This window comes from Hemibagrus wyckioides, linkage group LG19 (genome assembly GCF_019097595.1).
Source record: "Hemibagrus wyckioides isolate EC202008001 linkage group LG19, SWU_Hwy_1.0, whole genome shotgun sequence".
Taxonomy (NCBI): Eukaryota; Metazoa; Chordata; class Actinopteri; order Siluriformes; family Bagridae; genus Hemibagrus; species Hemibagrus wyckioides.
This window is the reverse complement of record NC_080728.1, coordinates 13600823-13672199: the sequence shown is the minus strand read 5'-3', so window position 1 is coordinate 13672199 and position 71377 is coordinate 13600823. Positions and strand designations below refer to the sequence as shown.

The 71377-nt window shown below is 41.0% G+C and overlaps 5 protein-coding genes across 6 annotated transcripts in view; 2 read left to right on the top strand and 3 right to left on the bottom strand.

The window, feature by feature from the left end:
- Nucleotides 1–23428, bottom strand: part of cnot4b (CCR4-NOT transcription complex, subunit 4b) — a 26357-nt gene extending 2929 nt beyond the window's left edge. The window contains exons 1-12 of the mRNA XM_058417445.1: nt 23213–23428; nt 12650–12886; nt 11760–11957; nt 9902–9988; nt 9634–9735; nt 9412–9537; nt 9209–9333; nt 8757–8960; nt 8245–8299; nt 7809–8070; nt 6508–7047; nt 778–1008 (exon numbers count right to left, since the gene is read on the bottom strand). Coding sequence (XP_058273428.1) covers nt 778–1008; nt 6508–7047; nt 7809–8070; nt 8245–8299; nt 8757–8960; nt 9209–9333; nt 9412–9537; nt 9634–9735; nt 9902–9988; nt 11760–11957; nt 12650–12823 — 2104 coding nt within the window. The 5' untranslated portion in view covers nt 12824–12886; nt 23213–23428. The remainder of the gene's footprint in view (nt 1–777; nt 1009–6507; nt 7048–7808; nt 8071–8244; nt 8300–8756; nt 8961–9208; nt 9334–9411; nt 9538–9633; nt 9736–9901; nt 9989–11759; nt 11958–12649; nt 12887–23212) is intronic.
- Nucleotides 23429–27278: 3850 nt separating this feature from the next.
- LOC131369788 (toll-like receptor 1) lies at nt 27279–32379 on the bottom strand. The gene is made up of 2 exons (XM_058416639.1): nt 31924–32379; nt 27279–31266 (listed from the first exon to the last, which is right to left on the bottom strand). The coding sequence occupies exon 2, from the start codon at nt 31263–31265 to the stop codon at nt 28800–28802; it is 2466 nt and encodes an 821-aa protein (XP_058272622.1). The 5' UTR covers nt 31266; nt 31924–32379; the 3' UTR covers nt 27279–28799.
- Nucleotides 32380–41050: 8671 nt separating this feature from the next.
- mkrn1 (makorin, ring finger protein, 1) lies at nt 41051–56213 on the top strand. Of its 2 annotated transcripts, none has more exons than XM_058416903.1 (8): nt 41051–41198; nt 43418–43546; nt 48899–49113; nt 52175–52392; nt 53118–53332; nt 53445–53555; nt 53675–53831; nt 54892–56213. In XM_058416903.1, the coding sequence occupies exons 1-8, from the start codon at nt 41116–41118 to the stop codon at nt 55102–55104; spliced, it is 1341 nt and encodes a 446-aa protein (XP_058272886.1). In that variant the 5' UTR covers nt 41051–41115; the 3' UTR covers nt 55105–56213. The 2 variants fall into 2 exon arrangements, with proteins under 2 accessions (XP_058272886.1, XP_058272885.1); XM_058416902.1 differs by having other exon boundaries at nt 52172–52392.
- A 1924-nt stretch (nt 56214–58137) lies between these two features.
- On the top strand, nt 58138–64861 carry tmem121b (transmembrane protein 121B). The gene has a single exon (XM_058416904.1). It carries the CDS (start codon nt 58543–58545, stop codon nt 59734–59736), a length of 1194 nt encoding a protein of 397 aa, XP_058272887.1. The 5' UTR covers nt 58138–58542; the 3' UTR covers nt 59737–64861.
- Nucleotides 64862–64880: 19 nt separating this feature from the next.
- On the bottom strand, nt 64881–70480 carry il17ra1a (interleukin 17 receptor A1a). The gene is made up of 11 exons (XM_058416901.1): nt 70181–70480; nt 69720–69741; nt 69348–69494; nt 68902–69026; nt 68655–68781; nt 68065–68112; nt 67778–67926; nt 67558–67632; nt 67368–67434; nt 67133–67255; nt 64881–66993 (listed from the first exon to the last, which is right to left on the bottom strand). The coding sequence occupies exons 1-11, from the start codon at nt 70280–70282 to the stop codon at nt 65558–65560; spliced, it is 2421 nt and encodes an 806-aa protein (XP_058272884.1). The 5' UTR covers nt 70283–70480; the 3' UTR covers nt 64881–65557.
- Between the last annotated feature and the right edge of the window lie 897 nt (nt 70481–71377).

The following is a 71377-nucleotide window of genomic DNA, read 5'->3' as shown; positions in this document are numbered from 1 at the left end:
AATTTACATGACTATGTTGGAGTAATTTGAAAATGTATGCCAAAAGAAAAGTATTTTTCCCCCCACGTGTTCATACTGCTATAAGGAAGGATATATGTTATGCTGTTTAAAGTGCAAAAAGGACACTTTTGTTAGATCCAGCTTGTGTTAGAGCACATATTGTGAAACGTAATGCTTAAGCAATGTGCAGTAGACTTCAACCTCCACAGAGCATAAAATGAAATCGAACATATTAGGCACATGTATATAAATGCATTTGTTTCAGCTAAAGAAGAAAAAACAAAGATGTAGCCATAATGGCTAACCAACCTAGACCTGGTATAGGGACAAAACTTTAAAGACAGGGCAGCATCAAATATATATGCAGTGGCACTGCTCTCTGTTTCGCTGAACCCTCCACCATACAGAGCGACACAGACAAAATGAGGTTACTGGCTTTTTTTTTTTTTTTACAATCAAAAACACTTTGATGAAAAAAGTTAACTGTAATTTCCTCAAAGCCCTGCCATGACTCAGCACTGTTAACAAAAAAAATAACCAAATATGTCCATATCTCCTTTTTCCCACATTTCAATTATCCTAATGCAGAAGATAATGTAAAAGAGAGTTCAATTAATCATTCGAAAGCCCTCAAGGACATGTCAGTTTAAACTGCGAATTAAATGTCACTTCTAAATTGCTGGAACTGGAGCTACAGTGGTCCACGTTACACTGAAGCACTTTTGTGCATGTGAGACTCGAGAGAAAAATAAACGGACTCGGGACCGACTAGCGTACCTGTGATGATTGCTGGGTCCATCCAGCTGGCCGTGCCGTCCCAGCTCAGGCTGTGCGATATGCCCCCTGTGTGGTTCACGCCGGACGAGGATGATGAGGAGGACGAGGATGAAGATGAGGAAGACGAGGAGTTGGGCAAGCCACCGAAATTGATGTTGATGTTGGGTAAAAGAGCTCGAAGGCCATCTTGCCACTCTTTGACATTTATACTTTCTACTGAATTGCTGTTTTCTGCATGAACATAGAGAGAGGGGGGAAAGCAAAGGACAGTAATAAGGAAATGAGTGGAACATTATTAAAAACAATAACATGCGTTTCTGAACATATAAAGAAAAATAACATGGTCAAAAGAAACCCAGAGTATGTGTATATATAAATATGAGGAAGCAAGTGGCACTAGTGAGGCAAAATAAACAGCCATGATTGATTTAGAATCCCACTCTGCATTTACAATACAGGATGGGTTTCCCTTTCCGCAAGTTTTCATCCTGCGGCTAATCTAATCTAAATCCTGATTTCTGTAAAGCTGCTTCGGGACAATATTTTTGTTAAAAGCACTACTGAAATCAAATTAGAATTCAAATTGAATTAATCAGACTACTAGAACCATCTCTCCTAAGCAAAACTTCAAATTGTGACACTAACCGGATTGAGACGAGAGAAATGTAAATTGCTCATTAACACTTAGCAGCTGATTCAAATTCTAAAGCAAGGTGCTAAGGGAAGCAAGAACACAGCCACCTGTTACCATTAGGTATGTGGTGATCCATGGATAGACAGTGTTGATAATACAATCTACAGGGGTTGGACAATGAAACTGAAACACTGGCCAATTTATTGTTGGAGGTTTCATGGCTAAATTTGACCAGCCTGGTGGCCAATCTTCATTGATTGCACATTCCACCAGTAAGAGCAGAGTGTGAAGGTTTAATTAGCAGAGTAACAGCACAGTTTTGATTAAAATATTGCAATGCACACAACATTATGGGAGACATATCAGAGTTCAAAAGAGGACAAATTGTTGGTGCACGTCTCGCTCGCGCATCTGTGACTAAGACAGCAAGTCTTTGTGATGTATCAAGAGCCACGGTATCCAGGGTAATGTCAGCATACCACCAAGAAGGACGAACCACATCCAACAGGAGTAACTGTGGACGCAAGAGGAAGCTGTCTGAAAGGGATGTCCGGGTGCTAACCCGGATTGTATCCAAAAAACATAAAACCACAGCTGCCCAACTCACTGCAGAATTAAATGTGCACCTCAACTCTCCTGTTTCCACCAAAACTGTCCGTCGGGAGCTCCAAATGGTCAATGTACATGGCCAGGCTGCTATAGGCAAACCTTTGGTCACTCGTGCCAATGCCAAACGTCAGTTTCAATGGTGCCAGCAGCGAAAATCTTGGGCTGTGGACAATGTGAAACATGTATTGTTCTCTGATGAGTCCACCTTCACTGTCTTTCCCACATCCGGGAGAGTTACAGTGTGGAGAAGCCCCAAAGAAGCGTACCACCCAGACTGTTGCATGCCCAGAGTGAAGCATGGGGGTGGATCAGTGATGGTTTGGGCTGCAATATCATGGCATTCCCTAGGCCCAATACTTGTGCTAGATGGGCGCGTCACTGCCAAGGACTACCGAACCATTCTGGAGGACCATGTGCACCCAATGGTTCAAACGTTGTATCCTGAAGGCGGTGCTGTGTATCAGGATGATGATGCACCAATACACACAGCAAGACTGGTGACAGAGTGGTTTGATGAACATGAAAGTGAAGTTGAACATCTCCCATGGCCTGCACAGTCACCAGATCTAAATATTATTGAGCCACTTTGGGGTGTTTTGGAGGAGCGAGTCAGGAAACGTTTTCCTCCACCAGCATCACGTAGTGACCTGGCCACTATTCTGCAAGAAGAATGGCTCAAAATCCCTCTGGCCACTGTGCAGGACTTGTATCTGTCATTCCCAAGACGAACTGATGCTGTATTGGCCGCAAAAGGAGGCCCTACACCATACTAATAAATTATTGTGGTCTAAAACCAGGCGTTTCAGTTTCATTGTCCAACCCCTGTAATATCAAACTCGGCAAAGTGCATCTGCAAAAATTGAGCAGTGTGTCCTGCAGGTTTCTTCCCATAACACCATTTTCCTGAATGAGCCACTTGCCAACATAAGCATCGACTTCGCTTATGTTGCACATCCTTGATTCCTACAATTTAGCTTGTGCTGACATCAATGAACTGAATCGCTACTAGCTTCACTGGATGTGTAATTTAATTTTCCGTGCCTCGAGCAGCATTGCCGATATATACACATTTGTTTCTTTGTCAGGACCTTCGACTAAAACTATTACTGCAACCAACTAGGTGACCTTTTCATGCGCCTAAGCAAAGTGAAATGCTTTTAGAATCGTACCAAGATTTGTTTTTCCAAATAGTACAAGAAACCAGCTTTATTTCAATCAGAATAAAAAGGCTGCTGTGCTTAGGCTATACTACAAGTCTTCTCAAGCAGGGAAAGTGTGACGTTTGTCTTTATTGCTGGCTCGGGAAAGGCAAGACACTATTAATAAAACAAAGCCACGTCCTCTCTGATAACTATAGCACACCATTCATCAATGCTATAAGGATGATAAACAGGCAGCCTTGCTTATTTTCTTGTTTAGTCATTATTATTAAACATGAACGATTTTCATTTCTTATACCTGTTCAAATCCTTAAACAGCTAAACTCGGGGTTTCACCATTTTAAAAAAAATAAATTTCATTCAATTTTTTGTCATTTTAAAGGGTTTTCTGAATGAGCAAAAAGAAAATACATGGTTTAATGTGCTTCTCTGAACATCAGAAGCCTATTTCATCTTCAATCTACTGTGAGCAGTCTTGGCATGTTTAATGCAAGTTACCTTGGAGCTACGGTGAAAGGAAAGGCAAGCACTGCTTAAGAGAACAAAGTCAATAAAGTGCATATGGAACTGCTTTCCCAAGTGTTCAGGGGATAGAGAGGATCTGGGGAGAGGAATATTCTCACAAAAAGGTACGACACATGGAGGGTCTGGTTTCAGTAAAATACTGTGGATCTATGAGCTTTAAAAAAAAATGGGGCGCATTATTAAATGAATAGTGAATGAATAAATAAAGTAATATTATAAAGAAGTCAAATTTAATTATTTAAGCTGCAGTTTCAATTCTTTATCATTTATTAATTAGCACATTATATGATCAATTATTTAGAATGATTTAACTATTTAGATTTTTAACATGCAATTAATATACTCTTCTAAAATATTCTTCCTGGGGTTCTTGAGATCTCTTTCGTGTTGTCGAGTGCTGCATATTTAGCTCAAGATATGAAGAAAATGCAACACGGTGGTCTATTCCATTGGGTCTGCAGGAGTCAGCAAGGTCTATGAAATGCGTAAGATTTCTTACTTATTTTCATGACCCTTTAAATGCAATGTAACAACAGGTTTGCAAATTACATACCAAATCTAAAAACCTCACATTTCCAGGTATTTAGAAAAGAACGACAAACAACGTTCATTTAGAAAGCTTTTAGAATTGAAGCCTAGAGAGCTGTTAGCTATTGTTGCAGCAGCTACCTTGCACCGTATTCTAGCAGTAAGCTCATGTGGGCAAGCAACAATGACAGACATATTAAAGTGTGGTTTTTTTTTCTTTTTTGTGATGGATGGCCTGTTTCTATTTCAGGCTCAACAGCTGAACCTCAAAAACGCATAAAAAAACAAAAACAAACCCTCATCCACAAAGAAGAAATGAGTAATATATGACCCTCTCTCTAAACGGCAAAAAATAAATAAACAGAAGATCATCAACACTCATTAATCATTGACATCAATCAGGCATAAAATTATGACCACCTGCCTAATATTGTTATTGCTGCCAAAACAGCCCTGACCCATCATGCACTGTGTATTCTGACACATTTCTATCAGAAACAGGATTAACTTCTTTAGCAATCTGAGCAACAGTAGCTCGTCTGTTGATTTGGATCACACGGGCCAGCCTTCGCTCCCCACGTACATCAATGATACCTGGTGCCCATGTCCCTGTCACTGGGTTCACCACTGTTCCTTCCTTGGACCACTTTTGATAGATACTGACCACTGCAGACCGGGAACACCCCACAAGAGCTGCAGTTTTGGAGATGCTCTGATCCAGTCATCTAGCCATCACAATTTGGCCCTTGTCAAACTCGCTCAAATCTTTACGCTTGCCCATTTTTCCTGCTTCTAACACATCAACTTTGAGGATAAAATGTTCACTTGCTGCCTAATATATCCCACCCACTAACAGGTGCCATGATGAGGAGAGCATCAGTGTTATTCACTTCACCTCTCAGTGGTCATAATGTTATGCCTGATCAGTGTATGTTCATTGCCTATTATATTTTATTCTCTATATCAGAGTATATGTATGACCAAATGGTCATTTCCATTTGTTTAACATTCTCAGGAAACATCGAAATAGGGAAATAAATGATCTCAGTGATTTTGACTGTGCCAATGGTTGTTGGTGCCAGATAGGTTAAGTTGACTATTTAAAAAAACTAACTGCTGGGATTTTCACACATAATCTCTAGAATTGGAATGGAACAAAAAAAAACAAAACATCCTGTGAATGTCAGTTCTGCAGGCTTTGTTGATTAGAGAGGGTCAGCTGAGAATGGCCAGACTGGCTCCAGCTGACAGGAAGGCTGCAGTAACTTAAACAACCACTCTGTACAGCTGTGGTCAATAGAAAATTATCTCAGAATGCAGAACACATGAAACTTTTTTTTTCCCTATTAACATGTCTAATGTGTGTAACATATTACTGCATATGAAAATATCTGAATGTATATGAAAACTGAATCAACATTCATGAGCTGGAATTATCTCAGGCTGGAAGAGTCAGATTAAGGGAATCTGGGGTGCAGTACAGTTATGGTTCCCCCACCCAACACACACACTCAGGCACTTGCTGGTGACCTTGTCTGAAATGAAAAAGGTCTGCAGAGTGCCACAGAAATGTATAAATATACAAGCTTCCTATGAGACTGCAACAAAAACATTACTTCTGTGGCGAAAGTGCACAAGCTCATTAATTATATCTACTATAAATATTAAAATATGTATTGCAGATTAACACTGGGGGACACTAAGATCAGTAAAACCTTTCTGCAGTAATTTCATACCAGTGCACATCTAATAGCAAATGCTAGGTATTAGTAAAAGCACCACAATACACATGATTATTTGTCTAGAAGAATTAGCTATCTAGCAGATAATGACATGAAATTTGTTTTAGCGCATGAACATCATGCAGAAATTATCATCATAATGTGTTTAACTGTTTTAAAAGTGGGAAAGTTGCTCAATCCTTTAACAGATTTAAGTCTGGCTATTTAATAATACGAAAGGCTACACTTCTTCCACTGGATAAAATCTTTAAAATTCTGAGGAGTGGTTGCAAGCACGCCACCTTAAATGTACCTGAATATTCTTGATAGGTGTATGTAGTTTGCATCCTAAGCTTTTTCTAAACTGCTTTCATCACAGCATTACAGTGCCTCCTTGTGGATTAGTGCTTGCTTTGAAAACTATTGTCTATTTTTGTGTAGTCTACCTGACGTTAAGCAGAGACCTTTATTTATCTTTATTAGCACATTATGCTGTTCAATATGTGAATGCTGGAAACATTCCAAAATTCCTGTGATGGTCTTTTACACTCACCTGTAATGGGGATTCCTCCTAGACCTGTACTATGCTGCTGCTGTTGGGGTGGCAAACTCAAGTCCAAGAAGCTGTTGCTGTGTTGTGTGGTGTGGTTCAGGTGTGGCAGGTTGGCGCGTGCCGTCATCGTCAGCCAGCTGTGGCGAGATGCCAGGGTCTGTGTGTGTCCAGGCAAGCTGAATGAGCCATAGCCAGGGCACTGGGAGAGCTGGGGCTGTTGGAGATGGTGGGGGAAGGCTCGCGGGGCCAGCCCACAGTTTGGGGGGAGGTGTGTGGATGAGGCAAGAGGAGGCAGCATTGGGCCCTTGGCACTGTGAAGCGAACTGGGGAAATGAGGAGGGAAACCCGGCGCTGGGGTCACATGGCTCATGGGCAGCGAAGATTTGTCCTGTACTGAAAGTTCCTTCTCAATGAGGTCAGCAAGTGCCTTGCTAGTGATGTCGAACGGGTCGAAGCCAAGTTCGTCGTCCTGCTGCTTGGTGGACGAGCCGAAGCCAAAGGCCGCTTGCCAGTCTGTGGAGGATGAGACTGGTATGGTATCTGCCAAAGGAAAACAACATTTAGTTATTAAAGCACAATTCTTCACAGGTTGAATTGGTCACATTTAGGCCGTCTTTCTGACCATTCAAACTGATATTTTTTCATGTAGAGTCCTTGTTATTGTAGACACTAGCTAGCACACAAATATACACAGACGGTCATACTGTCTTTAGCATATTTTCACATCCTGCCCACTGAGTGCTGTGTGCAAAATAAATGCATCTGTGTGATTTATTCACACATTTATATTATACATACATAATATATATATATATATATATATATATATATATATATATATAGAGAGAGAGAGAGAGAGAGAAAGCCCAACACATCAAATCTAAAGAAAGGTGCACTACAGCAGCAGACATTCCCCTCCTGTCTGCCAAAAACTGAGGATATCATGGGCAAAGGCTCAATGAAACTAGGCAGGTGAGGATTAGGGGAAAAAAAAAAAAAAATCAGTCTTCAACAGTCCAATTTCTGTGATATCCTGTGCCCATGAGATCCTAAGGCAGTTGACTGAATGTAAATATTTGTTTACAGGCACTAGCATAATTCCAATATTCTGTCAGCTATAAAAAATTGATTAAACTGGTATGTGCTTATTATCTATTAACAAATTACCAAGAACAAGTGTTTTATATTGGAAAAATCCATGTCTATCTATTTGTGCTGCAGGAGGCCATAGGCATAAGGAAATACACGTTCTGGATTTGTAAGGAGAAAACAACAGATTTGATAGGGAGTGTCAAGCTAACCTGATGTAAACAGGCTCTGTGGTTCGGGAGCTGTGGGCCAGTCAGCATTGTTCTGTGTGGAGCTTGGGAAACCAGGAACACTGCTGCTACTGGGGATGGGGTTCGGATGTCTGAAGTTGCTGTTGTCAGAGAACAGTGACTGCGACTCTGTGCCTGCCCCCTCGAAGGGTGACCGCACTGTTAAACCAGCTACGTTTGCAGGCACCACCAGACACGGCTTGGCCAGACCTGGAGGTGGCGACGGCGAGTCACTGCAGGGAATCTGGGTGGAGAGAAAATGTGTCAAAACGACTAAAATCACAAAGGAAGGAGAACAGGAACCAAAAGAAGCTTTAAAAAAAAAGGCACCATACAGGGGAAATTCTTGATAAATATAATCTATAATACTGTCACACACAACCAAAAGAAAACTGGGTACTTCTGATCATGAAATTACCTGTGGTGTCTCTCCGTTTCCTATACTGATGGCTTCTGTTGGCTTTTCACTAGGACTGAAGAGAGATACGATTAACTCTCGGACAGTTCAGGTAATGTCTGGACCGTTATGTAGCAGTTGTGAATAAAGAACTCTTGTATAAATACAATTTGGAGTAATGGTGTAAAGATAACCTTCCTAACTACCTCACTACCTAAACCATCTAGTCAATTTTTTTGTAATTTTTTGTTGCCTGCGAGATTGAATTTTATATGTTGAGCCTATTAAATGATCAGCTTAACAAAAGCTACAAAATTATTCAAATGTGAAAATGCATAAAACATGCCCCAGGTATGCATGCAACTCTCCTTCACTTTGCGATATCTGAGTAAACTGTTATTTCTGACTGAAATATCAGGGTATATAGAAATAAGTCAAGCCACACATTTGTGCAGTCAGTTGCAAAATTTGAATAAAATCTGTATATGATGATATTGATTGCGTTTGTGTTCTGTGATTGACATTTTTTGTACCTGGCAGGTTCACAGTTTGAAGAGAAAGGTGAGAGGGCTGAGAGAGGTCCGAGGCCAAGCTCAGATTCTGGCCCGTCAGGAGTCAAGTGCTCACAGTCTGAGCCTCCATCCAGAGGCGGGCTCTTGCGGAGTTCTGGAAGCCCATTGGGGGTCTTTCCCATGGGCTGTAACGATGGCCAGGCATCTTTATTGATATTATTGGAACTATGGACCGAAACAAGGACACAGCATGAGAACTGGGATGTGAGGAAAGAGATGAAAGAGTAAAAAACAAAAAGATTCAAAGACAACTGAAAAGGGGCAAAACTACACTAATTGCACCAAACAGTACTGTTTAATTGAGTTTAAATGAAGAAACATTAGTGAATAATACACAAACAGTATCTGTATATTCTCTGGTAATCCTGTGCTGTTAAGTTAGGTGACCTAGATAAAAAAAAACTAGCCCAAACCTCTGTACAGAGCCTGATTTGCTTTTTGTCTTTTCCCCAGTCCCAGTGGATGTCTGCAGGAAATTCGGGTTCATTTTGTAGAGCTCTTGTAAAAGTTTCTGCTCATATTCTTGATGCTTTCCTGCCTGCAATTAACCAACAGTCCACTTTAGATTTGAGTTTCTTTTTAACAATCCTGAGGTTCAAAAAGGTACAAACATTACCTGCATCTCCTCTTTTGTGAAACTGGCTGCCTCATCACCTAGCTCGTGTAGATACATGCAGTCTGGTTTGGGACACTGCATGCTTTTTAGAAAGTAACTGCAGTACTTTGTTGTACCTAAAGATGCCTGCATTGTAAATGACAAGTCAGTTGCTTTGTATAATCTAATAAAACTAGACGTTTAATTATATAAATCAGCATGTAGAGTTATTTAATGCGTTACCTTAAGAGTTCTGCCGTCTACTACTACGTTGTTGACACATTGTATAGCTCTAAGGGCATCTTCTGACCGAATATAAGTGACATAGGCACTAGCGCTAGGACCCTGAAGGAGATATAGCAAAATCAGCAAATCATTCAGTTTGGAGGAAACTGCTTTTATAACATAACATAAGAGATTAAACTAGTCACAAAAAAGATCACTGGCAGTCATGTAAATATCAAATTAGATTTATACTTTTAGCTATAGAGTAAAAAATAGTAATGATCACCTGTGAGCCAGCATATGAGGTGCTGTTGTTGATGACCACTTTATGGATTTTCCCAAACTTCCCAAAATATTCTGGCCTCTTTAAGACCTGTGGAATATGATGTGGGACAAATAATTTCCGTTACTAAATTTGGCAGAAACAAACTCACAAAAGTCTTAAATGGGAGTCTACATTGAGCATTCTCAAGTGGCACACCAAAGAACTAAATCACTTTCCCCTATTGTTGTCAGTTGTAGGAGAGTTCAAATCCAGATGAGACAAATGCCCTGGACATCCATGCTGGTAGATCAAGAGAGAAAATTAAATGCTCTGTCCCATCAACCGGTATGACGCTAACCAATTGTAGGCGTCTGTGAACTCATTTATATGCAAGCTGTTAGCCCTTTTCTGAGTGTTCAGCTGTGACACAGCAGCAGTTGGAAGCGATGCAGTTGACGGCTTCACATATCTCACAAAAGCACACCCTAGGGACTAATAATCCTTTTGTGTGTGTAAATTAAAATAAATAAAATTAACACCAAACTACTACAATAAACAAAATCACTGGGTGAGCTCAGAAGGCATATATTCCATCAGATCCCTTGTGTTTGAGGGATTCAGTTCTTTTGAGACCGCAGTCACTCCTTAAACCAGGACTAGAACCCGGATGTTTCTTTGTGGCTTTTGTTCACTTACTTCCTTATTAATCAACTCCACTACCAAACATCACAAAACGTGAAGAAAAACTAAACCCAAATAGACAACAAAACTCATATTTTAAAAAATCATTAACTCATTTAATTTACAAAAAAAAAGCATAATGTTTCTAACTCTGAGCTAAGAGCATTTAACCTTTAAGTCTTTACACAGTCATGGGTTTGTGTACTCAAGGGCTGAATGTGTCAACACCAATGTGAGTGCTAGAGCGGATATAGAAATAGCAAAACATCCAGTTTTGCCAATGGAAAGAGAGAATGAACTGGAAATGTAGTTTAAAATAAAATACAGTGAACTGGTTAAGTATGGACGTTGGGAATACATACTCTTGTAGTTTCAGAGAGATTTCAAGATATATGTGCCGGCACCTATGTACCTGGAAATATTTCTCTCGGGGGTGGGGGGCAGCTTTCAGTTGGGATTTGTTATCAGTCAAGACACAACACTATATCAACCCATCAGTTTCTATATTTCTTCTGTGCTTTCTTAAGCAGCAGGGGATTTTTATTTTTGCTGTACTTGCAGGGAAGGTACTTTTGCACTGAGGTCTGAAGGAAGGGTGTCTTGAGCTGTTTCTAGCAGAAAAGCACAGTGCAGTTTTAAAGCTAAACTATAAAACCGCAAACAGATCGGCTCTAGTCTGAATTCTTTCCAAGCTCCACGCTGCTAATCTCAATCAGACCGTCTACATACAGCCAGACATGTTAGCACTCTGCCCCTCCACTTCTCACTCTGCATAATTTGTTCTGTGCTGGGAGCTATTCAGGGTGCATGATGTCAGTGGTGATGACAATCGGGAGACAGAATGAAAGAACATGCGAGAGAGAGAGAGAGAGATGCGTTCCGTGGGCATGGAGCAGACTGACAGCGGAGGCTGAGTGAAGCTGCAAAATGTTCTTGTTATGAAATATAGGACAAATCTCTACAAATCCATCTCTTGCTAAAAATTTCTCCAAGCATCATAAATATTAAGACAATTCACAAACATGACCCTGCTCAAAGACGAGCAGCTCCAGGAAATTCACTACATTAGTTCCTGGAATATCAACATTAAAAATGTGATTATTTATTAAAAGTATATGTTACATAATGTATGGCTTATTTTCCTTGATTACATGTAGTGTGTCTGCATGTGTGTGGAAAAAAAAATAATAATAATCACCTCTGGGTCAGCAAGCCTCTGCGATAGCCCCACCACAAACACTAAGTTCCTCTGGACAACACGGACACTGGCCAAGTGTTTGCGGTTTTCTGTGATCTTCTGCTTGCGCTCATTCTGTTTCTGCTTTTTCTCGTTCTTTATCCTCTGCAGCTCTTCCTGAGACAGGGGTTTGTATACAGCTGGATCTTCTGGATAGGGCTAGAGCACAAGGAACACACAGTTACACTCAATTAACCAACAGCATTCAATCTAAATGCAGTTTGTCAGATTAGAATAATTGCATCACTTCACCGACTGGTAAAAAGCTCATCAAGTTTGGTGTTCAAACTTTTCTCTAGAAGAACCTTATGTACTGAATAACTTGAGATTTTAGGGTGTGGACTCTCTTGAAATGTCATTTATTAATCACTGGATGGTTGTAAAGAGAATGATGGCACTCTGGTTTTCCTGCAACCTTTTCCTAGAGAGCTGCAGCAATGAAATAATGAAATCACTGGAAGCCTGAGGCAACAGAGCGCAAATAAATCTATCAAAGCTTGCTGGGATGTTGAACACTAGCTATCAGAAAACGCTTTTCTCCACCAACCCCTATGGAGCTCTTCCCTAAAAAAAAATGCTATACAGAAAACCCTCTTACAGAGTTCCTGAAGCTAAGAAAATATTTAGGCTTTTCAAAATCTGTGTTTTTTTGTGTAACAGTGATGAGCTATAGCTTGTTAAAAAAAAAAAGGCAGGGGGGCTTGATGTGCAATTTAGCACCACATTCCAAGTGATAATTATGCCTCTAATTTGGACATCATAATTAGCCAATTCTCCCCATTTTTCTGCAAGTGGTACAAACAAGCTTCCTAATTTTAACCCTGTTGGGAGAAGTTCACACGTAGCCGTACCTTCCTGCAAGCGGGACAGAGACCGTTTTCGTCTGTGCGGATGCGGTGCCAGCAGAAACGGCAGATTTGGTAGCCGCAGGTGCAGGGAAAGAAGTTAACGTCATCGATCTCCAGGGGCTCCATGCAGAGAGGGCACTCCATTGGATCCTCTTTCACCTCAGGGCTACGGGACATCCTATGGCACGATGTGGCAAGTGGAGGTGTTGTTTCACTGCAGAGGAAGGCCTGAGTTTGACACTGGAAATAAAGTGCAAGAAACAAGATGAAAAGATGACTCAATGAACATACTGCACTAATGATGTATTGACACGAGGCACTGGCTTTTTAATCTGGACTGTCTGAAAGCATACCTAAATACGCTTGAAGCAAGCATGGTTACAATGCACATGGGAGACGTTACTCATGAGGGCTATAATTGTTTTTCTCAGGTTAAAATAAAGTTTCAGTGTCAGGCCTGCATTCACATTCACCCACAATAACAAATCATTAAGTTCAACAAACCCTTAGATGTAATTAACCTTATTTTAAAGCAAAAATACCAAACACAAATTGTCTGTCTGGGTCCTTGGTTCTATATTTGCTTGTGTGTGTCCATTTATCATAAAAGGTTGGTCAAGTTGTTTGAAAATTTGACACAGAACCAATAATGTGAATTCGATACAGAGACAAATACCATCTTTTGCTCCAATTGTGCTAATAAAAGCATGTTATTGTATTGTGTACGTTATATATCGTATATTAAATTTGATAACCTTCCTGTGACATTTCTCTCTCTTCTCAACTGACATTCATGAATTTTTTTTTTTTTTTTATACAGTCTCTCTCTCATAGACATCCCATTAACTTGAGAAGAACTGGGCCTAGCGCTGTCAGAACTTATTCATCCTACAATGAAATTTAATCTTCAGAGTTAATAAGCCTCATTTATGAATTGTTTCATTCTGTGCCTTTTGGGTACAGATTTTTGGGTAGCCAGCTCTGGTGCTGATTGAGTGAAAAGGTTTCCTTCTGGTTTTTATTTTAGCTAACCGCATTTCCGTTAGCGCCGCCATTACCTCCTGATGACGGCAGTCATTTCACATTTCGAAAACGGCATTCCTGAGAGACAACAAAACCACCAATTAGTACAGAACATGGTAAGCGCAATTAGCCGGTGTGGAGGTTTCTCTTAGTCAGACCGTTTCCTGCATTAGCAAGAACACTGACACAGCCTTGCCAAAGTGCTGATAAATAAGCTGTCTGAAACACTCCAGGTCACTTTGACAGTCATATCAACATGACATTTGGACCTACTCATCACTGCCTCCTCCGCAATGTGTGCATTTACTACACTTTGCCATAATCAGTGTAAGGTGCATGTAGTGAGACAGCAGGACGAAGAGAATGGGTGGAGGCGGGACGGAGAAAAGGCTGCTAAAAATATCATGCTCAACGCACACCAGCTGTTGAAGCCAGTGGCAGCGCCTCTGGTCTCTTTAAAAGGTCAGCAAAGATTGAGAGCTTGGAAAGACACTTACAGCTCCTCCCCTCACCCTGCCACGCTACATGTAGGGTCATCAGCGCTTCCTCGAGCCAACAAGGTCCCGAGCAGTCAATGGCTCAAACACACCATGTCCAGAACATGCCTGAATGGAATTAGTAACACTGCCTGAGGTTGGGGGTTTTACCCCATCAGATGTCCAAGATTCAAGCCTCCAAGACATGGACATACATCTCTTACAAATACTGGAGAAACAAACTTGCCACAGATACATGCACATATTTGTACAAACGGATTCTCATTGTTAGGCTAAAAGCAAAGCAGAAAACAAAACCATTCATGGATTGCATGATTTAAGTGTAATAATAAAACAATAAGCAAACAGGAATAAAGTTTACTGACCTTGGTCATGTTGCAATAGCAGCATGGAAGCATTGAAATTATGCCATTCAAACTAAATTAGTAAGGTAATGAAGGGGGATGAGAACATCGATGATTGTTATTTGCTTTCACATGCCCAAGAAATTTTACAATATCCGAATGCCAGAATGTGCACAAAGAAGGAAAAGGGAAAAACACTCTTAAACATAAAATAACGTGTAAAGATTTTTTTAAATGAGCTAAGAAAGACTGCCTGAGGCTCACTCTCTCTCGCTGTGCTCTGCATTTTTATCTAGTTTCAGTGTCCGACTCAGCGCAGGTGTGTGGCTATATCTGCAGTATTAGCACCAGTATAGCGTTTCCGTCCACCAATTACTGGCCTTCAGGATCTGGAACTTACCAGAAAAAGTGCTCTTATACCAGACCTTAAGGATTTGGGTAAATCTTCCAATTCCTGCTTGCTGCTGACCGTAGCCATTGCTGTTTTCCAGAGGTAATATGATAGCATGGTACCATGCTAGTATCAGATCTTTAACTTTACTGAAACTTTTATTGGCAACTGCCCTCAGTTTTTCATTATATTCAATTTAAAATAAAGCTTGTCCTCAGCACAGAAAAAAAATTAGACAATCAAACATGCCAATCATTTTGGAGACAAGGCAGTCTCAAGCCTTTCCAACTCATAAGTATTAATCAATACTGCTCGACATAAACTGAACTGACTGACTGCATCATACTTTTGGACAATTGTGTGACATATTAAGGACAAAATGGTGGCTGTTATTCTGCAGGAGGCATTTTTGCTGGCATGGTTTGGGTCCATTTGTCCCCTTAGAGGGAAAAGTCACTACAAATCAATACAAATTTCGATCCTCATTGGAGTGGTATCTCTCAGAATCACTCTGCTCCCATCCATGGGGTATAAGGGCTCATTGAACGATTTGATGAGGATTAAAAAAAGATGATGTAAAACTTATAGCCTTATGGCCTTTTCAGTCACAAGCTCTCAAGACAGTTGTAACTGAAAAATTATGGTAGATTTTGGAGTGACAAGTCCTCTATCACCATCATAAACACATCATTTGGTGGAATATCTCTAGAAAGAATACATTAATCATTACACTACAGAGATTTGTAGAAAGTCAAGTTGAGGCTCACACCTTGGCCATGTCCATACTAATACGTTTTCATTTAAAAACGCATATTTTTCTATCTGTTTTGGCCAAACGGAGGCTTTCGAAAATGATTTTTAGTCATGTGACCAATTCAACAAAATAAACGGCAGGCGGAAACGATGCAGGTCGAAGAGTCTTACCCTTTACTCATGTGCAGTACAGGGACGTAAACATTTTCAGACGTTTCAAGATTCAAGATTCAAGAAGCTTTTATTGTCATTTCAACCACATATAGCTGGCGCAGTACATAGTGAAATGAAACAACGTTTCTCCAGGACCTGGTGCTACATAAACATACAACTACTAGTACAATACAAAACAACAAACAACACTTGCATGTTTCGGTGTGGATGACCAACTTTTGGGAAATGATTGAAAACGACAATGTGGATGCGGATCCGGATTAGTGTAGACGTAGCCCTTAATGAAGGGCTTTCACGAGAAATTTCGCATCAACATATCAAAATAAACAAGCATGAAGCTAAAACATTACTGACCTTTTCCTCACTCATTCCTGAGGGTCACCTCAGCATTATTTACACAAAAGACAATAAAAAGAACACATTATTACACATTTCAGAAATATTTCACAATTACTCAGTGGCCCATGTTCTATTATCCCAAACAAACATGCATTTGTTTTCATTCACACTCTCCTGTGTCGGGATAAGTATTACCCAAAGAGGACAGAGTCTCGGAAGAAAACACTTGGGCGCAGATACAGTTTCCGATAAGCCTATGTATTGTATAAACCAAGAGAAAGCGTAAACCTCTGTTATCTGGAATGCATGCACGAGAGAACGTCTTTTATTAGATAAAAACTGCTGTGAAAACAAACAGCTGTGCAATGGGAGATATTTACTCTTTCACATAGGAATATACACATATATAATCTTACATCTTACAGCACAAGCAAACATTCACTGCTGACTCCAATCCTGAAACTGCATAGTACACACACCCGACATCTTTTGCCTCACCCCGATCGTACACAGCTGGCGAGCTATTAACTGAACAATTTATCTGGGTTGATTTTGCCATAGATCGCATGACAAATATGAATGTTTTGCTGTTGTTCATGATGCATGTGGATAATACGTCATTAGGAATACCTGTACACCTGCTCAATTCGTGTAAATCATCCAATCAGCTAACTTAGGCAGTGGCACAATGTCAAAATAATGCAGATACAAATCAAGAGCCTTGGTTAATGTTCAAATCAAACATCAGAATGGGGAAAATATGTCATTCTGTAGCATGGTATTAAAAACAAGAACCATCCAGTGAGCAGAAATTCTGCCATCAGATCAGAGGAGAATGGACAGATCCAATAGGAAGGATACTGTAAATCATATCATAACCACTCTTTCCAACCGTGGGGAGGAGAAAAGGATCTCAAAACACTACAACAGAGCAGGTCATACTCCTTTCAGCCAAGAACAGGGATTTGAGGCTACAGAGGACACAGGTTCAGTGAATCTGACAGCTGAGGACTGGAAAAATATCCACGAAGAATGGAGGTTGAGTACAGTACCCTACCGTATGTTGTGTCTAAGGCGGTGTCCTAATTCAGTAACGCAACTGAATAGGTCTTTCGTCTCACCTCTGCTTCTTGGTTGCATGCTAATGCTCAGCCTTCTTCAGTAATAGAGTGTAATACAGAGTATCTCACGGGGAGCAGCGAGCCGATTTAGGAATAAGATTTGGCATTAGCTGTTGCATGTTTCTGAAAGGCATATATATCGAATATGCAAATTACTAAATCACCGCACACTATTAGACCCAGACAAAACACAAACATGCAAGCAATTAAGACTAAAGAAATAAATATAATGAGACAGGCCTATCTGTGAGTACGTATGCAGAACTGAAATAAAATGCATGTGTACAAAGAATGCTGCGGCCTCTGCAACTTCTCATTTTTTTTCTAAATGTGTAAACAAAGAGGAAGTGTCATGTGTCACATACACAACAAAAGAGTCATGTTATAACATGTTGTAAGTTAGCAGGCTGGTTTGATTGCCATTTCACTCTTTAGTGAGCTTTATTGAAAATGATGTGTCTCTATCCAGTTTCCTAAAGTAACACAGTTACAGCACTAACTAGGTAGAGAAGTAATTGAACTGCTGCACCTTTACACATTGTGCTTCTTCCGGGGTTTTTTTCCCTCATTTGTGTGCAACATTAACAATACAATGCAACAGAGGAGAAAACGCTATCCTAGACAAGCAGATTTTGTGACAAAGGACTTCATCAGTGGAAAACCGGACTTTTTAGACTTGCCGAGTCAATCGCCAGAGTGAACCCAACTGAGCTGCAGTTTACCTCCTGAAGAGGAGAAACTCCCAAAAAACAAAAGAGAAACCAAAAGAAGCTGCAGAACAAGCCTGGAAGAGCATCACAAAAGAAGAACGCAACAGTTGCGCAGTCAGAGGGTCAACAGCTTAATGCATTTACTGCAAGCAATGGATCTGCAACTACACATTAAGTGTTTTTTTTTCCAAGGCCTTCAACTAACTATGTGTGCTAAAAAATATGTGGTCGGTCACCAAAGGCGTCAAATACAAAGTTGGTTAACACATTAAGATGCTCATCTTATTTTCATCTACTGAGCAACCAAATTTTAGCATGGACTGTACCTTTTCTGAGCACCATAAGAAGAAATAAAAAGAAATAAAATAAGATTTCAGGACACTCACAAACATCCATTACACCGATTCAGTCGGCTAATATCCTAAGTAATAATAATTAGTGTACAGGGCGTTATCAGAAAATCTACACACACCAAGAGTGACAACAGACATCAAGTGGGTCTACTCAAACAAACATGACAGGACTTGTTTTCATACAAAGGGCCTCCTTTCAACAACTAGAAGCTGCAGTCTCTTCGAGAACAGTCACACATTAGAATAGATCCTTGTTGTGATTTATAACCTTGTGTCCGCCGCGAGTCAGAAGCCATGTGTTCGTATGGGGTCAAGGACATTTCTGCACCTTTCTAATGCCATCCCTTGTCATCTGTTAAAAATCTTAAACATTCCTTTCCTACCAAGATATAATCTTCCCGTAAGGACAGATCATGCACATGGACATATAGCAGAATACACAAAAACAGGAATATTAGCAATAGAACATCAATTAGGTTTAGCTATAGCATACATTCACTGACTAAAGCTTGCGCAGAAAACCAAACATGCCGAATCATATCTGTGCGCTATAGCTGAAAGATTACTGAATTATTACTAAAGATTGAGAAGTATAATCCCACGATGCCACAGCAATCAGTGTCCAGGTTTGTAACAAGGCAAACCTGTCAATCACAGTGACACTAGAGAATCATGGGCATCTGTGAGCTCATGCATACAAATTCAAATAGATGTGTTAGGCTGTCTTTACATCGTGGATGGCCTTCACCCTTCTGGATTGGAGGACGTCATGACAGAGAGACCTAACAGGTGGGAGGAACTGACCAAAATGGCTGCGGAAAATCTATATTTTCAAAGAAATTATTAAAATAATAATAAGAGAAAGGATTGTGAAAGTTTTTAACACAGTCTACTATTGCGCTCTCCCCTATCTAACCAGATAAACTAATCGACACGACTGATCAAACTCGATCACAGGAAATATAGTAAGGATGCCAAGATTTGTTTAAATAGACGTTTTCATTTTCTTGCGCCATGTTCACACTGATACGTTTTTATTTAAAAACGCATATTTTTCTATCCGTCTTGGCCTTCCATCCACACTGAGACAGCGTTTTAAGTCAACTAAATCGTATCTTTTTGAAAACGCTCTCCAAAGCGGATAAATTTGAAAACACCATTTTCAAGTCGCAGTGTGGACTGTGAAAACGGATGCATTTTTAGGACCGTGACACAGTCACGTGACCAGTTCAGCTAATTTCCTCGACATATTGCCGCTACATTTTAAAGAGCCGGAAAGTAAATAAACGCCAGGCGGAAACGACGCAGGTTGAAGCGTCTGAACTTTACTCCTGCGCAGTACAGGGACGTAATCATTTTCAGACGTTTCAGTGTGGATGAGCGACTTTTGGGAAACGACTGCAAACGATAATGTGGACGCGGAGCGTTTTTAGATTATTTCCGGATTAGTGTAGACGTAGCCTAAAACTAAAATAAGTTGATTCCACTTAAACTCTCACAGAAAGGGTAAACACAAAGACATTCTAATAACATTTGACCCAGCTTGTCCAAAAGTGGCAATAATTTCAGAGCCATCTGTATAAGGAATATGTACACTTCCACCACGGGGGAGTGCTTTTGCAAGGGCGCTATGTTAAATCTGCGAGGAGCAAAGATATAAAAAGAAATCTAAAATCAGCCTACCGCTGGAATACTTCTCATTCGTGTACTTCTCTCTCAGAGAGCTCGCTGATCAGATCCTCTTTAACAACACAAGGCTCTTTCACGAATTTATGTTTTTAATGTTTACAATTACAAATTTATAGAGGATGCTGCTGTCAGTACGTATCAGTACGTGTCGGCGCGTCCGCATGTTGCCTGCATGAGAAAATCTAAGCTCAATGGTTGAATGCAGCTGGAATCAAGGCTGTGTGCTCTTGCACGTACATAGAAAGTGAATAATCATCTGTCACCTGCTAGATTTTTTGAGAGAATTGGCAGCAAGGTACAGGCCCTGACAAACAGGCAGTCTTTTGAGTCTCCATGTTCCGCTCATACTTAAGTCCAGTTTAGACAGGGTGAACTTTTAGCATTATTTCGTCACGGTTTGAGAGACAATCCCCCACCACAAAATCTTGCATGACTGTGCAATAACCTGAAGTTGTTTTCTTTGCCAGATTGTACAATGAAGATCCTTTAAAATATAGACCAGTGATTAAACAAAATTACTAATTTGTGCAACACTACTTTTAAAAGCATTTTCAATACTGTAGTCACAGTTATCCTGCGAGTTTCACACAAACCTCCTTTTACAGGCTTGAAGATAAAGTGCTATATTAGTAAGTGAGATTTTAACGATATTTCTGAGGCCGCAACGAAGACCAACGACTGCGTGGTTTTACATTGTGTGAATCCAGCGGTCTTTTAAAATGATTACTTGTCACGCTGTACAAGATGATAAAAACAATCTGATAAAAGCCTGTGCAGTAACTTGTGCTTCATGTCAGATTATACAATGAAGACAGTTACTGCAGTGTGCCTTACTGGGTGTGCAGTGAGGCAGCACAGGTTTGGAGCTCTTTCAAGTGGAAAGAATAAAAACAGCTTCATATAGTCATAGCATCATATAAACTCAATAAATTGAGTGTTTGCAGGGTAATGATCTAACTACACATCTGGAAGGAGTAACACACTCTAGGTTCTTCTCACTTCTGCATGTCTTTTCATGATACACTATATTGCCGAAAGTTTTGGGACACCCCTCCAAATCATTGAATTCAGGTGTTGTTTTTCAGGAGCTGGGCTTGGCCCCTTAGTTCCAGTGAAAGGAACTCTGAATGCTTCAGCATACCAAGACATTTTGGACAATGTCATGCGCCTAACTTTGTGGGAACAGTTTCGGGATGACCCCTTCCTGTTCCAACATGACTGTGCACCAGTGCACAAAGCAAGGTTCATAAAGACATGGATGAACGAGTTTGATATGGAGGAACTTGACTCCAACCCGATAGAACACCTTTGGGATGAATTAGAGTGGAGACTGTGAGTCAGGCCTTCTCGTCCTACATCAGTGCCTGACCTCACAAATGCGCTTCTAGAGGAAGGGTCAAAAATTCCCATAAACACATTCCTAAACCTTATGGAAAGCCTTCCCAGAAGAGTTGAAGCTATTACAGCTGCAAAGGGTGGGCCAACTCCATATTACATTCATGTGCATGTAAAGGCAGACGTCTCAGTTTGGGCCTGGCTCACAGTCTCCGCTCTAATTCATCCCAAAGGTGTTCTGTTGGGTTAAGGTAAGGCAGACCAGTCACGTTCCTCCACACCAAACTCACTCATCCATGTCTTTATGGACCTTGCTTTGTGCACTGGTGTGCAGTCATGTTGGAACAGGAAGGGGACATCCCCAAACTGTTCCCACAAAGATGACAGCATGAAATTGTTTAAAATGTCTTGGTATGCTGATGCATTAAGAGTTCCTTTCACTGGAACTAAGGGGCCAAACCCAACCCCTGAAAAACAACACCTGAATTCAATGATTTGGCAAGATAGTGTATGACTGATGAGACATATTCTCTCTGCTGTTGCAAATCAAGAAATCCCTCTTCTTCTTTTACATGTCAAATGTATTTGAAGCTCTTCTGTGAGTTCTGTGCAATCCTAAGAACATCCTCTTATCGTGGGATTGTAGATTCATGGTGTAAATCAAAACTGCCCTACAATGTGAGAACTTTGGCCGTCTTTGGTCACAGTGGCACTACATCAACCGCCTGTGAGAACAGGTTCATAATACTTTCTGATCTCAACTCAATCGTAGGATCAACCTTCGATTAAGAACTAAATATAAAACAGAAAAGCAACCGAAATAAAAATCAAGCTAGCTGAGAAGATAGACAGCATCAACCAAACCCTGGGAAACACACACAAACAGCCTGTGTCTGCAAACACTGCATTGAAATGTCTTCTTGTATATTATACTTGAGTGGACAGTGAAAATCCTGATTTCAAATTAAATTATATTACATTTTTCTGTCTGGACTCTCAGGTATAAAGATACAACGTTTCATGAAATGGCTAAACACAAAAGCTCAAGGCAATTTACTATCAACCTACTAATTAAACACACACACACAAACAAATATTAATCTCGTGACTAATGTTAATGAAGCCATGAGCGCAGTGTAGTAGCTAGCCTTACAGTTAAGGCTGGGTGGGGGTGTTAGCCCGCTAACAGCTAGCAGCTAGCTAGTACAAGAACTGGAAGGCAGCATTCACTAAATATTCTTCCATTATATGACAAACTAATCGGTTACACTAAGTTAAGACGTATAAATAGAATAAGGGAATGATATTTTGTGCTGCTTTAACAATACCAGGGTCACGTCTGCTTGCGAGTTGATGATACAGCTGACAGTTAGGGTTAGCAGCTAGCTAGTTTGTTGACAGTGCAGCAACACCGCCAAGTACACGTCTACACAGCAAAAATAATACTACTAATAATAATTTAAAATTGTGTATAAGAAAGAAGACAAGCAGAAGTAGACAAAAAACCAGACTAAAGTGCAGGCGACAAACCAGTAAGTAGTAAAGTGGAAAACTCTAACTAGTATAGTAGATATTTTAGCCATTTTAGCAGCGAGGCCTGTATACTGTTCCGGTAAAGCCCGAGACTCTCCCAGTCTAGTACATACAAAAGCACAGCAGAATTATTTGCAATAAAAAGTACACTCGGGTAAATCACACAAGAACGAGTGGGGTGTTTGTTCAGTTTGGTTTACAACAAATCCTTGCACAAAAGTGTACACCAAAACTTTTGTCGTTCCTCTGTCTACGGTTCATGGCAGTCTGCTAGCTAACGCAGCTAGCTTTAGGGAATACTCACCCTGTCTAAAACTGTTCTTCTCAATTTATTCACAGCAGTTGGGAAGGTGGTCTAAGGAATCTTTCTGAACTCCGGAATTTTAAGAAACTGGGACCACGGACTCTTTTTTTTAGGGAATTACTTCTGCGCTCTTAGCTAAATGAAAACACTAAGGCGTCTGGATAGCCTCTATAACCATGTACAGCGGCTGCACCTTCAAACCTCCATCTTACGTGAAATGGGAGGAGTGAGTGGGGAGGGTGCGGTGGGGGGGGCCGAGGTATAACCTACAGCGCATGCGTCAGTTCAACGCTTTATGGGTACTGTAGTAACATCCGTGTAGTACAGTTCGTGGTGAATCATAAGAGCCGACTCTTTCGGCTGCGGAACGGCGCATGTGTTATTTGTTTCAGAGCAGTGCGTGATTTTCTTTGTCTAACTACGGCTGATATTGTCGTGCTAATTTCTCCTAGTTAAACCTTATTTTATCAATTTATTTAGATATAAAGGTTTTAATCATCGCCTGCCCACAAGGCATGACTTGTGGGCAGGCATAAAAGCATAAAAAATAAGCATAAAAAATGTTCCCATTTAAGAATTTTGTTAAAATAATACAACACCGCATTAAAACGGCTCATATATGCGATTCGCTACAGAACGACTCATAGAACCGACTCTTTCGGCTGCCAAACCAGAATCAGATTCAGATTCAGTTTTAATGCCAGGTAAAGCAAAGGGTCAGCAAGGAGCACTTTACAGTACTAGGAATTTGTCTTGGTGTCAGGTGCAAACATATACACAGGTAAAAAAGTTAAATAAATACTGTATAAGGTGTCTTGTATGAAAATTAGTGCAACAGAAAAATTTAATTTAAGGTGAAAATGACTGTCCAAACATACACTATATTGCCAAAAGTATTCGCTCACCCATCCAAATAATCAGAATCAGGTGTTCCAATCACTTCCATGGCCACAGGTGTATAAAATCAAGCACCTAGGCATGCAGACTGTTTTTACAAACATTTGTGAAAGAATGGGTCGCTCTCAGGAGCTCAGTGAATTCCAGCGTGGAACTGTGATAGGATGCCACCTGTGCAACAAATCCAGTCGTGAAATTTCCTCGCTCCTAAATATTCCACAGTCAACTGTCAGCTGTATTATAAGAACGTGGAAGGGTTTGGGAACGACAGCAACTCAGCCACGAAGTGGTAGGCCACGTAAACTGGTGGAGCGGGGTCAGCGGATGCTGAGGCGCATAGTGCGAAGAGGTCGCCAACTTTCTGCAGAGTCAATCGCTACAGACCTCCAAACTTCATGTGGCCTTCAGATTAGCTCAAGAACAGTGTGCAGAGAGCTTCACGGAATGGGTTTCCATGGCCGAGCAGCTGCATCCAAGCCATACATCACCAAGTGCAATGCAAAGCGTCGGATGCAGTGGTGTAAAGCACGCCGCCACTGGACTCTAGAGCAGTGGAGACGCGTTCTCTGGAGTGACGAATCGCGCTTCTCCATCTGGCAATCTGATGGACGAGTCTGGGTTTGGCGGTTGCCAGGAGAACGGTACTTGTCTGTCTGCATTGTGCCAAGTGTAAAGTTTGGTGGAGGGGGGATTATGGTGTGGGGTTGTTTTTCAGGAGCTGGGCTTGGCCCCTTAGTTCCAGTGAAAGGAACTCTGAATGCTTCAGCATACCAAGACATTTTGGACAATTCCATGCTCCCAACTTTGTGGGAACAGTTTGGAGCTGGCCCCTTCCTCTTCCAACATGACTGTGCACCAGTGCACAAAGCAAGGTCCATAAAGACATGGATGACAGAGTCTGGTGTGGATGAACTTGACTGGCCTGCACAGAGTCCTGACCTCAACCCGATAGAACACCTTTGGGATGAATTAGAGCGGAGACTGAGAGCCAGGCCTTCTCGTCCAACATCAGTGTGTGACCTCACAAATGCGCTTCTGGAAGAATGGTCAAACATTCCCATAAACACACTCCTAAACCTTGTGGACAGCCTTCCCAGAAGAGTTGAAGCTGTTATAGCTGCAAAGGGTGGACCGACGTCATATTGAACCCTATGGATTAGGAATGGGATGTCACTTAAGTTCATATGCGAGTCAAGGCAGGTGAGCGAATACTTTTGGGAATATAGTGTATATACAGATATGAGGTATGTACACAATGTAAAATGATATAAGTATTGCATACAAAAGTGTAAGTATTGTGCATAAAAGTGTAAGTTTGAATGAACAGTAGTGCAATTTAGAATGTGGAAGTGTCCTGGGTGGGGGGGTGGGGTCATCTGCGGCACAAGTGAGGCACTGTTCAGCAGGCTGACTGCAGTGGGGAAGAAACTGTTCTTGTGGCGTGAGGTCCTGGTCCTGATGGTCCGGAGCCTCTTGCCAAAGGGGAGGGACTGAAAAAGTTTGTTTCCGGAATGAGAGGGGTCGGCTGCGTTCTTGGCTGCACGTCTCTGGGTCCTGGAGAGGTACAGCTCCTGGAGAGATGGGAGACAGATATCACCGGAGAGTCATAAAGGATGACAGGGGGGAGGGGGGCTGGGTCCTTCCTGAAATCCACTATCATCTCCACTGTCTTGAGAGAGTTGAGCCCCAGGTTGTTCATGCTGCACCATGACACTAGATGAGCCATCTCACTCCTGTAGGCAGACTCATCCCCATCAGAGATGAGGCCGATGAGGGTGGTGTCATCAGCAAACTTCAGGAGTTTGACAACCTGGTGACCAGATGTGCAGCCGTTGGTATACAGGGAGAATAGCAGAGGAGAAAGGACACAACCTTGGGGGGATCCAGTGCTGATGTTCCGGCAGTCAGAGACATGCTTACTCAGCCTCACAAACTGCCGTCTCTCTGTCAGGAAGTCCATAATCCAACTGCACATGGAGTCAGGCACATTCAGCTGGGAGAGCTTGTCTCTAAGTAGAGCTGGGACAATCGTATTAAACGCAGAGCTGAAGTCCACAAACAATATCCTGGCCTAGGATCCTGGGGAGCCTCAGCCTTGGCGCTGAGGTGTGGAGATATGTGGGTGATCCAGGTATGGAAGTGTAGGAGGGGGGGCTACTGCTGATCAATGGCTGGTGCGGGGAGGAATGGAGGAGGTCAGGTCTGTCCTATTGTCTCTCAAAGCGGCAGTAATACTGGTTCAGGTTGTTGGCCAGGTGCAAGTCGTTCACAGAGTGGGGGGGCTCTAGGCTTGTAACTGGTGATCGCCTTAAGCCCTTTCCAGACAGAGGCAGAGTCGTTGGTTCGGAATTGCTGTTTCATTCTTTCACCATGCTCCGATTTAGCTCTTCTCACCTCCTCGCTAAATCTGTACTTAGCCTCCTTGTACGGCACGTGCGTCACTTGTTTCAGAACACGTGCGCGATTTTCTTTGTCTAACTACGACTGATATTGTTTTCTCATATTGTGCTAATTTTTGCTAATGAACCTTATTTTATACGTTTATTTACAAATACATGTATTTAAACTATACAGAGCAGAACCAGTACACTAAAACGACTTAATCAAACCGTACGTCTCACTTGTTAACAAAGGTTCCCATTTAAGAATTTTGTTAAAATAATAATACAACAAAAAGTGTAAGAGCTCTGCGTTAGAAACGGCTCATATGTGCGATTCGCCATAAAACGACTCATAGATCCGACTCTTTCGAAAGAGTCGGCTCTATGAGTCGTTTCATGGCGAATCGGCTGCCAAATTGCGCACGTGTTATCGCCTGCCCACATGACATGACTACAGTGCAGAACCAGTACACTAAAAAGTGAAACCCACGTTTTATTTGTTAAAAAAGGTTGCCATTTAAAAATTTTATTAAAATAATGCAATAAAAAAAGTGCAACAGCACTGCATTAAAACGGCTCATATATGCGACTCGACACAAAACGACTCATAGAATCGACTCTTTCGCGAGCAACACTTTATCACAATATAATAATAAAAACCTTATTTATGATCTTACCACAGGCTTTTTTTTATTTGAAACAAAGGCACATTCATAAATAACAATTTCTATTTACATTTAATGTCCATTTTATAGCTATATGGCTAAATACACCTGCTAATCCCCCGGACAGGCATAACATTATGACGACCTGCCTAATATTGTGTTGGTCCCCCTTTTGCTGCCAAAACAGCCCTGACCCGTCATGCACCGTGTATCCTGACACCTTTCTATCAGAACCAGCATTAACTTCTTCAGCAATTTGATCAACAGTAGCTCGTCTGGTGGTTCGGATCACATAGGCTAGCCTTTGCATTGAGCCTTGGCTACCCATGACCCTGTCGCCAGTTCACCACTGTTCCTTCCTTGGACCACTTTTTATAGATACTGACCACTGCAAACCGGGAACACCCCCACAAGAACTGCAGTTTTGGAGATGTTCTGATTCAGTGGTCTAGACATTACAATTTGGTCCTTGTCAAACTCGCTCAAATCCTTACGCTTGTCCATTTTTCCTGCTTCTAACACATCAACTTTGAGGACAAAATGTTCATTTGCTGCCTAATATATCCCACCCACTAGCAGGTGCCATGATGAGGAGATAATCAGTGTTATTCACTTCACCTGTCACTGCTCATAATGTTATACCTGATCGGTGTATATGTAAAGTGAGTGCTGGTGTTGTGTGTAAGTTGTGTACTTGCAATGTGTTAAATCTATTGCACTATTGGTGCCTTAACACTGCTTTTGCCCAGAGTAAAACTGAATTTGTGTTTTGTTTGGAATAATTACACAGAGAATATTACAGTATTTCAGGAAATATGCAAATAAATCATTTGCATATCAGTATTTTTGGACAAAAATACATTCTGCCCCATTTGGAAGGCAGTAAGTAAGGCAGTAAGTGTCCTAGTTTCGGACAAATTTGAAGTCTCCCTCTCATAGAGGCAATCCCTTAATTCTGGTTACTAGATGAGAATTTTAAAATGTTTGAGGGGGAACAGATGCTCCAATACCACATCACAATAATAGTCACGAACCATTTTGAAGTCAATTATCCTCATATGGCTAGTTATAGGCTACAAAAACATGTTTGTGATTGTTATGTCAGACATCGCCTGCCACTCAATATGTTTTGAAAAGCAAAGCATTTGTTTTATTAAAAATTGTGTCATGTGTGGTACTGTCACTGGACCATTCATATACTGCTGGTGTATTGATCAGATTATCCCTGACGTATGTAGAGTTTTAGACTGATAATATTCTTTCTTGACCAAGTGAACCAGTATTGATGTATTCATTGATAAAGACTTCAAAAGCACTTCTGTAAGTCTCAATGTATGTGGTCATCTGCCAAATAGTGTAAATATAAATGTAAATGTGTCTAAAATGGAAGCCCACATGGGGGAAACAATAACTCAAAACTACCAAAAATGTAAGTTTTCAATCTCCATCTGTAAGGATGTGTGTAAATATTACTAAACACTAAATTAGTTTAAAATAAATAACATGGATACACTGAAATTCAAACCCAATGCTATTTTAACAGTAGGTGGAGACAGAGTAACAGCAAAGATTTACTTGTATGTCCAATTTACACAGTAAATAAGCCATTATTTGCATATCGGAGGCAAATTCTTGTAGGAAAATTTACGTTTGTGCATTCAGTAAAAGTGCATTTTCAGCTATGTCAAAAGCAATCTCTTTCAGCACCATACTTTTATCTGCAGTCTGTAGGATGGACCTGAGACTAGACCAAAATACTTTTTTCTTGGTTTCATCTTTTGGCCACTCCAGGTAGGTTTTTTGTTTTAGTAAGGTTCTTAGCCTCAGAAACTTCTTCGGCAGAGAGTCGGACGGGATGGGCTCCAACAGGATGAAGACCAGCGAGTCATCATTCAAACTAATTGCTCTGTGCTGAGCGAAAAAGAGCTCATAGTTGCACCATTCGCTCTGAACAAAGTGCTTTGACAGGATAAAGATTGTTTTGTAGCTGCTTTCCACACAGCTAATGATATTGTCCACAATCCATCGGCCGGGTACAAAGTCTCGCTCGTGAATGCAGATGTTCAAGCCTGCGCTCTCCAAAGTCGGGACTAGTTCAGAGTCCACCCAGGTGCAATCATGCTGGCTGTAGGAAATGAATGCGTTGTAATGAAAGGTGCTGTTTGTTGATTTATCAGTCTGTTTGGTGCTCTGTTGCTTCACTCTTATCCATACCCAGAGCATTTTGGTGTACCAGACACCGTCACACACATAGAAAATGATGCCCAAAGCAGCTGTAATAGCAATAATTACAGGTAGAGCCACTGCTGCCTGGAGTCCTGGTAGACAGGAAAGTTTTACTGGTTTGTAAGTGTCTAAATACTTTCCTGCTAGTGATGGTGGAGAACTGCATGTGTAGTCTAATGGCCAGTCAGGAAGAAGAGTCTTATTCAACATGGTCAAAAACCAAAAATTGTCACAATCACAGACAAATGGATTGTTACTGGCTTTTAAAATCTGCAGGCTGGAGAGACCTTCTAGCACTGTCTGGTCAATAGACGTGATGGCATTCTGATCAATGTACAGGGTTCGCAGTGCGGGTGCATGGAGATCTGAGGGGATGAGCTGTATGTTGTTAAAGCTCAGGATGAGATGTGTGAGACTGGGGAACTGTGAGAGGACATCTTGGGAGATGAAGCTTATGCCTGTTTTGGAGAGGTCAATCTTTTGGAAATGAGGGGACAGGTATTGAAACACAGTGTTGCCCAAGTTGTTATGGCTGAGATTCAGTTCAGTGAGGTGCGAGGGCCAGGAGCATGGTGCACGGATTTGAATGGAGTTGAAACTTAAGTCGAGGGACATTAAAGCCTTCATTTCATGAGTCCTCTTCGAAATATACGCCAGGTCCGAAAAACGATTGTTGCTTAACGAAAGCTGTCTCAAAGCTGGAAACACACTCTCATATGAGCACAAATACCACCAGAATCCTGTATCATCCAAAAGGTTGTTTGATAAGTCCAAAATTTGCAGGGATGGTATAACTGAAATGAGATTGCATGGAAGAATATTCATTCCAGTACCAGAGAACTTCAGGTAAGTCAGCTGAGAAATCAAGTCCATGCTCATGTTGACTGTAGGATACCGATATTGATAGTGGTTAACACCGTTGAATACAATTGCTCGTAAACTGAGTGTATGGTTCTGACTGGGGAATTGAAACCCATATGGTGTGTCTTCATTATAAGTAATGTTTAAAAATTCAAGCTCCTCAAAAGATGATTTCCAGATATTTTGGAGGAGTTTCACCATGACAGAGCTGTTTATCAAAGTGTCCACAATGGTTAAGTTGGACAGTACATGGAGTTTCTCAAGACTTTCAAAAGGATCACTTGTAATTGTACATTGATCTGGAAAGAGCTTGATTAGCCTGATTTTCCTTGTATGTGTTTGGTCAAGGTCCATTAACATGGTTTTGAAAATATCAAACTTGTCACAAAAGGTCACTCTCAGAGACACTTCCTCCAATGATCTTATTTGAGAAAAAGAACCAGCTTCGTATTTTTGTATCTTAGTGCCACTTCCAAATGTGAATCGTTTTAAACTTGTATTTCGAAGTGGTGCCAAATCTCCGATTTCAACTGAGGTTACTTTTGTACTACCTATTGCGAAGGTAGTAAGATATGTCAAGTTACTGAAAAAGGCTGGAAGTCTATAGTTCTCGTAAGCATTGGCGGAAAGGTCTAAGATCCTAAGTTGTGGCAGAGGCATATATGGAATAACGGTCAGTGGGTTGTAGGAGATGTTAAGAACCTTGAGTTCTGAGTTACTGAAGAAGGCATCAGGGGAGATGAATCGAAGGCCACAGTGGGTGATCTTGAGAAAACACAAGCGAGGGAGTCTGTACAGGTCTTCACGGACAATACTGGAAATATTGTTCTCAGAGACATCTAAGTATTCAGTGTCATCTGGCAAGTTTGATGGGATCCTGTTCAGTTTGCTGTTGGTAAGGTCCTTTGAATTCTCCCTCCTAAAGGAACAGAGCTGGACTTTTTTGTCTACATCCATCAAAACTGCAGATCTGACCATTAAAAGGAATGATGGGACTGCAATCGTCCAGAAAGTGGGTGGCATGCTGTACAACGAGAACACCATAATTAGTTCATGTACTTGAAGGTTATATGTAACAGGTGAAAATAGTATGTTAGGCATATAAAGTTATTGAATCAATTTAGTAAAATTCTAATTTTGTGAAAATAGTGGATGCCATTGTCAAATTATCAGGAGTAGAGTAATACTTGAGTAATTGTACTTCATTACAGTACTCAGTGGTCTCTTCTTCTCTGGATATGACTGTACACTATACGTCAATAGAATGAGTGCATTCTATTTGCAATTCACTTTAATCATTAATGTTAAAAAGAACGCTACAAAGAGTAGTTAAAGCTATAGTTTTCCATGTGCATTTGCATACATGGATAAACCACTGTACTGTACTGCATCTCAGTAAAATGTTTCAGTATGCTAGATTTAGCAGTGACTTACTAAAACAAGGCGTTTCCTTTTCCAACCTAAAAGGCATATTGACGTAATTTGCTACCATTAATTTGCTATATATTCATACGTTTCCAGGTGACTCAACTAATTTCTCTAGGCACATCGAAACAAGCAATTCAAGTTCTAGCCATATTAGTTAGTAAGATTAGTATTTTACTTCTGATAAATTCATGATCGAACTATGTATTTGTCAAATGAATATGGTAAAAGATGAAATTCTAAAATTCTTATTTACCTTAACGCCTTTGTTAGAGCTCAAACACAACTGTAGATAATAGAGAAGTTGTTTCTTCTTCTCTTTTCCTCTGGGTCTGAAAAATCCTCAGATGTCATTAGAAATATTAAATACCCAGTATTACAACTTCCTTTGTGTGTGGTGGGTGGGGGGTGTGGCAGTATGGATGTTGCAGTTCTGGTGCAGTGGTCAAAAATAATACGGCTTGGAAGTTCACCCATGTAACTCAAGCATCACGCATTTAACCATGCAACCTATTACCATAACACATGCTTGCAGTCAGTGACAGAATGTAAATGTGTGAATAAAGTCTGCCATTGTAAAAAACAAAAACTATAAAACAAACTTCTGTTTTCTTAATAGCATGTATCAAAAAAGGAAGTTTTAGACATTCATTGTAAGTGTAACAATCCAGAAACAAGGAACTAAATTCAAATTTCAGAAAATCACTAAGCACGCATAAGCATTAGCCCAACGATGAGAGATCACATTAAAATGGGATTTAAAAAATTCTAAAACAAAAGGAAATGTGCCATATTCAATATTAAAGTATATTAAATATTTATGTATATGATATATAAAATATTTCAGTATTTAAATTTAGACAAATTTTTGTTACTCCTATTTACAAAAAATTCTATCAGATTAGATTACATTTGATTATTGTCATTGAACGAAATGCAGTTATCCTCTCCTTCAAACTGTAAGGACGCGCTCGAGGCAGGCGTAGTAGAATCCATATGCAGATCTTTATTCACAAAAACGGCAGGCAAGAATCGGAATCGATATGGCTAAGCGAAAGGGTCAAAAACCGGAAAATCAATAACTAGCGAACATAAACCAAAACCGCAAAACCGAGACTCGTAGAATCCATCAGTGTCCAGTGGTGGGGGTGGTTCAGTGATAGCGGGGCCGGTGGTCTGAGGCTCGTGGAAGGGCTTGAGTAAAGACACATGGAAGGTAGGCGAGATACGATACGATGCTGGAAGCTCAAGGCGGAAAGAAACTGGATTAACTTGGCGTAGAATTTTACACCAAGCTTAACTTATGACAAGGAAGTTTCAGTTTTATATTCCTAGTAGAGAGCCACACCTTCTGACCCACTTGGTAAGCTGGGTGGGGACGCCGACGCCGGTTAGCTTGGATCTCTTGTCGTCAGATCGCCCTCTGGAGACGAACATGGGCTCTTTCCCAGACCTCCTGACTACGTCTTGACCAGTCCTCAACTGTAGGCACATCCGAGGGTTCCCCGGACCAAGGAAAGAGCGGAGGTTGATAGCCTAATACACATTGGAAGGGAGTTAAGCCGGTCGAGGAGTGGCGCAATGAGTTTTGGGCATACTCAGCCCAGGGGAGAAACTCACTCCAACGGTGTTGCTCACGGCTGCAGTATGTTCATAGGAACTTCCCAATTTCTTGATTAAGCCGCTCCACTTGGCCATTGGACTGGGGGTGATACCCAGAGCTGAGGCTGACATTGATCCCGAGTTCTTTGCAAAACTCCGACCACACACGAGATATGAACTGTGGGCCGCGATCAGAAACAATGTCCTCGGGTAAGCCATAGTGACGGAAGATGTTTTGGAAAATGGCTGTGGCTGTTTCCATGGCAGTAGGCAGGCCTTTCATGGGGATTAACTTGCAGGACTTCGGAGAAAATCGGTCGATTACAACCATGACTGTGGTGAAACATTGAGAGACAGGGAGGTCTGTGAGAGTCTACTGAGATGTGAGACCAGGGTCGGCGTGGAACTGGCAGTGGTTGAAGTAGACCTTCTGGTAGCTGACGGCTCGTTCGGGATTGTGCGCAGACCGAGCAGGAATGGATAAACTCCTTGACATCGTGGTTGAGCGATGGACACCAGAATCTTTGTCGTACCAGCTGAATGGTTCTACGGGTGCCGGGGTATCCTGAACTCAGGCTCTCATGGGTCCATCGTAATACTTGTTGGCGGAAACCCGTGGGTACATAAACTTTGGTCGGTGGACATGTTGGGGGAGGAGCTTCTGTCGATTGAGCCCATTCAATTTCACTCATCAGGTCCCACTGCACAGGAGCTACTTGGACAGATGGTGGAAGGATAGGCTCTGGGCTGGATGGTGGCTCTAGGGTTTCATGGATTCGTGACAGGGCATCTGCTTTCCCATTCTTAGACCCGGGGCAGTAGGAGACTGAAAACTTGAATCGTGTAAAGAATAGAGCCCACCTAGCTTGCCGTGGGTTGAGACGCTTGGCTTTCCGAAGATAGGCCAGATTTCTGTGATCGGTAAGGACCAGGAACGGGTGGCAGGCCCCTTCGAGCCAGTGCCTCCATTCTTCCAGGGCAGCCTTTATCGATAGTAGTTCACTGTTCCCTACATCATAGTTAAATTTCAGCCGGTGTGAGCTTTCGGGAGAAAAAAAAGCACAAGGATGCAGTTTTCCGGACTCAGGTTGACGTTGAGAAAGCACAGCCCCTATCCCACAGCTCGAAGCATCCACCTCCACTACGAACGGCAGCTCAGGGTTAGGATGACAGAGTATCGGAGCAGAAGAAAAACTTTAAGTTTCTGAAAAGCAGCTCTGGCATGATCAGTCCACTTTAATTTCTTGGGCTTGTCTTTCAGCAGTGAAGTCATTGGGCTAGCAATGGTACTGTAGTTCCTGATGAATCTCCTGTAAAAGTTCGCAAATCCGAGGAAGCATTGCAAACCCTTGATGGAGGTAGGTTCGGGCCAGGATGTGATGGCGGACACTTTTGATTGATCCATTTCCACTCCTTCATGTGAGATTACATATCCTAGAAATGTTACTGTGGAAGGATGAAACTCACATTTCTCCAGTTTCACATAGAGATTGTGGTTGGTGAGGCGTTGGAGGACAGCACGAACATGAGAAACGTGTTGATCTAGGCTGGCGGAATATATGAGGATGTCATCTATGTAAGCAATGACGAATTTGTTTAGCATATCCCTGGACACTTCATTCATAAGTGACTGGAAGACGGCGGGGGCGTTCGTAAGTCCATATGGCATGACCAGATACTCGTAATGTCCATGTGTTGTGTAAAACGCCGTCTTCCATTCGTCGCCCTCCTTTATCCGGATGAGATTGTCGGCGCTGTGCAGGTCAAGCTTGGTGAAGATTTTAGCTCCTTGTAACTGTTCGAGGGCTGCAGGAACCAGGGGAAGAGGGTAAGAACACGGGACTGTGACTGCGTTCTGGCCTTGGAAGTCAATGCAGGGTCGAAGGCCGCCGTCCTTCTTTACTACGAAGAAGAACCCTGCCGCTGCTGGTGAGGTAGACAGGCGGATGTATCCAGCTGCAAGGGCTTCCTCAATATATTCCTCCATAGCAAGCTTTTCAGGAAGTGACAGGGGGTAAATGCGATTCTTAGGTGGCATGGTGTTCGGAAGAAGGTCAATGGCACAGTCCCAGGGTTGATGTGTGGGTAATCTGGCGGCCTTTTCTTTACTGAAGACCTCTTGGAAATCTTGGTATTCTTTAGGGAGTGTGACTTGGAGCGATGATTCGGGGCTTTCGATAGACGTGGAAAGGCATGGACGGGTTATCGGGTTGCAAAAACAGTTCTCTAGGCAAAAGGTAGACCACCTTTTTAATTCCCCCTCCTTCCATGAAATGTCCGGGTCATGAAGTTGAAGCCAGGGAAGGCCTAGGACGACAGGGTTTGATGGTGAGGAAATAACGAAAAATCTATCTTTCTCTGTGAAATAATCCGATCTGAACTTCCATGTGTGGTGAGTAAGAAGGCCCTCCCCAATGGGCTGAAAATTTATGGCAGTGACTTAACGGCGGAGTGCATGGGATAGTAGATAGGCCGAGCTCACGGACCAGGTTGCTGTCTATCAGGTTCACTGCTGATCCGGAGTCAACCAGCACTGACGAAAAAACGAGTCATTGTGAAGGACGTAGGCAGGAAGAGAAACCTTAGAAACCAGCTTCATGACTCCTCTCTGGGATGTGGCAGGTTTCCCTGGGCATTGGAAGACTCTGTGACCTGGTTGTCCACAGTAGAAGCACAGCTGCATCTGCACACGGCGTTCGCGCTCCACCTCAGAAACACGAGACCTCCCCAGTTGCATAGGCTCGGTGACTTCCTCCTCCTGGCTGTGGTATTCCATAGTGCCACGTGGTGAGGAACGAGGTGTGGGGGTGCGAGTACGATGCTGGCGCCGCAGGTTGTCAAGGCGAATAGCAGTGGATATGTACTGGGAGAGAGTAACATCAGTGTCTCTGCACGCCATTTCAGCCTTCAGCTCTCTAGTAAGTCCTTCCCGAAACACCGCTATTAATGCCGCCTCATTCCAGCCTGACTGAGCAGCGAGCGTGCGGAACTTAATAGCAAAATCAGCAGCTGTATCAGTCCCTTGGCGTAATTCCAGTAATAGAACAAATGTCTTTACCTCCTGCCGGATACTCAAACACTTCCCTGATCAGATTCGCGAAGTAAATCAGCTGAGGTCTTGACCTGAGGATCCGAATCCCACACAGCCGAAGCCCAATCCAGCGCTTTGCCCGTCAGCAGAGATAAAAGGAATGCGCATCTGACGCTATCGCTGCAGTATACCTCCGGCTGTTGAGAGAAAAAGTTGTCACACTGGCGCAGGAAACCCCGGCATCGATCCGCGGCACCATCAAACTTTTCTGGCAGCGCGAAGCGTGGAAATTCACTGCGCGGAGGCGGAACTGGAGCTGCGGCGGGAGATTGTCGTTGTCGTAGCAGCGCGTTGGTGGCTTTTAACACCTCCACCTGGTCCTGGTAGAACCGGATCATATGTCCTTGGCGAACTAAGGTTGCACGAGGATCCGCTGGATTCTCTGATGGCGAAGTATTCTGTAAGGACGCGCTCGAGGCAGGCGTAGTAGAATCCATATGCAGATCTTTATTCACAAAAACGGCAGGCAAGAATCGGAATCGATATGGCTAAGCGAAAGGGTCAAAAACCGGAAAATCAATAACTAGCGAACATAAACCAAAACCAAAACCAAAACCGCAAAACCGAGACTCGTAGAAAAACAGTAACAGGCAATCAGGAACAATAAACAAGGCTTGGTAAGTAATCCACTAGAAAGAACAATACTTTGCAGGGAACAATAGGCAGCGTGCTGCTTAAATACCCGAGTAAGACAGGAAGTGAGTACGCAAATGTCAATATTCGGGTGATGGCTCCCTCTGGCGCTCTGGTTCTGCAAGCATCGTTACACAAACCTCTGATCGCCTTATTGTAAATTTTTGTGGGATTTTCTGTGTTTTATCCCATTTATTAAAGCTTGTGATGCAGACAACACTCTGGTGGTTTTGATATAACATGGATCATCAGGTTTTACACAAACTTGTGGAGTCCGTGCCAGCTGGAGCGCACACTTACACTGAAGCAAAAAGATGAACAAATGTAATACTAAAAAATCCTGAAATTCATGTACATATTTCTAAGATTTTATTTTTCTAGTATTAGTCATTCTTATTAAGAAGGTCAATTTCAATTCCATTGACACAGTTTGACCACTTAAACTACCAGGACCTATTAGTTTGGCTACACATCTTCATTACTTTTACTGCTACTACTGCATGATTCATAGTAGTTACTGAATAATATGCTTTAAAGGAAACTAATTACAAGCTTGACCATGACCCAGTAGAATGCTTTGAAAGAAATAGAAAATCAAACAGATGTCAGTGAATAAGAAATGAGTATCTCAAATAGGCATGCGAGGATATATAACCAGAATGATAATTATACCAATAACACCTGGCTATGAGAATGTAAAAGATACTTCTGTGTTGTTTTAATGAACAATTTTTTAAAAATACACTGATCAGGCATAACATTATGACCTGCCTAATATTGTGTTGGTCCACCTTTTGCTGCCAAAACACCCTGACTCGTCATTCACTGTGTATTCTGACACCTTTCTATCAGAACCAGCATTAACTTCTTCAGCAATTTGAGCAACAGTAGCTTGTCTGTTGGATCAGATCACACAGGCCAGCCTTCACTCTCCTCGTGTATCAGTGAGCCATGGCCACCCATGACGCTGTCGTCGGTTCACCACTTTTCCTTCCTTGGACCACTTTTGAGATATACTGATCACTGCAGACCGGGAACACCCCACAAGAGCTGCAGTTTTGGAGATGCTCTGATCCAGTGGTCTAGACGTCACAATTTGGCCCTTGTCAAACTCGCTCAAATCCTTACGCTTGTCCATTTTTCCTGCCTCTAACACATCAACGTTGAGGACAAAATGTTCACTTGCTGCCTAATATATCCCTGATCTGTGTATATATAACCAGTTTTTGGTACTAAAACATTTAATACATGCATTGTTACCGTTATTTTGAACATCATTGAATCTCATCCATTTTACACATAGACAGAAAAACATGATACTGTGTTATTCTGTTATTATCTATCACGGATCACATACTGTTTTGTCCGAATCTGATTTTTGTCTTGTCTCAATCATAACAATTATTTTAGGAATATCCTAAAAAACACATTTAGGAACACTCATAAAAATTTAAGCTATAACCAAACTAAATACATCAGTTACATATTCTCAGCATCATGTGTAGTACATATTTAGGACCCAGGCAGAAGGGTTTGGTCTAAGTTATTTCCAATTCAGAGACACACATTGCTGATGTAGGGGGCCGAGTGATTTACATGAATGATCTGTGACAAGGATGTTTGGGGTTTTTTTGCCAGCGATTTTGAAACTGAAAATCATAAAAGCTACTTGATTTTGAGTAGTCTGCAATTATGGGAAACACTGTTCAAAGAGTAAGAGCTACCGTAGTCTGTTTCAGGAAGCTTTCTTTTCATGCTGACTTGCAGAATCAGTGTTTATTAAACCAGATCTGAAAGTCATCTTAAATGGCCCAGTTCCAGATTGTATTGTTTTGGGGGGGTTTTTTGGCCTTGTTTATAATGTTTCTTTTTAATCCAACTTAATCAACAGCAGAATTCTCTAAAAACAATTACAACTTGGTTATAATTGACATTAAACATTAGCACATTGACCTTTGCTTCTATAAAAACATCTGAAACAACATTCAGCATAAAACCTCAGACTGTCTGACCTCAATTTTAGGACTGACTCATTATACACCATTGATAGAGCTATGTGCCACAGTTTGCTTTTTTAAAATGATTACCAAAGTTCAAACATTCATGTTTAATTTCGGAAATGTTAAGAACACAATGTGATATAAATTTAGTCTGTAAGGACTTTTGTCAGGTTTCATGTGGTTTGCTTTGGAGTTTTCCCCTGAGTTTGTCAGACATTTGTTTTTGTTTTTTCTTCCACTTTTTGGTTGTGTCTTGTGTCTATCTAAAGATGTTCACATGGTCAAATGACATGTTATGGGGAATCTCCAACAAAAAATGAATTGGGTGTATGATGCGATTTGTGTAAACTTACATAATTTAATGAAAATATGTATCACTAACTTGTTAACAAAATATGATATTCATGTCTTTTTGTTCTGACCTGTGAATTACTACTTAAATCTAGATTATGGTTTTTGTTAACTATGTGTACATGAACACAAGATGGCCACCACCCGTATCCTGCCATCGTTTGGTGTGCTGTCAGTGTGTGCTGTGTCTGGATGAAGCAATAACAAAGTAAACAGTGGAGGCAGTATAGCACCATGTGGCCACTGTGTCCCCCATCTGAATAATAATAATAATAAAAAAAAACATCCTCCAATCATATATTAAATTGCTAATCTTTACAGCACAACTTGGAAACCAGATGGACACGGGGGTTTTGGCTCTGTTGTGCCCTCTAGTGGACGCTGCTTTTAATTCTCAAAAGTTTTGGGACACCCCTCCAAATCATTGAAATTCAGGTGTTGTTTTTCAGGGGTTGGGCTGAGCCCCTTAGTTCCAGTGAAAAGAACTCTTAATGCTTCAGCTTACCAAGACATTTTGGACAATTTCATGCTCCCAACTTTGTGGGAACAGTTTGGGGATGACCCCTTCCTGTTCCAACATGACTGCACACAAGTGCACAAAGCAAGGTCCTTAAACACATGGATGAACGAATTTGGTGTGGAGGAACTTGACTGGTCTGCAAGGAGTCCTGACCTCACCCCCATAGAACACCTTTGGGATGAATTAGAGTGGAGACTGCAAGTCAGGCCTTCTCGCCCTACATCAGTGCCTGACCTTATAAATGTGCTTCTAGAGGAATGGTCAAAAATTCCCATAAACACACTCCTAAACCTTGTGGAAAGCCTTCCCAGAAGAGTTGAAGCTGTTATAGCTGCAAAGGGCGGGCCAACTCCTTATTAGATTCATGTGCATGTAAAGGCCGACCTCGTAGTTTTGGCCTGGCTCACAGTCTCCACTCTAATTCATCCCAAAGGTGTGAAGTATATTTGAGGCCATTTTAATGCAGCACAAATGTAACCGTGCTAGCAAGATCCCCTTGTGATACTGCTAACTGCTCACAGGAACATATGTAACGAAAATACACTACCAGTCAAAAGTCTGGACACATCTTCTAATTCCATGGTCTTTCCTGATGTTTATTTCTTTCTACATTGTAAAACAATGCTGAAGGCGGCCAAAATACACAATAATCTCGTTTGAACAGTGGATATTGAGATATGTCTGCTACTGATGCTCTGTAAAGCCTTCATAACGGCTCTAATCTGATGTGTTGTTAATTGGTGATTTCTGAGGCTGGTCACTCTAAATGAACTTCTCCTCTGCAGCAGAGGTCAGTTTTGGTCTTGCTTTACTGGGATGGTCTTCATGTGAGCCAGTTTCATCATGGTGCTTGACGGGTTTTGCAAATGCACTTGACGATATTATTCTTGCAAGAACTATTCCAGAACACCTGACCTTCGTGTCTTAAAATAACAACTGACTATTTTTTTGTTTGTTTTTTATTTTTTTTATGTTTTGAAATCTCCAGTACTGTTCTAGAATGTAGATTGTTCAGAATCACTAAACGTACCACTAATATTTCTATATAGACATATATGAGTTTCAAGTTTTGCTTTACCTTTTAAATCAAGCCATGGCCTTTTTATATCGTTTTATATAATAGCGCTCGCGCACCCTCTAGTGGAGTTCGGAAGCAGCGACTGTTCGGCTTCGGTTTTTCCGAAAATGGCCGAAGCGGATCTCAGGCTCGCCGGAAGATCCGGGTGCTGCTGGTCTTCAACATAAACAGCAATGGCGGAGGCAGCGGCGGCGGCAGCGTCTACCGCGGCTCCGGTAACAACAACGGGAGGCTGGACTAAACACGTTACCTGCAGGTCAGTTTAAATGAACGAGGAAGATGTGTGGCGTGTGTTTTAAAATGGCTTCATGTTTTTTTGGTGTGCGGGTGGGTCGTCTTTTGGACATTAAAGGACGGCAGTGAGCGCGAGTTTCTGCGGTCGAGAAGTAACTGTTAAGGTTAGCTGGATGTGTTTGTTGTGATACTCGATAGCGAGCGACGCCGCGATAGTAAACAAGACTTATCACAGGATTGACTCGACAAATATGAGCACTTTCCTCGAGTTTTGGACGGAAATGCGCTCGACCAAATTCACTTTCACTATCAGTTTGAGCGACAGACATGTATTAAGGGGGTATGTTGTGTTAGAAACCGGGTTGGTGGTCGTCAGTTCCGTTTTTTAAGAGGCTGACCCTCGCTAAGTTTTTTTTTATTATAGCATTTATAGCAAGGCGCCGTTGTTTAGAGTCGGACAACCGGCTAACACAAAACACAGACGACAATGGACACAACGTGGTTTACAAAGAAACATCAGAATGTGTGAAGTTCATTGTTACCAGGAAACATCTAATGAACCGTGTAATTGTTCATCGTACACAAGTGTGCTCATAACTCAACTCATTATTGCTTTAGCACCCCAGTGTGATCACTGTGCTGGAGTAGTTTGTTCAAAATGGGCACGTGCCGTTTAAACAAAAGCAGCACATCAAATTGGCAAATAAATGTGGAAACAAACACTACTCCATTGAGTCGTTTCATTTAAATCGGTTTCTTAAACTAGGTTCACATTCGTTGTGACACCAAATCAAATTTCTCACCCTCAATGTGGCCGCCTCATTATTATTATTATTATTATTATTATTATTATTATTATTATTATTATTATTTTTTTTTTTTTTTTAGGAAACAATTTTTTTACACATCAGACTTGAAACACTTTCTCATGTGGTCAAAGATCAGATGCATGTCTAATTGGTGTCCTTCAAATGTGAGCAAGAACGGTCAGATCTTCGAATTTGTAATGAAACTGTGATTTGTCGTTCCAACAGATCATGCATAACATTATGACCACCTGATATCAGGTCAGGGCTGTTTTGGTAGCAGCATGTCGTACACAGTGTACTCTGACACACTTCTATCAGAACCAGCATTAACTTATTCAGCAATTTGAGCAACAGTAGCTCATCCGTTGGATCGGATCACACGGGCCAGCCTTCTTGCCCCAGGTGCATCAATGAGCCTTGGCCGCCTATGATCCTGTCACCGGTTAGACCAGTTTTGATGGATACTGACCACTGCAGACCGGGAACACCGGGAGCTGTAGTTTTGGAGAGGCTCTGATCCAGTCGTCTAGCCATCACAATTTGGCCCTCGTCAAACTCACTCAAATCCTTACACTTGCCCATTTTTCCTGCTTCTAACACATCAACTTTGAGGACAAAATGTTCACTTGCTGCCTAATATATCCCACCCACTAACAGGTGCCATGATGAGGAGACAATCAGTGTTATTGACTCCATCTATCAGTGCTCATAATGTTATGCCTGATTGGTGTATAATGCAGACAAAATCCACAGATAATACAATGGCTGTAATAATAAAAAGCCAGGTTTAGATTGTGTGCTATCGATTTGACCTCCTTTTTTTTTTTTTCTTTTTTACCAAAATCCCACATCATGAAATAATTCTTTAGATATGTGTTTTAGTTTTTGAATGCGTAATTGGGCATTCTTACTGCTTGAACATGTGTAACTGATTTTTATTTCTTGGCTGATTTTTTTTAGCATTGACATTAACGCCAAAAATGGAAAGATCTGGCGGTGTCGGATATTTTTAATTAAAATCTCATAGATTGTGACGCACATTTGAAATCCATCAATAGGTGGACAAAATAGGGTTACCTGAAACTCGCAGGACAGCCACGAGTCAATAAAGTAGTGGTATATGATAAGGTATAAGCAAACCATTAGTGTTGCATCTGTTTTTATATTTGTACATTTTCTGGAGGAGCCATAATCATGCTGATGACCTAAGTAGACTAGTGATTTTTCTTCATTGTATCTTCACTGTCTAATCTCACCTGGAGAACACGAGTTCTGGCATCTCCCGTTACAGGTTTATTTGGCATCATCTTGTACAGTGTGACAAGAAATAAGATAACTGTAATCACCAGTCTGTGTCAAAGTGATAAAGACGTTTGTCGTATTGACGTCTCAGTCAGCATCTCAAACACAGTGTCTCTTGATTTCTTTCAAGGTATTTCATGCATGGTCTTTGCAAAGAAGGGGACAACTGTCGATACTTGCATGACCAAAGCAGCAGCAAGCCAGCCATGATCTGTAAGTTCTTTCAGAAAGGATGCTGTGCGTTTGGAGACCGGTGCAGGTAAGAGAACATTTTAGATCATCCAAGTCTTGTGTATTAGTGCTAGATCAAGATTGTTGCATTTTTAAATGTATTTTTAGCGTGTACTGCTTGTTCCCACTTTGTATGGTTTACTTTGACACAAACAAGTCACAGAAGCAAGTGTAAACAAATGTGTTGCAGTTTCCTGTTGCTTTCTTTGTGGTGGTTAGGTGTATACTTCTGATCTGTGATACAGTTTTTACTCTTGGCATGTATTTTAAGGATAAGTGTCATGTCGGTGGTCCTGATAAACTGTTTTAGCAAGGGCTTTCAATGTGGTGTACATGAATAGCTCAGGGGTTGGTGACATATTATAAATTTATAAATGGTGGAAATCACTTTTGCCAGATTGTCTAGTTACTCTAGTTTAATTCAAATGGCCTGTTAATAACTTGGACCTAGTGTGATCTGTTGAGGGAATAAAGCACTCTATGGAGCCAATAAATAACACAATATTATTATACATATTTAAATACTAAGCCTAATATTTGAAGTCATTCTAATTAGTGCTGACTGGGTTATTTTACAGATAAACTGATCTTCAGATGCATTAAGTCTGAGATTATGTTGCTCCTGTAGTCTACTCTGGAAGAAGCCGCTGCTTTATGTATCAAGTCTCGTCTATTTGTGAGTGTTTTGTGTGTGTGTGTGTATCTGCGTTATCTGTTTTGGGTGACTGTTTAGCCAAGATCGTGGCTTATATTTTGGAACGTTCTGTAATTCTGGCCTTGGTTGTCGAGAGCGTGGTGCTTAGATACGATGTACGCAGACTGTTTATCGTTTAAAAAGCACCTCAACCTTTGTGAAGTGGATGGAGCTCTCGTTGACTAGAGATGCGTTTTTATCTGGTGACTGTAATGTACTGCAAATTCATTTTTGGGACCAAATGGATTTTGTCACATGACCGCATTGAACCCGATAGCTGGAGTGTGGGAATAAAGCCGCGAACCAGACAGTGTCGGTTGTGTTCGAGTCGTATCTGTTTGCGGTCAAGTGCATCCCCATAGTAACTGCTGCAGCAAGGGAATGCCTTTGTGTGTGGCGGCCTGCTCGGTGACAGCGTCATGCGACGTCGACCCATTCTCTTTCTCGCTTATGCGCCTGCTCACTCCTCCTCCTCCTCCTTCTTTTCCTCTTTGAGGTCTTGGAGTTTGTTTGGGCTCTGTGCAGATAGCAGCGTCTGGATGTATGTGACAGGGCTTTGTTGTCATGGTAGGTAGGCAGGCAGGCATTTCTCCACCAGGCTGTGTGCGATGCACATGTAGTGGGACAGAGTCCTCTAGCTTTCATTAAAGGCCCATAGAAACCTTGCATGCATTACTTCATTATGGAAGAAGTCTCCTTTTATATCGTCTCTTGTCTCATCCCCCCCCCCCCTCAGTGTCTGTCTCTAACCCCCCCACCCCCACCCCCCTCTAAACCCAGGGTGCCAGACAGAGCAGAGCATACTGCAGTCTGCATCACAATTACATAACCCTGATGTGTTAACGCATCCATTCCGTCTCCTTGTTCACGTTCCCCTCCCCTCTCTTCAACACCAGCCCGATGCAGTAGCTTTTTACACCGGCATGTCGTTTATTTTTACCCTCCATCACCATCAGTAGTGTTTCATAAAAAATTCAAAGGAAATGTTTTGTTCTAATAGGAAGCATCATGTGCTTGTGTTTTGTTGGTTAGGCCAATGGTGGGTGGTGTTGTCAGCTTGCACATTTCATAACGTCAGTCCCTTTTAGCATGCATTGACTTTGTTTCTTTATTGTCCCCTCCTTTTTCTAGTGGGTTATGTGACCACAGCTTTCTAGGGATGCATTTACTTTGAGTACGACTGAAATATAAGTACGTGTTAATGACGCTTATCAGTACCGATAGGCTGCTTAGGCTTTTGTTTTATTGTACTCATTGTCTCAGGATCTTGCTTTGTCAGAGATCCGTAGTGGCTATTGGTGAAGAACAATATACCGCTGTTATTTTCCCCCACCCTGCATTGTTAGACTCTCCCCCACCCACCTAGCCATAGTTTGCTGCTAGCAATGAACTCTTGATGGGTTTTAAGGGGACAATTAAGATCTATCAGGTTAGATGTTTTGTATGAAGATGTTAATGTAGTATCTCCTTTTGTTATTTCATTCTAATCATTAATCGTAAAATGCATTCAGATGTGTCGATTGGGGTTTTCTGTTTATTAGCATGACTGTGTAGACTATGGTTTAGATCTCGGACCATCATGTTGAATCATATGTAGATTATATTTTTAGGAGTAAAGAAGCACGACCTATACATGACCACTGCATAGCCATCAGTGCACCCTGACAGAAATGGCATTAAAGGCATTAATAGAGATGATCCCTTTTGCACACTTCTGTCCAACGTCTGCATTGAAACTAGTGTCTCATATCCAATAGATTTTTTTTTATTTTTTATCATAGACTTTTTTTTCCCCCCTTACTGTAGGGTTTACTAGTTACTTCAGTAGCATCATTATATTCCAATGCAAGCTTGGTGGAACATTTTTTTCCTCCAGCTTTTGTGCTGCTAAATCCAAACTTCTCTGATGGCACTTCTGCACTAAACGGCACAGATCAACATGGCTCCACAGCAATCCAAATGTAAACTCAAGGCTATTTGTATCATATAACACTGTGTGCAAGCAGGAGGAGCTTGTCTGGAGGTTAACGTTTGGTCATATGATGGACGCAAGTACTGAAATACTGCTTGTTTACAAAACCCTTAAATGAAACCCAGCACATTTGATGTTAACTGGAGACAGCAGATGTGTTCAAATGGAGAAATGTACACCCAAACACAAGCGTAACAATACCTTTATCTTTAGTGCGATGAAAAGCGTGCACACGCACATCACAGATTTGCATCTAAGTCTTTACATTATGCAATGAGGTCATTATGGAGCCATAGAAAGTGTATGGGAAGCCATGTTGGTTTAACAAACAAGAATGGCGCGTGGAAGAAATGCTAAATCCCAACAAGGAAAATTTCCTGCGGGTGAAAAAAGTATTTTTTTTTCTCCTGATAAATCTTTGCCCATTAGTAATCACTTAAGATTTTTCTGCCTAAGCCATGACTTCAGGCTGAGATGTTAAATCAGGACCAGTCAGTCTTCTGCACTTATCTCCACTTGTAGGCCCCAGATTGGCTCACTTAGTACCTGGGAAAGAACAGTAAGAAAGTTCAGTCCTTATGGCTGGCATGTTAACATGGAAAATTCTGGGCAGTTTCCTGAGCCATGAAGCACTTTAAACCCATGCTGCAATTGTTTACCTGATTTAGTCATTAAAACAATAGGCATGGTTCAGAAGCCTATTCACGGACACTTTAAGGGCACGCAGTTTGGAATGTAGCTGAATTTAATTTATTCTAATCTTATAGTCCTCTTTCACAGTGAAGTCAAAAAATTCTTGTTGCTCCTGAGTATTAGTCCACCCAGATGCGTCATTCACTGGCTATGATGTTTGACCTCTTGAGATATTAAAAGACGAAGCAGCACAAGACCAGTTTGATGTAAACATGGAATCAACCAGTCATTAAATGCCTCTATGGTGCTGAGTATGATTAGCTGTGTTTAAATAAACTGCTTCCTACAGTGTAAAACAGTGTCTTATCCTTGAGCAAACAGTGGTACTCTTAGCCTTGTTAATGTTGTAGACCGATATCTCTGAAACATAATCTCAAGTCCAAAGATTGTCACAGTGCCTCTTTGTCACTTAGCTTTAAAATCAACAGCATGAATTAAAATATTGATCCAAGGGTAAAGTGCATTTCACATTTAGAGTTTGTGTGTTGAGGATAAAATTATTGTAGCATCTACTGCAGCACTTTAAACCCAATAAATCCAGTTTGCACTGCTGCTTCCTGTTCCTGGGCCCCATCTCTTGTGACGTGTTTGTTAGCTTATCTGTTTATGTAAGTCTTAGTTGAAAAATGAACATAAAGGAAGTAATATTTATCTGATAGAGGCACAGACCCTCTGATGGTTTATTTGATGGCTGTTTTTGAATATACCAACTTGCGTCATTTCATTCACTTGGTGCTTTCTCTGGCAACGTATAAACAATTTATTTTTTTGCTCGTTTGTCTCCTCCATGTGTTTTTGAGTTGTTGCTAGAGCTGTTTTATGTAACTTGTTAAAAATGACACACACAGTTTCATTGTTCAGTCTGTCTGTGAGGGGAAAACGAACTGAAGGCTTTTCTGTGCTTTTGTGTTGAAGCATTTGATGCAGGGTAGGGGTTTATGAGTAAGCCAGTACACAGGGGCATTCCGTGTCTTGGTTGTGTTATAGGCAGAGTTGCCTGGCATGTGGGGCTATAATAAGCACAGAACATCCAGAAGGTGCTGCTTTAGAGGGAGGCTCATGCAGTGAACTGCATATATTATATATTCTGTGTTTTACATTGGATAAAGTGGCCAAGCTATTTGTTTTGTTTGTGTTTGTAATCTAAGATCTGAACTTGGGACTCTTAACATTCTCCATTAATATGCAATCTCCATGCTTTGGCATTTTCTTTAGAGCAAATCATGTCTGGTCAAATTTAATATCTAATAAGTAAGTAGTAGTAATCCTCAGCATATCCCATTTAGTACTTTTCTCTTAAACTTGACTGTCTTTCTGTAAATGTGTAGTTTATGTATCCCATATTTGTGTGAACATAGGCATCTGCTGTAACTGGCTGAGATATTTGAACAGCCATGTTATTATAGCCATAACCATTACTTGTTAGTTATGATATGAGTGGCTATGTAGAAAATGGCTTTGTTTGTTTTGTTTTTTCTTCAGTAGCATGAGTAACATCAGTACACACTCCTGAGCCAATGATTCCAGATATGAATCATTTACATAGTTTACATGGTGATTTCTGTTTACACTAATCAGCAGTGTAAGTTGTACTTGCTGAGGCAGGTATGGCATGTCCTCTGGCAAAGAAGGATGCCATGCAATTAAGAGGATGTTTCACGTGTGGCCCAGCAGATAGTGCCACAGCTACAGGGTCCCAAGTTTGATCCTTTATATGCTCTGAATCCACTGCAGCCCTGACCAGATTTACTGACCACGGATGAATAGTTTTTCTTCGTAATTAGTTGTGCAATGAATAAATCTATTGCACATTATCCTTCCCCATGTCCAACAGTTTGCATCTAGCAATGCATGAAACTCATTTGAATTTGAGGGCATCTACTTGAATCTTCTTCTTCTTCTTCTTCTTCTTCTTCTTCTTCTTCTTCCTCTTCTTCTTCCTCTTCCTCTTCCTCTTCCTCTTGCTCTTGCTCTTGCTCTTGCTCTTCTTCTTCTTCTTCCTCTTCTTCCTTTTGTTATAGATATGAACACACCAAACCAGCCAAGCAAGAGGAGCTCCCTGGCCCCATGCCATCAGTGCCGCTTCCCGCTGCCCCCCTCACCCTTGCTGGTGACTCTGGTTCCATGCCCAGTGGGCCAGCTGGCATGTCCAAAGCCCATGGGCCTCACGTCTCTGGGGGAGTGGACTGGGTCAATGCTGCAGAGTTTGTGCCAGGCCAGCCCTACTGCGGAAGGGGTGAGTGGATATTTTTTGGTTATATATTTATTTATTTTAATGTCAGTTAGTGAAATTTAACTAAAATTGAGTGGCATATATGTAATTCTTGCACAGACAGCAGTCACATGGTTTCGACTAAGAAAATTATGTAATTTTGGAGACTACAAACAAACTGTGATCTTGTGCAAAGGCTTCAGACTTGATGACGAGCACATGGCAGCTGGGTGAACTCCAGATGAACACACTATGTAACAGTGTGATTGCAGCAATCAAACAAAACCGCAAAGAACCGACAAGCTTATGAAAAGTTTTGGCTTCTGTTCTATTGGACTTTTTATTAATTATGAATACAGAGATCTTTACGTTGCATGCATAATTTCCTCTTGTGCTCACACTGCTTAGTAATGGTTTGTAAATTCGCTTGTCTACTCTGATGAAGAATAGGTGTTATGAGGCTTTGAGAATGACCATTACACCAAAGAAGTTGATGGAGAAATACAGCATTTATGTAAAATGCTTCTCTTTTTTTTTTTTAAGTAGCTGAAAAAAAGTACACTATATTGCCAAAAGTATTTGCTCACCTGCCTTGACTCGCATATGAACTTAAGTGACATCCCATTCCTAATCCATAGGGTTCAATATGATGTTGGTCCACCCTTTGCAGCTATAACAGCTTCAACTCTTCTGGGAAGGCTGTCCACAAGGTTTAGGAGTGTGTTTATGGGAATGTTTGACCGTTCTTCCAGAAGCGCATTTGTGAGGTCACACACTGATGTTGGACGAGAAGGCCTGGCTCTCAGTCTCCGCTCTAATTCATCCCAAAGGTGTTCTATCGGGTTGAGGTCAGTACTCTGTGCAGGCCAGTCAAGTTCATCCACACCAGACTCTGTCATCCATGTCTTTATGGACCTTGCTTTGGTCACTGGTGCACAGTCATGTTGGAAGAGGAAGGGGCCAGCTCCAAACTGTTCCCACAAAGTTGGGAGCATGGAATTGTCCAAAATGTCTTGGTATGCTGAAGCATTCAGAGTTCCTTTCACTGGAACTAAGGGGCCAAGCCCAGCTCCTGAAAAACAACCCCACACCATAATCCCCCCTCCACCAAACTTTACACTTGGCACAATGCAGTCAGACAAGTACCGTTCTCCTGGCAACCGCCAAACCCAGACTCGTCCATCAGATTGTCAGATGGAGAAGCGCGATTGGTCACTCCAGAGAACGCGTCTCCACTGCTCTAGAGTCCAGTGGCGGCGTGCTTTACACCACTGCATCCGACGCTTTGCATTGCACTTGGTGATGTATGGCTTGGATGCAGCTGCTCGGCCATGGAAACCCATTCCATGAAGCTCTCTGCGCACTGTTCTTCAGCTAATCTGAAGGCCACATGAAGTTTGGAGGTCTGTAGCGATTGACTCTGCAGAAAGTTGGCGACCTCTTCGCACTATGCGCCTCAGCATCCGCTGACCCCGCTCCGTCAGTTTACGTGGCCTACCACTTCGTGGCTGAGTTGCTGTCGTTCCCAAACACTTCCACCTTCTTATAATACAGCTGACAGTTGACTGTGGAATATTTAGGAGCGAGGAAATTTCACGACTGGATTTGTTGCACAGGTGGCATCCTATCACAGTTCCACGCTGGAATTCACTGAGCTCCTGAGAGCGACCCATTCTTTCACAAATGTTTGTAAAAACAGTCTGCATGCCTAGGTGCTTGAATTTATACACCTGTGGCCATGGAAGTGATTGGAACACCTGATTCTGATTATTTGGATGGGTGAGCGAATACTTTTGGCAATATAGTGTATATATTTCTCAGTCATCTCCATGTGGCTCATCTCCACTAGATGTTATATAAATATATACAGTATATGCAATTTTAAATTAGCTAACAATTATAATTTTAACAGAATAAGGTTTTGTAAATGTTAAGGTCAAGATGAATTGCTCGGAATACCAAGTGTTGCTGTAGTAGAGGTTCTCATACAGCCCTTCGCTTGCTTTCTTCACTACTTTCCACTAATAAGCTCCCCAGTGTATGTAATTTAGCAACTAATACATCGCACACTCTTCTGTGTCAGTTGCTGTAAGCTGTAGGCTTTCTCACTGCACTGTAGAAGCTGATGCTCTGCCACAGAAGCTGAAATGTTTAAGAAAGAATTTTAGATGTTGCTTCTGAACACATTCCTGCATTTCTTTTCCCATATATGGCTCAATAGTTGTTTCACACACTGCATGATTTGTCCATTTGTTGTTCAGCATGGACTGGTCAATTAAAGAAGCCTGGCTGCTGGATTTGTGTCCCTTGCATACACACTGCTAGTTATTGTGGTTTTCTTAAGTATTTCTTTTCAGCAGATTGGATTGAATAGATTATGGTCTATGGTATTCAAGTTGAACTTGGTTTAAAATGCTGCCTTTTTTTTAAAAAGTGCAGACTTAAGAGATTTGAATAATTTCTAATTCTTTAATCTGATTGGCCAAGAATCATTGATGAATTCCCTATACCAGCCGCTCCAACTGCGCTCTGTCTGCAAGGCAAATCGCAGGTTTATATTAATGTGCTTATTCTAATGCGCCATCATGTCTGTAGTATCCACTTGCACAGTAATGGATTATAGCAGTTTTCAGACACAGGAAAGTTTTCAGGATGGAGAGCTTCACACATTGCAGTTTTTTGGTAACATATCTGCTGCCATTTTTTGCGGGGTACTGGGAGTTGTTAAAACTCCAAAGAGAGCTATAAGGTGATTTTAAAAAATTATGGTGCGTCAGCAATTTGATGAGGTATAAGAAGAATAAATCTTTGAGGTGTGTGTGGTAGCAGTAACAGTGCTTAATGATAGGCTGCATCACACCATCCTATTATATATCAACACCATACACTGCAGCAGACCCATTCTCTATATATGACGCATGAAATTTTGAGTCGCTGGATATAAATAGTTAAATGTTTCACAATGTCCACTACTGTTTTTGGTTGCTCCAACACTAATTGTTATAATTAAAACTTGATCGCATTGCATGCTGTAGACCCCACCCCCCAACTGATCTTCCTTCTCCTTTCCCTGCACTCTTAGCAGATCCTGTGATTGTGGACGGTCCAGGGCCTCTCATCGAGGACGAGTATGAAAAGGAACAAACCAACAAGGAGCTGAAGAAGCAGCTGTGCCCATATGCAGCTGTTGGTGAGTGCCGCTACGGCCTCAACTGTGCCTATCTGCATGGTGACGTGTGCGACATGTGCGGACTGCAGGCACTCCATCCGTCAGACACTGCTCAGCGTTCTCAGCACATCAGAGTGAGTGCCGTTTTTAAAATGTTTAGGATTTTTAATCAATATTATCTATTATAACCTAGTTCATTTCATGCGAAACAATGGACTTATGTTTCAAATTTGATGCGGTTCACACTGATGCAAAGTACCTCAGAGTTGTAACTATAGCAAGCTATTTGTTCCAGCTCCAGGTGTGATCTGGCTGATGGTATAATGATTTTTACTAGGGTGATTCATTAGAAGGTATATCTGACAGATGAGCTTTTCAGAAACATGTGGAAAGCCAGAACAATACATTTTGGCACAAAGCTGTCAATTAACGCCCCTGCTATGACAAAATGCAGTCTGCTTGCTTTTAAACATGTTGAAAAGAAAATAAGGATCCTAACAAGACTTGACTAATATCTCTTGCGTCCAATATTAAGATAGAACATCATGGTGTGTAACCCAAATATTTGCCAACAGCTTGAGGAGCAAAGGCACAATGTTCCACTTGATTTGTATCTTGTTTATGCTTTAGTCTGTATTAATCACTTAACAAGCTAACTCGCAGTATGTTATTACATAAAATTATCTACCAGTTTTAGCCTTGTCTTTTTGGGTTTCAGGCAACTTAAACATCGGACTGGGCAACACACGAGAGCTTTTACTTGCCTGGAGGGCTAGCTAATAGGTTCTTGATTTGTAAGCAGTGCCACTGATTAACGTTATTCAGTTTAAAGAGCATGCTGTGCTGTTGTGCATGACAGGCATGCATTGAGGCCCATGAGAAGGACATGGAAATCTCGTTTGCCATCCAGCGCAGTAAGGACATGATGTGTGGTGTGTGCATGGAGGTGGTATTCGACAAGGCCAATCCCAGCGAGCGTCGCTTCGGCATCCTCTCCAACTGCAACCACTGCTACTGCCTCAAATGCATCCGCAAGTGGAGGAGTGCCAAGCAGTTTGAGAGCAAGATCATAAAGTATGTTTTAAAGTGAAGAGTACAGTTTGTCCTGATGCATTTTATTGCTGTGTAATTGATATCGCATTGCTCTGCACTTGCTTATTAGTTCTCGACTATATTCCTGTTTCAGGTCCTGCCCAGAGTGTCGAATCACATCCAACTTTGTTATCCCGAGCGAGTACTGGGTGGAGGACAAGGAGGAAAAGCAGAACCTCATTAAGAAATACAAGGATGGCATGGGGTATAGAGTTCATTAAGGTTTTTTTTTTTTTTAATGGAAGCCAAATGACAACAAAAGCTATAAGAAAATGAAACTATACTTTCATTGACTTTTTTTTAAAATTTTCTGTTCATCCTCAGGAGTAAGCCCTGTAGGTATTTCGATGAGGGCCGCGGAACGTGTCCATTTGGAGCCAATTGCTTTTACAAGCATGCCTTCCCTGATGGACGCCTCGAGGAACCTCAACCTCAGTCCCAAAACCAGCAAAGGCAGAATGGCTCCAATGCAAGGAACAGGGTAAGACCTTTGGAGCAACAAAAAAAAAATCATCACAAATGGGATTCTTTTGTACAATTAAGGCTTCTTAGATTTTATTGGATAGTTTTGAGTGTGAGAAAATGTTTTGGATAATAAAATATTTTTAAAAAATTGAGTTTTTATGGAAACAAGAGATGCTCCAGAATAGAAATTAGTGTCTTGTTTGCTTGTCTCGATTACAGTGGTCTCGGCAAGAATTCAGTTATACTGTTTTACAGGCTGGTTAACGGCACGAGTAGAAAAAAGGAAATGACCAATAGTTCCTCTAAAATAACCAAACATGTTGATGGTCTGCAACAACTCCAACAACCCCCCCCCATTTCATTTATAATGAATTTTTAAAACGAAGAATTTTGATAAACAATTCTAAAAACAGTCTTTAGCCGTCTCTTTTTATAGCCTACAGACTATGCAAAGTTTCAAATGTACCGTTCATCCATTCTCAGAGGGCAAATGTCCAATACTTCGGTCTTCCCTATTTTATCTTAGTTGCAATAATTCTATTTGATTTAATGTTATTCTGAATGGACAAGCTATAATGTCTGAATGCCCCACATTTTTCTTTATTTCTGCCAATTTTAAAGGATTATAACCTTACAATGGGGAATTTATCATTTTGAGACCATATCCGTGTCTCTTACCACTGGCGACATCTGAATACAAGCTGCATCGTTTCTCTTTACCTGACTCGTCTGTCTGCTATTACATCAGTGAGGAAATAATCATTGTTGGCTTCGCTGAGTATCTGTACCGAGTATTTTTGCACTCGTCTCTGTTTTGGCGAAGTGACAGCTCAGGTGCATGGGGATATTTTAATAGTTGATGTCTGTCTGTATAATAAAACTATGTATGGATTCACTTTCATAATATTTCATAAAGCACTGTACTGTAGCACATTTCTTTCCTGCTCTTCTCTATTCCCTCATGGTTTGTTGTTAAGAATAGAACAGCTGCCAGGGAATAGGAACCGGTCATAAAATGTTGAACAGCTTTATAAAGGGAACAACCTCCAAACACATCATCTAATGTTTTCACGCAGGGTTCGAGGCGCACACCACTCTGGGATCTGTTTGATGAGCGGGAAAGCAGCGACTCCTTGGACAACGATGACGAGGAGATGGTAACGTTCGAACTGAGCGAGATGCTCCTTATGCTTCTGGCGGCAGGAACCGACGACGAGGTCACCGACTCTGAAGATGAGTGGGACTTATTTCACGAGGAGCTGGACGATTACTATGAGCTCTACCTATAGCACCCCGTCATTACTCCAATCTTTCCCTCTCTTCCTCACTAATCTTTCCTGCCACCATCAATTACTCCTCACTTACCCCCTCCCTTTACTAGAAGCTAGACTGTGTGAGTGATGGACAGTAGCTTATATTTCTCCCTGTGTTGTGGCAGTGCCTTTCAGCAGGCCGTTAAACTTATAAATTCAGTTCAAAGTAAAATGAATTATTCTATATATATATATCTATATAAAAAAATCAGATTTAAAAAAAAAAAAAGGATCAGGTCTGTGCACCCGTGCTAAAGCCTTTCTGGAAAACCTCTTCAGTTCTGTTAGTGTTTGTGTGTACACTATGTACTAAAGGAAAAACAGAAAAAAATGACAAAGCATAAAAATGACAAAAAGACACTAAGTTATACATGTGAAAATTGGAATGATATTGCTATTAAATCTTAATGGTTTTATTCTGAAGTCTAGGTTTGACTTATCTACCCAGGTATAGTCCTGATTAAACGGGACTCTGAGCATACAGCAGCTTTATAAGACTTTACTGTAACTGGTGGTGGCTGTGATGCTTTTCTGGAATATTCTCTTCTCTCATGCACTGATTCTGGGGGGGTGGTGGTGAGCTTCCTTGATGTCAAATGCACACATGCACTCTTAACATTTATAAATACAACTTGTCACTGAACGTTGTTCTCTCTCTCTCTCTCTCTCTCTCTCTCTCTCTCGTGTTACTGTTCCAGTTCTCTTTAATTGGCCTAGTCGGGTCAGTTTTTAACCTACCTGAAGTGTACAGGTTATAACCACCTGTGGTATCAAATACAGTCTCTCCTAAGAACTGAGTGTAGCGATATTTTGTGAAATTGGACTCCCGAAAGCAGACTTAAATGCATTCAAATACGAAGCTGAGTGTTTCATCACTTTAACTGTTTAGTAATTGTAGGTTTTTGTTTTGCTTCAGTATTGCATATTAAGCTCGGCTGTCAGTAGCCAATCCACAAACACCCAGTTGTTATTCGGTTCTTGTTGAACTTAATTAAAATTGCATATGTTTATACTGATATGTGCTTGTTTTCTATGGTCCAGAACCATCCAACATAACTTGAAAATTAAAGTTTATTATCACAGTAGTGATGTCTGTCTTGTCTTCCTCTTGTCGTGTTTGGATATGTAGTCATGTGCATTCACAGATCTAAGGCTGCAGTGTCATCATTACACAGAACAAAATGACTTTGCAATGCTTTAGTTGTGCTCTAGTTTGTTCTCTGCAATAGTTTTATAGTGCAATAGTGGGGTTTTTTTTTCATCTTTTTTTAAAACCATTTAAAGTTTCTTGAAGTTGTATTATTATTATTATTATTATTATTATTATTATTATATAGTTAATCATATTGTGAAACGGTCACAAAACCAATTCGTTCCTGTTATCAAATGCATTATAGCAGCTACAGAAATCTGTTCCCTTTGCAGCCTGTTTCTTTCTTTCTTTAAGTAATAACAGACTAACGCCTGTGAATAAGCTATTCAAATGAGAATGTATTTGACCAAGTGCCTTGAAGTGTTACTGCTGCTGTTGTAGAAAACTAATCAATGAAATTCTGATCAACAAAATGTTGTGTGGTATGTTTTAAAATCATTATCAAAACTAGGCAAATGGTTTATACTACCAGTCAGAAGTTTGGACACACCTTTGAATTCAATGTTTTTTGTTTAGGGATTTATTTTCTACATTCTAGAACAATACTGGAGATTTCAAAACTATGAAATAACACACATGGACTTAAGTAATCCATATGTAATGACAACAAAAAACAGTCAGTTGTTATTTTAAGACATGAAGGTCAGGTGTTCTGGAATAGTTCTTGCAAGAACAGTATCGTCAAGTGCATTTACAAAACCCATCAAGCACCATGATGAAACTGGCTCACATGAAGACCATCCCAGTAAAGCAAGACCAAAACTTACCTCTGCTGCAGAGGAGAAGTTCATTTAGAGTTACCAGCCTCAGAAATCACCAATTAACATCACCTCAGATTAGAGCCGTTATGAAGGCTTTACAGAGCATCAGTAGCAGACATATCTCAATATCAACTGTTCAAAGGACATTATTGTGGATTTTGGCCGCCTTCAGCATTGTTTTACAATGTAGAAAGAAATAAACATCAGGAAAGATCATGGAATTAGAAGATGTGTCCAAACTTTTGACTGGTAGTGTATGTTATTATTGGTAGTGATGAGAGAGAAGTATATTGCTTTCAAAATGGTTGCTTTACAGGTGAAGTGAATAACACTGATGATCTCCTCATCATGGCACCTGTTAGTGGGTGGGATATATTAGGCATCAAGTGAACATTTTGTCCTCAAAGTTGATGTGTTAGAAGCAGGAAAAATGGGCAAGTGTAAGGATTTGAGCGAGTTTGACAAGGGACAAATTGTGATGGCTATATGACTGGATCAGAGCATCTCCAAAACTGCAGCTCTTGTGTGGTGTTCCTGGTCTGCAGTGGTCAGTATTCAAGGAAGGAACAGTGGTCAACCTGCAACAAGATCATGGGCAGCCAAGGCTCATTGATGCACATGGGGAGCGAAGGCTGGCCCATGTGATCCAATTCAACAGACAAGCTACTGTTGCTCAAATGGCTGAAGAAGTTAATGCTGGATCTGATAGAAAGGTGTCAGAATACACAGTGAATGACGGGTCAGGGCTGTTTTGGCAGCAAAAGGTGGACCAACACAATATTAGGCAGGTGGTCATAAAGTTATGCCTGGTTGGTGTATATTCCCTCCTTTCCTTCATATCATCTGAACACATTTTGGATCTTCTCTAATACTCATTTACATCCTAAATTCTCAGACAGCTCTTATAATTCTTGCAGATTACATGGTTGACTTGCTTTGCTCATTCTTTATGTGAGCAGGAAGGCATGGTGCATCTGTTTTCTGTGTTTGTTTTTTCCAGCTGTATGACTCGGACTATCAACAACTGGGAATTTATTTAATTATTGAATGATTGATTGCAAGTTAAGCAAGTTTAAAAGCAAGTAAAATAAGACACGATTATGGAGGGATGGAGATTTTTGAATTCAGAATAATTTGACACCATTTTAAACAGCTGGGTTTAATGGGTGTGTATAGGAGTAGCCGAGGGGACATCTTTAGGTTGGGACAATTGCTTTCCTTCAAGTGTATTTTATACTTGAGCATCAGTAGGCATTGTGGTCAGGACTGTGCGTTTTTTACTCTGATATTCAAGTTGCTGTAAAGCTGAGTATGGTGTGAGCACGGAAAACGCTCTAATGTAGAGCACAGGACTAGAAAACACTGATATGTCTATCGAAGCGCGTGCACAATCCGTTCCAACACACTCCATAACGGGATTTCTGCGCCTTTCTGAGCGTCTGTGACTGCGCAGGGCCGGAGACGGAATACAGGCGAGGAAGCAGATCGGGCAGGAATACGATGATCGCGGACATTCGTAAAGCGAACTCCGTGGCCAGCTGTGTTCGAGCCGAAGCAGCGATCTACCCAGACTCCCCCGTGTCCTCGGCACCGGAGAACGGCCAGCTTCTCCTCCGCAGCGGCGCGTGCACGAGGGGCACGAGCACGAGCGCATCCAGCGCCAACGCGGACCGAGGCAGCACGGACAGCGCCTCCGCGGCGGCTCGCGCCATGACCTCTGGTTGCGAATTCCCGCCGTCTGCGCCGCCCTTCGTCCCGCGTTCCGCCAAGAACCTCTTCTACAAGGTGCTGTGTTTCGCCTTGCTCGTGCTGCAGGGCGGTATCCTGGACTTCTACCTCATAGCGTTCACCGACCTGTACTGGTGCTCATGGATAGCCACGGACCTTGTGGTGGTCTCTGGCTGGGCCATCTTCTTCGTCCGCAACGCTAGGAGCAAGCGCGAGCGAGCGTGTGGCTTCCGTCAAAAGAGCTCGCTCTTCGGCTGTCACCTGGGCGAGTTCGCATTCGCACACCTCGCGTGGCTCGTCTACGTGATCGCGTGCGCGCCGAAGGTGGCGCTCGTGCTGCAGACGTCTATCCTGGAGCTTGTGGCGCGCGAGGTGCCGTTGGGCGCAGCCGGCTTTGAGGCCACCGCGCTTCTCGCAGCGCCGCTGCTCTTCTGCCTCATTAACTCGCTGGTGGAGGATCCGCACGGCGCGCCGCGCTACCACTCACAGAGCTGCTTCGTGAACACGTGCGTAGATGTGCTGGACAGCTTCACGCTCGTAGATTTGCTGCTCGTGCAAAACGAGATCCCCAACAACGCGTACCTGAAGTACGGAGTGATGGCGGCGTACTTCGTGGCGCTGGTTGTGCCGGTGCTTTGGCTCTACGAGCTTTCCGCTGCCTCGCGGATGCGCTGCCGCTGGATGTGCGCGCGTTTCCTTAGCGGCGTGCTGCTCGACGCGCCTCTGCTCGCCGTCAGATGCTTGCTCGTGTTGCTTTACGACATGCCCGTGTCACTTTTTATGTTCAAGAACGTCTTTTTCTTGGCGTGCAAGTGCCTGGAGTTGGTGGAGCAGTGCGCCAGCCTGAGGAGTGTGCGCAGACTAGCGCGCGGAGGAGACCCGGCCCAGTTCTCCCACTGCGTCTCGGAGAACGACATGTGCCCGCGCGGCTACGTTAACACGCTGGCTGTTAACACTCAGCCCTAGATACTGCTGCTGCTGCTGTGGAACATAAACTGGGACACGCATTTACAGTATATTCCCAAGAACTCACCATATAACCAGCCTTATCAAACGCCGTCGCAAGACCAACGTCCTCAACAGGTGCTACAACCAAACAAATCGACGTGCCAGTGGAAAAAAAAGGCAGAATCTCAAATGGCCGCTACTCCCTATGTGGTGTACAAGTGTTTACGTAGAGTATGAATTAATGGCTTTTACACACCCTAATGCGCCATATAGATGCACATCACGGTCTGTCTGCAGGTCACAGAAAGGCGTGTATTTGAGTCCATTACTAGAATGGGAGCACCTGTGTGAGTGGGCGTGGCTTTAAGTCAGGAATCTTGGCATTGACGTTGTTAGCCAGTTAACCTAACCTGACAGGATTTCTAAATCAGGACGTTAAATCAGTTTCAGGTAAAACTCCACTCTGAAACAACAACAACAACAATAATAATAATAATAATCTAAAAATATTTTTGTTGAAATATATCTGACGTGCAATCTCAAACAAAAGTGATAACACTTGGATTTTTATTGTTATAACAAAAAGAAAAAGAAAAAGCTTCTTTTCTCATTCTTTTAAGATAAAAGTTAAAACATTTGGAACATTATCTACAGATAAAAAAAAGTCTAAACCAAATAAATCATAAATCTTTTGCAATATATATATTAAAAAAATACGATAATACAGTAATTCATTTGTCCTGTAATTACTGACACTTGCCAAATAGCTAACATAAGCTGACCTGACAGGATTCCTTTAGGGGAAAGCTGCACTGTAAACACTAATTAGCTAGCTGACATGCACTCCCTTTACCGGATCTTTCAGGGGATTTACTAATATTCATAAATGTAGAAATCATAGTTTTTTACTGCCAATGCTAGCTAGCTGGCTAACAAGCGTACTGGACAGGATTTCTGACTGATGAAATCATAAAATACTCCTTAGTCCTGCAGTGCATGTCTGTGAGCTTATGTACATCTCCAGAGACATGTCCACTGTTCTGAGATTTGCAGACAGATCTACTCTCTAGCCATGTCACAGAGATGGTTGATATCGGATGTTTGATATTCAGCACAGGAGTCAACGTAGTACATATTTTATGTTTTGTAATGCCTTTTTTTTTTAAAATTTGAATTTCAATATCTTTTGACCCTCATGACATACAATTCTAAAACCAACTCTAAAGGGTGTACAGGATATTATATATTTATATGCACCATCCACTTTAATAATTGAACCTGTACATCTGTTCATTTGTTCATCTGTTCAAGCTGTCCCATCAGCCAATCATGTGGCAGCAGCAGCAAAATGTATAAAAAAAAAAAAAACTCAGCTTAAACTCTACAGAAGGTCGTGTGTGAAAATTCCAGGAGTTTCTGAAATACTCAAACCAGCTCATCTGGCACTAACAACCATGCCACAGTTAAAGACACTGAGATCAGACTTTTTCTTCATTCTGATATTTGTGAACATTTAACCAAAGCTCCTGACCTGAATCTGCATGATTTTAAGCATTGTGCTGCTGGTGTAAAGGTGTTTCTATTGAAGTGGGTGGTGTGTATATACACCAATCAGGCATAATATTATGAACACTGATTATCTCCTCTTCATGGCACCTGTTAGTGGGTGGGATATATTAGGCAGCAAGTGAATATTTTGTTCTCAAAGTTGATGTTAGAAGGATTTGAGTGAGTTTGACAAAGGGCCAAATTGTGATGGCTAGACCACTGGATCAGAGCATCTCCAAAACTGCAGCTCTTGTGGGGTGTTCCCGGTCTGCAGTGGTCAGCATCTATCAAAAGTGGTCCAAGGAAAGAATAGTGGAGAATCAGAGACAGGGTTATGGGCAGCCAAGGCTCATTAATGCATGTGGATGGTCCGATCCAACAGACGAGCTACTGTTGCTCAAATTGCCGAAGAAGTTAATGCTGTTTCTGATAGAAAGGTGTCAGAATACACAGTGCATGATGGGTCAGGGCTGTTTTGGCAGCAAAAGGGGGACCAACACAATATTAGGCAAGTGGTCATAATGTTATGCCTGATTAGTGTATATGTGTAAGCTTTATTTATTCACTTAAAAATTCTAAGGTATAGTATATGGACAATGTGTTGTTTGGTTTCCATTTTACATGCAAAATTAGCAGTACAGTATATTACAGTAGCTGTGTATACTTGCCAGAGGCACCAACTACTTCCCTTACCTTATTTTCTTCATAATCCCTCTAAACACACTTAATGACAGGCTCTATACACAACAGGATAGGATAACTACGCTTAACCATGTAAACAAGAGTTTGTTCCATTTTTGTGCTTCAAACAATAATAATAGCTAAATAGAAACATCCACACAAGAGTCCACACACTGTTAGACCGGTCTGAGTAATCATTTGAGCCACTCATTTAGATCTGAGACTGGAACAGATTTCTAATCTGGTATAGAAATGAGAAAACCTAAATTTCAATATTGCTTGCTTACAAAAAGCTATTTTAAACTTCATATGTCCAAAGTCGTGCATTTTTGTCATTCTTTATAGTTGGTTTTATCATTGTATGTCACAAAATATTGAAATTCCACAAAATGTAAGATACAAAAAGAATATAAAATGTGTATTATTCTATTAGTCCAGAGGGTGTGCATGATTACTGCCATCTAACTACAATCTTTATACAGTATTCAAGTAAAGACTTATCGATTTCTTCACCTTGTTCATCATCATGAAGCACTTTGAACTTGGTTGCCACTGACTTTTTGGTGTGGATATGAAACATCTAATATCAAGCTAATGTCATGTCTTTAGCCAAGTCTAATAGGAAACTATATACTCCTTTTTCCACGACTTCACCGGTTGTAAACCCTCTCTGGTGTGTGTTCATGATCCCAATGGTCATTAGTGATGCGTGATTCGTGGTGTTTTTGATTTGCACTTGTATTGTGAGGCACTTTAATGAAACTGTGGAGAATTTATGAATATCAATAACGGAATGTCACATGTGTGCTGTGGAAAAGCATAAAATGCACCTATTACCGGCACAACACTCCTGACAGGGTAGTAGATACAGAGTTACGCTAACGCTCAGTAACACATGTAGCTCTGTCTTTCTGTATGTGAAAACTTCCTGTTTTTCATGAGAGTTAAGGCGAAACACTACAGATGAATATGATTATTTTTTGTAAAGCAACAAAAATGCAATTTGTAAATGCAGAAAAATGGATAAAAACTGTTTTAAAAATACATAATGTGATTTTTTTGTGTTTTTGCTGTAGTCATTATGGCCTATAAGGTTTATAAGGCCTTCATCAAAGTCACATTATCAAGTTGCGGGTAAAATGGCCGTGTATGGATAAAAACTGTGAAGTAAACAAATAATTAATACATTGTAAACTGATTTCTATGGCCGAAATTGTCATTTCTACCTGTAGTGTCTTGCCTTAAGAGTCAGTTAAGAGGAAGTCCTGCTTTACCAAAACTGCAGAAGATTTGTAAAGTATAGAGTGAAGTTAAAAACTTTCAGAGAACCAATATGACGCTCAAAACACAGGTCAAAACGGTCAAAATCTTTGCCTACTGTTACGTATTAGTAGAAAGGAAATAATTTCTCAATTACCTCTATTAATGCTTCTTCACAGACAGGGTATTTTATTAAGAATATAACACAACAGTTATGTTATAAGGAGCTCTTAAACATTTGATCAATTTAGTGTACGAAGGAAAGTGGAAAATAACTGAACAGCTGGCAGAGACGACTACCTGCTTAATCTGTGTTTTGGCAGCTGATCAGATTTGTCAGCAGGGGTGTATCTTTGGATGAACTTAAAAAGTAAATCCATGTGTATATTCAGCAAAGAAAGTAGGTTGAGCACCTCTCTCTGATCCGTGGCAGGAATCTATAATAGGATCACATGGTTTAAAAATGGATCTAAGCAATGAATTTAGACATTAAGTCTGTTATCAGTGTCAAAACATACCACATTTAGGCTCACAGGTACCTGTAAAAAAAAAAAAAATGGTGTCGGTAATACGTGCAATGCAATTAGTCGTTTATTTTCGATACTAAAAATATATACCATGTAACAGACATCATTGAACTAATGTGAAGTAGACGTCATCTCCCACCCAGTCAGACACATTGTCTGTGGATGTATTTTAAACGCACTTGTGAAAAAAAAAGGTGTAAAATGTTAAGTTGTATATTTCAAGTGAAAAGCGGTGTGTTCTTTTTATTCTAAAATGTCCATGGAGGATATGTAACGGCCGGCGGTTGTAGAAAGAAATACCGAGTTAATTGTGTACAGTATGGGCTTTGGATGATTCCTAATACCTTTGGTCATAACCACATACTTAAGATGGTGTTCACAAAGTGAGGAAATACGTAGCCCCTCTTTAGACCTCATATCCACGAACGAGCGGCCTCGGAGCAGTAGCTGTGTCTCATTAGTCTCCACGCAGCGCTAGGCTACCTCTCAGCACGACAACACGCTGACAACATATTTCAAAATGTTCGGTTCATGATGTACCAGAATAGGTCAGAGACAGGAAATATGAGTAGGTCTGATGAAAGAAATGGAAAACCCCATGTTTTCGAACTCTTTCCAACCTACTCTGATGCACCGCTTTTAAAAACCGGCTTGACTAGTTTAATTAGAAATTAGATAACAAGCATTTCAATAAGGAAGTGTAGAAGTTGGTATACACAGACGGTGTGGAAACCTTACCTACCGTAGGAGCGGAAAGAATGTTAAAGGAACGTTGTTAAATATGCAGGCCGAAAGTGCATTATCAAAAATGGGATTTTTTTGTGCCTCACCGTGCAGTGTGAATATGTTTATAATGCAAATGTATTCCATGTTTGGATGTGTGTATGTCAGCAAAATACTACGCATGTGAAATTTTCATGCCGACTTCTACTTGTGCATACGCCTTCAGATGTGCTCCTCTCACAAGTCCCCCTCACAAGAGTCTTTAGGGGTCTTTTTTTTGCACTAAAAAATTCTGACATTATCTTGTTGGAAAATAAATCTTCAAATCTTTACACCTGGGAAAAAGAAGACAGGACCACAATTTTTGTTTGATATGTTTACAGTAAATTCCAGTAAGAAAGAAAAGAAAAAGCACACAACAAATACAACCAAAGAATGCAGGTTTATTAATTTACAGTTATTATTAGTGTACTATTATAGTATTACATTTAAAGCCCCATCTGATGGAGATCCATTAATCTGATTAAATAAATCTACCTGTGAGAAGACCAAGAAACAAATCATCTTCGTGATACGTATATGTTTTTACATGAAAAGTTGCTTATAGTGCAATGCATGCAATGGTAACCAGTATATTGTAAATTACAGCTTGTAGATTCCCTGTGATGAAAACCTGTTTTAACCAAAAAGGTTATGTGCAATATTAAATGTAAAACCTGTTTAAATGAAAATCGGTGGACAGATGTCCATATGTCTGTTAAAAATATCATTAAAAATGTTACACGATTTTTTGCATTATCAAGCTCATGTAAGCTCTGCAAACAACAGTTCACAGGTTAATTGTCTCTTGTTATATACATAAAAACACAATAAAAACATCTGCAGAGTATGTTGATTTTCATTGTTTTCCTGTTTGTAATTATAAAAAAGAAACTTTGTATTAGGTAGATTAAATAGACTTGGCATCCCACCATGCCCAGTGCTCTTGGGATTCTTGTGGCTATACTTCCACCCTGACTTGGACAAATGCAACTCATGGCTTTTTCCACAAAAAAAGTGTATGTAGAGTGTAGCGGTAGTCTCTTTGTATTAGCATTCTATCAACTCTCCATTGTCTCTGTGCAGAATCCGGATGAGATGGGACTGTTTAGGTATAGGGCTTCCTGCAATTTAGCCAGTGCAACAAGAGAAGATGGAGGAGGATCCTCCCTTACCATAGAGTCTCTTGAGCTATATCCTTGATCTGACCATCTAGATTGTCTCCTTCCTGAGGTGTCTTCCACCTGACTCTCATCCATCTCCACTGGCTGCGATGAGTGCATATCCCAAGATGTCTGGAACTGATCATCCACCGAGGGTGGAGGAGCTGTAATATCAACAGATACCAGGGAGACCTGGAGGTTCAGTAGTTTCTTAAGGGCCTCCTCTTTATCAGTGGCAGGGGAGACCTCGGGAAGTGGCTCTCCGTTCACAAATATCTCGTTCCTACTCGATGGTAATGGTTCCCGTAGTGCAGGTTCAACTAAAAGGCAGGGATGGTTCTCTGAATCTGCATGGTACACCCCAGCTTTGTGGATACCAAGTGGGGCTTCCACAGCTGGATGAAGGGAATATACCTGGTATGCTGGCTGGACTTCTTGAACAGAAAATTCCTGAAAATCCCGGTTAAGATGTGGTATTTCAGTGGAGCAGACACTATGAGTCTGGTCCGCATGGTGTACCTCCACCTTACACTCGCATACAGAGGGTCCATAGTTGAGCACAGGATCACACTTAAGAACCTGTGGGGGACACTCATTAAGAATAGGGCTTATCTCGGTTACCGGAACCTCATCTTCACTGTCTAAGCACTCCTTTTCAAACCAGTCCGGATTCTCCAACTGGTAAGCCTGGAAGGTTTCAATGGCGTCCCTCAAAGCTTTGCCTGATGGGCAGTTGATATAGTCATCAATGCCAATGCCCTTGATTGTGTGCACCTTCCCCTTCTGATATTTTTCCAAATCCAGGATCCGAAAGAAGAGCTCTTCGAAGTGCTTCATTAGCTTGTATTTGACCGCCAGGTCAAACATGGAAGGCACATTACGTTCGTCACTTATATCCTCAAAATACGCTACCAGGTACTTGCCATAAGAGGCGGGCCGCTGCATGTCGGGTGTAATAAGCTGCAGGGCGAGTGTCAGCATGTCCCCCATTGGTGAACAAACATCCTCACGTAAGAGGACTCGAGGTCCGCCACACATGGCCCCCCACTTGGCCTGCACTCCTCGTGAACAGAGGACCAGCACTTTGTCAGAAGATTGCTCTATACGACGCTTCTGTAATTCCGTCCATTGCAGGCGGCCCATGGCTCCAATTGACGCTGTGTCCAGGAGGTCCAAGTAAACCTCTGTACCACATTTGGCCCTCAAGAAGGCACAGAGCTTCAGCACTATATCGGTATATTTTGGGTGGTCTCTTGAGTAGATGATTAGCACTGAACGCTCAGCATTAGGGAGATCATCTGAAGTGGAGGGGCAAGACATGAGTGTTTCTGGACCTGTAAATACAAAGAATAACATAAACTGGATAATCATGTCTGTCAGGGATTTTTTATATAGATAGCATGTTCGTAATAAGCAAATTTCTGCAAAGCCTACAGGAGTTATTTGAAAATAAAATGATCCTGCGTTACTTACCCTTCTGCTGCTTCCTGTAGCGCAAACAAATGAAGCAAATGGCACAAAGACCACAGAATAAGACAAACAACCCAGTAAAAATCTTCCACAAATCATCTGCAACTTCGGGTGACTTTGTTGGGTCTGTTTAGAAAAAATGAACACAACCATTATAGCCAGGAACATTCAACTTCTTATTCCCGCAATGAGAAAAGAGAAGGAAAAGAAAAACTGGATGATTTTATTAACTTCATACCTTGACATATATTGAAACTCCTACTCTTCCGTAAGCAGTCATGTCCACACTTAAAGAAGGGCTGGATCTACATGAAGAAACATTTACAGATAATATGTATACTAACACTTCAGATAAAGTCTAAAGCTGTATATAATAATTGGCGGTATACAGATTATATGTTGTGTTGCAAAACTACTGGGAAAAGTACCTCCACAGTGAAACTGCAGCATGTGTGTGGCCAAGCTTCAAGGTCAAATGTGACATTTAGGGAGGACCTTTTTTCCTGCGTATAAAAGATTCATGAAAAAAATTAGGTTTGTATGAATGAGTGTATCACTTTACGTCTTTCCGCATTCTAACACATTCCTAGCTCATCCGAAGTACAAGAATTCCAAACTATGTAGACATGATATGATTTAATTCCTTACCTTAGTGAGATTCTGGGTTTCTTTGTGTTGCTTGCACTTCACATGGACTTTATAATTTTCAGAATGCTCATTGGTGTCAAAAGTAATAAAGAGCATCCTGTCCCGAGGCCCTGACCTCACCATGGAGATGTTGGGATTCCAGTTTTCTCCTGTGAGAAATATTACACTTGTAGGCAGTGATGCATGGAAATGTTAAGTGACAAAGCAGCAGGATAAAAAATAATGAAGGTACACATGCTTGCTAGTTTTTGTTTTCTTAAGGCAAATAAAGACAGATGTTCACTCACCGTTTTCAATACAGATCTGAGTCGACCGCATAGCAGGACTTTTACAACCTGTTGTAACAGATACAGATTTATAACAGCATTCTGAAATAAATACGAGACTATACGAGGCTTTCAGCAAGTGTATATTTAGAAGGATGTCGCAGAATACACAAAACAATTCATGTGACAAAGTTTCTGGCAGCAGCGATAAATTCTCTGGTACTAGTTAAAATATAGACATAGCTAGCAAGGTACATTCTCTAGCTGGATCGAAGACACAAAATGATTTCCTGAAATTTAATGCTTCAGTGATTTTAGGTCAGTTTGTGGCAAACACCAGTGTCTTTGAACACACCCAGCAGGAAGGGAGTCATAGTGTTTTTGTCAATTGTAGAATGAATCATAGTTTTGTCATGATTTGTTCATTTCTGTAGAGTTATGATCACAAAAACATGATCCGAAATAGAGTTTCAAACACTTTTAAAATGATAGAAATTCCAAAGTTTCATTGAACTCAGAAAAAAGAGGCTGTACTACGCTGTTAAGGAAGCACAAGAATACAAAATCTTTCCATGGTTAAACTTTTAAAACATTAACCTGCATTAACTTACCTGGGACCTGGATAGTTTTGTTAATGTTGTAACTGGTGTAAGCGATGTTTGGCTTGGGGAGGTTGGAGACTGACACCAAATACGTCTCACCTGGATCAACAACCACCTTGTCCAGAAAAAACGACCACTGCAAGGCAAAATACCCACATCAGAGTCTTGTAATAAAATAATAATAATACTAATAATAGTAATAATAATAATCAGAGAAAAAAATTATGGTATAAAGAGTGGTTCTGTGTTGTCTCACCTGTTCACCTAATTCATTTCTCATTGTAGTAATGTGCTTGAGGAACATGTAATGGACGCAGAAATGCTCACCGCTGCCCTGTTTTGTCACCTGAAACTCCGTTCCAGTCAAATGTATAATGCTCCCTGAAAGAAACGGCTTCTTTTACACATGAATAGTTCTACTTCAAAATGCTAAAAGTATGCAAATTAGACGAAGTTGTAGTCTTTTCTTTCTTTCTTTTTAACACATTTAAAAAAACCCAACATAATTAATAGCCATCAGATCCTTTCTAGAAAATTCTATTGTCTATAATCGATAGGACATGTACGTATAATTCTGACATAAATAATTTCTCTTAAAAAAAGAAAACAAAAAAAGGCTCAGTGCTAAAGAAAAGTCCATATAGGTCAGCAGCGAACACCTATGTCGCCTACATCAAAACAGCATCGACTTCACATACTAACCATCATCCCTTGCTTTCCAGTCTGCCACAATCACAGGCACCGAGTATCCGTTCTCATCCGTCGCGATGTCTACACGAACCTTTAGATCCACTGGACTGGTCGGAGTGAAATTCTGCGGTTTTAGCCATTCTTTATATATACAGTTATCTGGGAAAATGGATAAATAAATAAACTGAGATTTTGAGCTCAAAAAGGAAAAGTGCTGTGAGGGATTATTACGTTTTGTAGGGACATTTTGACATTGAGTATATTAATAATAATTAATCAAAACAACAATGTTAATAATAATAATAATAATAATAACAACAACAACAAACACAAGAGGTTCTTTTAGAAAGTCTGTGTGTGTGTGTGTGTACAGAAAACACTCACTTATCTTAATTTCACATGGAACCTTTAAAGAAAAGAACAAAAGGAAACACAATCATTTATGGAAATGGGAAAAATGTGTACTTCCTGTAACAGTAAGACGTTTGGTACATAATGAACAGTGTAAATATGACTAATATGTAGTTCACAAAACTTTTATCTAACAGTTCTTGCCAACTTTATGTCTTTTAAGAAGCTTTACTACGTCTCATGATTGAAAAGAAAAGTCCTAAAGGATGTCAGGGAGATCTAAACAGAAATGAGATGTGGCTATAGGAATACTTTTGTCTTTGTGTTAAGTTAAAAAACAAAACAAACAAACACACAAACAACAACAAAAAACTCATGATGTTGTTTTATACATAAAGATTTTCCAGCCAATCGAAACTAAAAGGACCTATAAGTGAAAGCTTACTCTATTTTTGTGATAAATTTCTAAACATAAAAATATCTAATCTACTCACCATTTGGTTGCAGGTCAGAGAGGACCTGTTGGCGATGCGTAGACATGACACCCCAGAGATACAGAAGAGGAATAAAGCAGCTGTTAAACTCTTCACAGCCATTGTGCTCTCATACTAGAACAAGAAGCCTTGAATTATTATTTATGGACTTGTTTTCAACATCTGTTCTCACGCCGTTTTGTCGTAAAGTTGAACAAAGTGTGGAGAGAAAGTAGGCGAGACAAATCGGCTAAACTTCCTGGAGTTGATGTAAATGTGACTCGTTCACACACCTGCCTTTACTGGAAAGACCTGCCTACGTTTTCTAAGAAGAGGTGAAAACGGAAGTAGGCTATATTTTTGTTGTTACCTGCCCTGTTATTGTCTTTATAACTTTCTCTCATTCGAGAGGCTATTTTATGAGATAATTAAAATAAACACGTTAAAAAGAAGTCAAAATATGAGTAAAATTGAATAGTTGGGACTTTCAGGGGGAAACAGGACCGGAGTTTACAGTCGGAATGCAGAATGATCCCAAATCGCACCCTGCTCCCTATATAGGTACACTTAAAAGGCTATAGACAACACCTGACCCGAACCCTTCACCAAGTGCACATCACTTTCAAAACGAAGCTATTTGGAATTCGGCCGCTAGTCCCGGCTTTTTTTTCTAAATATCTTTGCATTTTTCGCTTATTAAGCCGTCCACAAGATGGCGCCGTTTCCCTAAAAGCCATTTCGCTAGCCTCGAAACACTTAGCCCATTTAAAATATGATAGCACAAACTCCTAGTTTTAAATCACCATTATTAAATTAAATAATACACTTAAAAAAGTGCACAACACATATGTTATTACAAATACATTTTAAAATAAATCTTTTTTAAATGAATGTCATAATCTCAAAGTCCCCATGCAATTAGCATAGATGCTAGTTAACCATGATTCTTTGCTCAACCCTTTGACCAATTTAGGAGCAAAATGCAACCTGTCTGCAAACAAACCTTGTAAAATGATGGACTATTGCCTAGACGTTTAACTTATAAACCTGAGATAACTTATAAACTGAACCACACTAACGTTTAATTGCATATTTTCTTAGCGTTGTTTTGATGAAAGCATGTGTTTTGTTGTTATACAGAATGCTGAAACGTATCAGAATCAGATTTATTGTACTTAGATTTATAAGTATGTTTTTGCACACACAAGGAATTTGGTA

Bases quoted from the DNA above. Each gene is read 5' to 3' on its own strand.
- il17ra1a (XM_058416901.1), bottom strand. From the start codon at position 70,282: ATGGCTGTGAAGAGTTTAACAGCTGCTTTATTCCTCTTCTGTATCTCT. The intron at 69,495-69,719 runs GTGAGTGTTTTC...CCATTTTCCCAG, and splicing joins TCCATGTGAAATTAAGATAA to ATAACTGTATATATAAAGAA. The intron at 67,435-67,557 runs GTACTTTTCCCA...TTCTTCATGTAG, and splicing joins GCTGCAGTTTCACTGTGGAG to ATCCAGCCCTTCTTTAAGTG.
- LOC131369788 (XM_058416639.1), bottom strand. From the start codon at position 31,265: ATGCCACCCACTTTCTGGACGATTGCAGTCCCATCATTCCTTTTAATG.
- tmem121b (XM_058416904.1), top strand. From the start codon at position 58,543: ATGATCGCGGACATTCGTAAAGCGAACTCCGTGGCCAGCTGTGTTCGA.
- mkrn1 (XM_058416902.1), top strand. From the start codon at position 41,116: ATGGCGGAGGCAGCGGCGGCGGCAGCGTCTACCGCGGCTCCGGTAACA. The intron at 41,199-43,417 runs GTCAGTTTAAAT...ATTTCTTTCAAG, and splicing joins ACTAAACACGTTACCTGCAG to GTATTTCATGCATGGTCTTT. The intron at 53,832-54,891 runs GTAAGACCTTTG...GTTTTCACGCAG, and splicing joins GCTCCAATGCAAGGAACAGG to GGTTCGAGGCGCACACCACT.